This window comes from Hakea prostrata, chromosome 4 (assembly GCF_041222555.1).
Source record: "Hakea prostrata isolate BN-2017 chromosome 4, UWA_Hpros_2, whole genome shotgun sequence".
Classification (NCBI taxonomy): Eukaryota; Viridiplantae; Streptophyta; class Magnoliopsida; order Proteales; family Proteaceae; genus Hakea; species Hakea prostrata.
The window spans coordinates 43,798,416-43,870,504 of NC_142603.1; the positions used below are offsets into that span (position 1 = coordinate 43,798,416).

Here is a 72,089-nt window from a genome sequence, read left to right on the forward strand (position 1 = left end):
ACTGAAATCACGGTCAAACTTCAAAGTCAACATTAAACAAACCCTACTTGACCCAAAACAGATCGGGTTTCCGGGCTAGATTTGGGCTGGGTGTCACATGCACAATCCTGTTCGTGTATTCAGCCGGTTGAACTCAAGTTGAACCTGCAAGAATGAGTTCAACCATGGAGGTCGAGTTTTCACCTCCGACGATCTAGTTAGGGATCCGACTAAGGAAGACAAGAAAGTAATGAACAATAAGAATTCGAATAGTGATAGTTCTATTCAGCGTACCTTTCTCTTGAGTTCTCATACCTTTTTATAGCTTTTATAAGTATGAGTTTGAGTGGGACTCAAACTTTTAGTTAGGTTGCGATCGAAATCTTAGTCATTAAGTCCTACTCAAATATGAGTAGTTGAGTCTTGATTGAATACCCTCTCTTTGGCTAGAGTCTTATCCAGATTTACCTTGCCATTCAGACTTTGTACTTATTTGACTAACCTTAACTTGGTCGGTCCAACTTGACCCGAGCTGGTCGGTTAGGCTCAAACCGATCTGGTTTGGTCGAACTGGGCTCAAACCGAATTGGTTCAAGTTTATTTATTCTTTCCTCATCAGGTATATCTTGTCCTGTTGAGACATTTAGATTTATTTTTAGTATATGTTTAGTTAATTTACCTAATTCTAATTTTTTTATTTGAGTAATTTGCATTATTAATATATCGTGTTGTAATTGATCAATTTCCTTTAAAGTTCTTAATAATAACAATATTGAAAATTTATTTATTTGTATTTTTATCTATTGGATTTTGGGGTTCATTTGTTGTTAATCATTCTAATTGACTATGGTACTTTGTAGCTTTTAATTTTATTTGACTATAAAAAAGATTTTCTATAGGTTCCGTTAATTTCCTAAGAAATATTTAGTGTCTTTTATGAGTTGTTCTATTTCAGTTATTTTATTAATTAATTATTTCTATTTGTTTTCTAATTTTATATTATAAATTTTTACATTTTGGTTTTGAATTTTTAAATGTTCTGTCTCATTATTTAATTGTTGCAATAATTTTTATAAGCTTCTAATTCTAAAGGTTTAGCTTTATGATAATCAAGATTATTTATTAATTGATTATATCTTCTTTATTAGGTAAATTTTGAATATTATTTTGTTATTTTATTATGGATTTCTATAATTTTTTTTGTTGGAAATCTTGGTTTTCTCTCATTTTTTTATTTATTTATTTTTGATAATTTGATATTTTATTATATCTAGTAATTGTCTATTTATATATTCTAAATATTTTTCGACAATACCCCTGCGTTTATCATTAGGTCTGTGATATTATTAAGATGTTGGTTTTCACTATGTAATATATGTTTATCCTTTTATTTATCAAATCTACGTTATAGCTTATACATATCTAAAGTTATCACATTTCATTTATGAGATTTTATTTCTAAATTTAAATATTCTAATTTAATTAAATCTTAATGTGCTAACATTATTTAGTTTTCTATCTAAATATTCAATCTTTCTATAAATTTCATTATTTTCTGATTCTTATATTTTCATAGGTATCTAAAGCTTCTAACCATCGTTTATGAGATTTTAATGTGGTTTGCCTTAGTTACATTTTCTTAAAATTTTCAAACCAAGGTAATTTTCTTTTATATTTATCAAAATGATTTTGTACGCAATATAGAACAAATTTTCGTATTATATTTCAAATTCTAAGCTTAATTGTTCCTTTATTATTGCTAATTCTTGAAGTGTTTGGGGACATGTAGAATAATATAATTTTTTTAAAAATTAATGCTCTAATTTCCTGTGGTAAATTTTTTTCTTGTGCTAAAAGTTCTTATGGTAAATCAATATGATTAACTAAGGTTTTGTAATATTCAACCATGAAACAATATACATCACTTAAGTGTAATGTATGTAAATTATGATGACAAAAAAATATGAAAATAAAAAGGCACTCATAGAGTCCCTCATTCTTTTCCTTTTTGTGACAATTGTTCTAATGTCATTTGTTGCATTCTATCAACATTGTTTTTAATTGACTTAAATTTGTTAGGGCCTGTTTGGTCAGCGACACGGCCCGTGGGAAAGTCGCCGCGTTTTAGTGTAAGGGCGTGGGGGGGTGCCGGTTTCAAAAAGCTTCATGCTCCAAAATCGCGTCAAATAAATTTGGTGTCGTTTCTCCCACCAAACACTTAATTTTTAAATTTCTCCTAGTTTGAAGTCTTAGTTTGAAATCTCTAGATATTTGAAATCTCCAGACTCATGTAACTAAGGCTATATGCTTTAGTTAATTTATGATCATTTGTTTGTCTTAATTTCTTGTAAAATTTGTTTTCAATATTTTTGGTTAATTTTATTAACTCTTTATTTTTACAAAATTTCTCTTGGATCTTATCATATTGTACTCTTAAATATATTCTGAAATCATGTAATTTTTTAGGTAAATTGTCAAATAATTTTCTATAATTGATATTTTATATCTTCACGTAAATATTTGTTTTTTTCTTGTAACTGTTTTGGAACTTCAGTATTTTTTATGATAGAAATATAATATTGAAAATATCTTTCTAAAGTATAATTATTATTAAAAGAAGACATGTACATATATTTATTAAAAAAAAAATTCAAAAGCATTAAAGATTTCCACAACGAGCTGTTTAAGCTTAATAAAATTTTAAGAAAAAGCTAAGATAATTAAAAGGAGGTTGCAGTAATGTTAAATGTCATATTTAATACTACCAAATTTGATAAAAATAAGATAAAGGCCTAGTGCAAATGTAAATCATATGTGATGCAGAGTTTTATTTTTTTTTTAGGGGGGTGGTGAGGAGGGGATTAAGAACAACAATTCTTTTCCTTTTAATTCTTTCTTAGTCTCATTTCCTCTACTTGAGTTCTTCTATCTTAGCCACAGCACGCAGAGTTTTACAGGAATTTATGCCTAGTTCCCTAAGACTTTCAGTATATTTTATAAAACCAAAGAAGAATTATCTAGAATTGAATCATACTCTGATACCAGTATTAATGACATGATAGTAAAATCACGTAAAAGTGAAAGCCTCCCACATGCTCCCCTATGTTGATTGGAGTTGGCTTTATTCGTAGGCCTATGTAATTGATAGTAGCGATATATCTTGCCTGATCACATAAGCTAAGGAAATAGACATGAGTAGGGTCTTTTTATCCAAAATCAAAGACATGAGCATGGTTATTCAAGAAAATGTACAAATAAATAATAAAAGAACAATAATATACGAATCCCGGCAAAGTCAAACCGTCATACCTTATTTATCTTTAGGTGCTCTTCTTTGAGCTAATGACTAAATATTAACAATGGGGAAAAAAGAACTCCACAAAATACTATTGTCAATCTTTACATTTGACCCAAGTCTTAGATACAGGTCTTACAAACATTTCATCAAATGATTCATAGGCATCCTAGCTAGTATCCAAACAATTTTACAAAAACGTTCCTCCCTTGAAGATCTTAAGCTGTGTAGACGCAATCAAAACTAAATCTAATGCAAACTCAAAGCCATTTGTTTCATTCATCTATCAATCAAAACAATAAGAGTATAGAAGAGAATGCATCTGTGGAGATAAATTGTGGAGAATATTACTTACCAATTCAAGAAGTTCGATTTTCTCAATTGTGTTGTCATAATGTAATCAGTTATTGTCGGTCGCAATCATTTGTTGAAGTCTTCACCAACTCCGTCCGGCGTGGGGTCTTTGAGTCATTCATCCATCAATTAAAACAATGACAAAATATTTATTTTTCAAAACTAATGATCAAAATCCATTCCTCCCTTGAAGATCTTAAGACGTGTGGACGAAATCATCTATGCATTGCAAGCTCAAATCTCATACTAGGATCGAGATAGGAGAAGACACAAAGAAGTTCGATCAATTTAGGTTTGGTCTAATCATGTCGATCTATTCCATCCAAACTGCATTCATTAATTTAATGGTGAGGCATATTGTACAAAAGATTGAACGGCTCTTATTTATTTAGTGACATGGTAGACATCCAAGGTGGCCGCTGGATGGCCACTCCTCTGTGCACCGCAGAGATTCCCCCCCTCCCCCCAAAGATGTATTCAAGGTGCGCATAAGCTGATTCAGATGAAGCTCAGATAATAAAAGAAAAAACTACTCACCATTGAAGGAGTTTATATAAAGAAGCAAAAACCACAAAACATCTAAAGACAAAGAATTGATTTACCGTAGAATGTTAAATAATTGTCTCCATTCACCAAAAACAAAAAAGAGTTCTTTTCATGGCGCCCCCTTAAGTGTGGGGCTAAATTCTTAATTGCCCCCTTTATATGCAAAATATTCCATGGCGCCCCCCCAAAGCATATCCCAATATTCCAAGTTACCCTCTTGACGATCAAGCCATTGACCGTCAAGTGAGGGTTGGAAAAGTCAAATACCCTCTTGTGTACGTAAACACTGAAATAGCCCTCTATAGGTTTTTTCTTTAGAGTTGTTGCTCCTTAGGTGGGTGAAGGGATTCTCCCTTCACCTGCCATCTTCCTTCATTTGGAAACTCACCACCACCCCTCCCCAGCTGGCGATGACCATGTCTCTTTCTTGTAGCTAAGCCACTTTTTTTCTTACTAGTTATCTATGAAATCCCCTAGATTTATAACCCTTTAACCCATGGTTTCAAGACTGCAAACCTGAAACTCAAGTCAACAACAACTATGGGCCATTCGAGTCGAGCCCGAAGGTTCAGTAGTGGACCCAATGTTGGTGGATGGCCCTAGTGATGACTCGACACCTCTCCTAAAATTTAAAAGTAGAGATAAGGTTAGTCATAAAGGAATTAAAATTAGACTTTGGCACGTCCATAGACCGACGATGGAGAATCCGATCGACGAGGTAAATATATCCAAATGTAAATAATCGAAGGACCTTTCTTTCAAGCCGAAAATCATTGGAATCGAACCCTAGATGAGGGTCCAAACATGGACCGGTTGGGTGACTCGACCACCTTGACCCAACCGCCCATCCCTAGTGACGGGGCAGAGTCAGGAATTTGGGTTTTAAAACCCTATTTTATGTTTCAACTCATCTCTAAATGCATTCTAATGCTAGAGTGGGGCTGAGGTTTGGGGAAAAGGATAAACCAAGGAAAAGAGTGGATTTCATCCACCTGAAGGCGCGTTGAGACCCGGATCGTCACGATAACGTTGAAAAATGTAAGAGTTCTTCAAACCTCTTCTTTAAACATAAGTTTGTGGGTTTTCATCACAATAAATGTGAGATTTCAGTAGTTGAAGCATGTCGGGAATATTGAATGCTCATAAATATTTGTATTTATGCTTCCCTCTAGTTTGTGAATAGTTTGTGTGAATAGTTGCAAACGATTTTGCACTTTGGCTCTCAAGAGATGCTGCGGGCACTCGCGAGAGCCAAATTTGGGCCTTTTTGATTTAGAACAAATTGGGTTAAATTGATGATACATTTAGGACCCTATTGCTTCCAATTAGACATTCCCAAAGTTTCGTTTCAATTCGACTTTGAATCGGTGGTGAAATAATGACTTTTCGCCTAAACTAAGTTGAGAACGGCGGGTTTGAACCCATATGACAGATTGGATTTTTGTGGGATGATTTTATGATATCTTTTAAAACTCAATTGACTTCTAGTTAATGCCTATTGATCTTCTTACATGATTAGGATTTTTGTGAGTTTAACCACCGACACTTGTGAGCAAATTTGTGGCTTTGAATAACAAAAATTAAGTTGGAATGTGATGAATATACTTAAGCTTATCTTACATGTTTAATGATGTTAATTAATTTTCATTATTGATATCTTGCATTGCTTTAATATATATACTTAAGTATGTTTGCCTCTATTTTTCAATAATCTTTGAATGATGATTTGAGAATGTGTTTGGGATTGGTTTTGAGACTTAGATTCTCTTATCTCTATTTACTAACTAGGGTTGTGTGGTTCGCCCATTACCCTAGTGAACTTACATGAGTATGCATCTAGACCTAAATACATTAATGCTATGTGTTCTAGAAATGTTTGGCTAGATAACCTCATGAGTACTACTATCCACTGGTGTATGACTTAATGCGTGTCTACCATAGAGACTTCATGATAAAGTTAGGAGTATGATATCATAATCATTTATATATCATACCATTATCGATATTCATGCTATATGTGTGGTGTGGGATCTTGTGAACAAATGCATGATATGATGTTCCTTTTATATGTCTGTTTCTATTAGAATATATTGCAGGTTATAAAGACTCCTTCCAAATGGAGGATTCGTCGCCGACAAACTTTCTTGAAGGAGTGACCGAAGAAGTGGACGCGCATGGAGTTTCATGCCCATGCCAGGACTATTCTTATGGGGTTGGATTCAATAGGGCCGGGACGACAGATTCAAAATCTAGAGATCAAATCTATAGACTCATCTCGGAGTCAGGTCATAAAATAACGTGGTTAGCTTGAAATTTTAGAATGAAATGAAATATCCTAAAAATTTATTGAATTATGGTTCAAATGTTAACACTGATAATAGGGGTGAAATCTCCGGTTTCACCCCAACCCAAATCCTGATTCACGTTTTAGGTAAAATGTGAATCTCTAGATTCATGAATCTAGGGTCACACACCAACGACGAAATCTCCCATTTGTGAATCCAGAGATTTCAAATCTCTGGATTCATGTAACCAAACAGGCCCTTAGAGAATCAATTTAGTTTAGATTCCACTGCAAACAAACTATCCTCTGTTCTTTTCAACACTTTGATGTTTATGTCTTTTGGATTTGAACCTTGTATGATTGTAATCAATTAGATTTTGGAATTTGATACTTGAACTTGATTTATTATTGTCCTTTTAATTATGCTATATCATATGTTGTATGGAATTGTCACTGAACCTAAGTCTTGCGGTGTATCATCCCCACGAGTATTCGGGTATGATCGGATTCAACTGGGTGTGGTGTGACATTATTTGTTTTGAATTCTGTAAAAAATGGTTGATTTGGACTAGAATTTGAAGATGGTATTTTCAGATGTGCCCATCACTTCACCAAGTTTGTCCAATAAGCCAAGAATTTTGCTTCCATCTCCGCCAGTTCGAGCGGTGGATATTTCATCGATTTCGTCCTCTACCTGTGCTACCTACAAGAACTACCTTCATCTTCCAAAGCTCAATAAACTCTAGATTGTCAGAGACTTTCCCACTTACAAAACGAGCCAGATAATCAAACTAGTGTTAAATAATGTTGGTTGGCGACTAGCGCCCCCCCCCATCTTGGAGTAGGTTTTTTCAGGTGGAAGCCAGAATCCCATCAAATGTTGCTGGTTTTAAAAGAGGTCTAGAGAGTTTTTTTTTTTTTCACTTCTCGCTCTATTTTAGTTGCAGATTCTTGCTTCTGTTAGAATCAAAATACTAGAGGCACCGTATAGATAGAAGAAGCGGAAATATAACAGCACAAAATCGAACAAGGTGAGTTGAGGTGTACAAACAATACTTTTCCTTAAGGTATTTGATCGCTCCCTTAAAATGTAGACCAATTTGACCTTGACGTCCTCACCCCCAAGATACAACAACTTCTTTAGATTTGAAGGCTAGCATTCCAACAAATTCTACTTGCAGAGGAGATATGAAGGTAGTATACAACACATGAAGGGAAGAAAGTAAAACAATAATACTTTCACTTTTTAGAATACTAATTTTTCTACTCCAAAAAACCAAAGAGCAAACTCTTGTTTAATTTCTCATATTTATACTCCTAAATTGTATGAAAACCTACATAAAATAGTGGTATTTGTTCGTAAGGTCACATCTGAAGGGGAAGAGTTGTGATTGATCATACAGTCACCTCCCCACGACAAAACCCAAAAATGGGTTTTCTAGATCATAACCCATGACCCATCATAGACATTTAATATTAGTTAGTGTCCTATGGCTTGGTCTGATTAGGGTCCATGGACCACGGCCTCAGCCAAGCTCGCCTCGGCCCAGCTCGTCACATGCGCGTGATTTATATTTAACTCTCTACTGGCATACATCCCACTTAGGACTTAGGAGCAATCAATGTATATATAATCAATCTTATCTTTAGCTCCATCCGATATGAGACTAAACAAATATGGTAAATTATGTTACCTTGTAAATGCTGAATTGTCAAAATCATTTGATCGGAATCTTTACATCCAGATGAGTCATATAGAGGTAAGAATCAAACAATAGTCCTAAAACAAAACTTGGGAGATAGAGTTTTAACGTTTTTGAAACTTATATAAATAATATATTATATTATATTATTTGCTTTTAAAACAAAATCCAACAACTTCTTCGCCCATTTACTAAAAGGAAAAGTGAGAATGCCAAGGTTCAAAATCCAATTGAAAGTTGATTCAATTTGCTAGACTTTCGAACTTTTTCTTATTTCCTGGTTCTGCTACTGATGAGTAGATTTTATATCTACTAACTAATTAATTTTATTTTTATAATTTGGTGATTTTATATATTTCCTAGCAAATTTTAATTAAGATTAATTTTTTTGCTTGCAGAAAATCAACCAAATCTGCAGGGGTATTATTGAGAAATTATGCGAAAATAATCTTACAAAACCAAGCTGGATTTTATTCCACTCAAAAAGGAAAGTCTTTTTCATCAAGTTAGAGTTAGACTAATGGCTTCCTCAAGTCAAAAATGTGGAGAGAATGATTATTTGCATACTCCAGGGTTTTATTTGCTATTTGAGACTAGATTAAAAATAGGAAGGGGAAAAAATCTCATTTTTGAGTGTCTCTGTCCAGTTTGGATCAAGTGCTTCATCATATGGTCATTTGGTGTTCAATCAAGCTGATTTTTGGACAGAAACTTCATAACTTATTACTCTTCAAATCCAACGGTGAGATTATGCATTTGAGCTCTCAAAGTCAATCATATTTGCACACCAAATCCTTACTTGGTTGAGTTAGATTAGGAAATTAGAATTGTACCAAATTGAGTAAAAAGAAAAACAGCACCCGCTAGAGGATGTTTTGGAGCCTGCTAGAGGATGTTTTGGAGAAGTGTGGATGACAATTTTGGAGATTGGTTGGCTTTGGAGACTTGGAGCTTTGGAATAAGTTATTTTTCATTTTATTTCAATGTTCTCAAACTCTTCTATGATGTTTTTAATTTATAGAATGAACTAATTTAATTTTTTTAGGGATCAAATGTAGCCTAACTTTGAATATCAATTCTTGAATACATCAATATAATTCTGAATATAGTTTTCGTTGATTGACCTTTTTACTTTGTTCTTAATGATTTTGATTAATTGACCACTAATCAACTAGTTCGTTAGTCATAATGAACCGATAGGGGATTTTTGTGTTTAGTTTGTTGGAGTAAATGTCATGAATTACATGTAAGATAGAAATATACTTAACATGGTTTGTGTAGTTGTTACATGGGAATCCATAGAATTTAATGATCTCTTAGTTGTTTTAATTCGCATAGAGATATATAATTCCTATCAGTATTTGAGAGAGACTAGTAGATAGGGAAGGGAATCTCGACTATCAATCAGGAAAAAATCTTTCAGAGTATAAAGATGGATCAAAGGGTGGGAAAGATTAGTTATGGTGAAATTTGACCCTTAGGTTTTTAGCTAATAACAGATCTCAAATTCAATTTCAATTTGCAATATAATCTAGAATAATTCTCTTCCTTATTATTTGTTTGAGTAAAGTTGGTATAATTAGTTTGGTACTTACTCTATGGTCCTTGAGGGAACGATTCTTTTATCAATATGTTACTTGTTATGATAGCGTACACTTGCATTGTTATTTTTTTACAACAAATTTTTTATGAGTAGTTTTTGCTACCTCAGTTTCATGTTCATGTTTTCATTTTTTGTTGGTAAAATGAAGAGTTTGAGACTAGCTATGGCAAAGTTGATTTAAAAAAAAAAAAATGGTAGACGATCTCCAAAATCTATTTTTGGTTGCATTATGAGCAGGGAGTGATTGATGAGGAGCAATGGGAACAAAAGAAGGCAGAGAAACCTTCACCTGAAGGAAGACGATGGGTAATGAGAGAGAGAGAAGAAGGGGGCGCGGTCGTTGCCGGCAGGGGAGGGGTGGTGGTGGGTTTTCAGCTGAAAGAAGATGATGGGTGAATCTTCCTCCTCAAGAGCAAAAACTCTTGAGAAAAAAACCTACATAGTGCTATTTTGGTCTTTACGCACACAGGAGGGTATATTCGACTTTTCCAATCCTCACTTGACAATCAAAACGCTTGACACTCAAGAGGGGTAGCTTGGAGAGAGAGAAGAGGGCATGTGGTCGTCGTCGGCTGGGGTGGGGCTGTGGTGGGTTTTCGGCTGAAGGAAGATGATGGGTGAATCTTTCTCCTAAGGAACAAAAACTCTAAAGCAAATAACCTACATAGTGCTATTTCGGTCTTTACGCACACAAGTGGGTATATTCGACTTTTCCAACCCTCACTTGATGGTCAAAAGGCTTGACCATCAAAAGGAGTAACGTGGAATATTGAGATATGCTTAGGGGCACGCCGTGGAATATTTTGCATATTAGGAGCAGTCAATAATTTAGCCTCTACTTAAGGGGCACCAGGAAAAAAACTAAGGGTGTCAAAACCTAACTTGAACCGTTAAAACTAGACCGAACCGGTCCGAACCGAAGCTTAATGGGTTGTGTTTGGGCTAAACAACTTTAGCCTGCACTGATTTGGGCTTGGCCGGGCCAGCCCTTGTGTGCCCCGCTAGCCCAAACCTTTTGCCCGAAACCAGCCCGTTAAACATGTTGTAAATAAATAAAATAAAATAAATTTAAATGTAAAAGACAAGAAAACCCCCCAGTATCCATTTGTTTTCATTAATTGTTTTGCTTTGGAATATGCAAACAACAAGTCTGTGAAAGCCTTCGCCATTTGGAAGATGGACTTAGTAAATATTTAGCAAGTATATTATCATTTGAAAATCTTTTAACGCTTTATTTTGATCCATTTTTACAAGTGTCAAGAAGGGGGAGGAGAATAAGTAGAGACAACCCACTAAAATTCATCAAGATGCCAACTTTCTTTTGTATATTAGTTCTATAATTTTTATTTCTTTGTAGAAAAAAAAAGTTTTTGTCTTTGAACACCCAACAGACTTAGAGAGGACTTAATGCTTATATGTGTTCACATGTACTTGATAAATTCCACACAACAATAAAGTATTCAAAACATACCGCTAGTAAACCCGAACTCAAAATCGTTAGTAAGCCCAATTCTAAATCGTTAGCCCAAACGGATAGTCAGCCCAAGCCCAACTGCACCGGCCCAAACCGTTATTTTGATCCATTTTTACAAGTGTCAAGAAGGGTGAGGAGAATAAGCAGAGACAACCCACTAAAATTCATCAAGATGCTAGCTTTCTTTTGTATATTAGTTTTATAATTTTTATTTCTTTGTAGAATTTTTTTTTTTTTTGGTTTTGAACACCTAACACAAGAGACTTAGAGAGGACTTAATGCTTATATATGTTCACATGCACTTAATAAATTTCACACAGCAATAAAGTACTCAAATCATACCGCTAATAAACCCAAACCCAAACCGTTAGTAAGTCTAATTCTAAACCGTTAGCCCAAATGAATAGTCAGCCCAAGCCCAACTGCACCTGCCAAACCATTATTTTTTTAATGGACCGTGTTTGGACTGAGTATTTTTCAGCCCAAACCATTAGGCCTAGCCTGAAACTAGCCCAACTAGAACGGTTGACACCCCTAAAAAAAACACTCAAACAAAAAATAATATCTTACGTTAAATTGTTAGATTATTACCGGGAAAGAAATGAAACACACTAAAAGATAGCGCTCCGGCACCGAATAACCTTTGTACCCTATAAAATAGATTCGTATTGCCTTCTTCATACGTTTTGTTCCTTCAACGTTTTTTCCTGACAATTGCCTGTAGAGGTGTTCTATAGTCACTCGCTAATCGCTATACTGTAATTTATTTTCAGAATTCTCAGAATAAATATTTGTTCTTTGTTAATTTTGTTAATCTCTCTGTAATGAGAGGTCATGATCTGATTAACACCGTTCTTCCCGATGAATTGCTGTTGGAGATCTTCCGGCACCTGGACGGTCTGAAATGGAGCTGTGACGCCTGTTCCCTTGTCTGCAAAAGATGGCTAAGTATCGAAAGATTTAGCCGTCGCACTGTTCGGATCGGAGCGTCCAGTAATCCAGATGCGTTCGTGAAGCTTCTTGTTCAGCGATTCGTAAACATCAGGAATGTCTACATCGATGAGAGATTGCCGGTTTCGTCTCCATTTCAGTTTGGGTACGGTTTTCCCGGACCGTCGCCGACTACTGTAAGTCCCCTCATATCCTTTTGGAATTGCCGGTGGTGCAGTGGTTAATGTTTGCGTAGTTTTCAACTACGACGTACTGTTATTGGTTAGCATAGTTTCTTAATCTCAACCTCACAACCATGTCAGGGGGAGGAGTGGCCTTATACTGGTTTCAGGTTAGGAAACATATATTTTTACATGATAAAGAAGTGAAGAGTTTCTGTGGGGAAAAGGGTATCTCCTCTCTTAATGGTCGTCCTCTATTAAGAAACAATCTCAATGGGAAAAATAGTTGAATGATTTCATATGAGAGAACCTCAAATATATAGGCAGCATACATCCCATGCTGTTAGGTAACTATGAACAATAAAACCATGAAACCAATCACGAACCAGATGACAATCAATCTCAATGTGCTTGGTGCGCTCGTAAAAAATGGGGTTCTTAGTAATATGTAAAATAGTTTGATTGTCACAAAATAAAGGTATTGGTTGAAGGACCATGACGCCAAGATCTTTTAGCAATGTAACTAACCACATGAATTCACAAGTAGTGACAGCCATAGCACGATATTCAGCAGATGAGCGGGACACAGTAGCTTGTTTTTTAGATTTCAAAGATAAAGGGCTAGAACCAAAAAATACACAATATCCAGTGGTAGATCTTCGAGTCATAGGGCAACTTGCCCGAGTCACAATAAGCACGAAGAGATAACTTACTATCAGTAGACAAAAGAATCCCTTGTCCTGGAGTGCCATGGAGGTAACGAAGTAAACGATTAGCAGCATCCATATGAGGTTTACGAGGCTTATGCATGAATTGACTAAGAACATTCACAGTGTGAACAATATCTGGACGAGTAATTGTGAGATAAATAAGTCTTCCTAATAACCGACGGTATGGTGTTGGATCAGGTAAGGGCTCACCATCAGAAGTAGTTAACTTGAGGTGTTGTTCCATTGGAAATTGAGTCGGATTAGCACCTGTGAAACCAACATCAGTTAAGATGTCCAATGTGTATTTTCGTTGGTTGATGAAAATACCTTTCTTAGAATGTGCCACCTCAAGACCAAGCAAATATTTAAGCAATCCAAGATCTTTAATTCGGAAACGTTGCTGAAGAAGTGATTTTAAGTTGGAAATCAAAGTTGTGTCAGACCCAGCAATTAAAATGTCATCGACATAAACAAGTACAAAGGTAGATGAAGACTCTGTAAGTAGAGAAAATAGAGAGTAATCTGCCTTAGATTATGTATATCCAAGATCAATAAGGGCACCAGAAAGCTTGGAAAACCAATTATGGGATGCCTGCTTAAGCCCATATAATGATTTGTGCAAGCGACAAACCAATTTCTCCCCCTTCGATAATAACCAGGTGGAAGTGTCATATATACCTCTTCATCAAGATCGCCATGGAGAAAGGCGTTGTTCGCTTCCAATTGATGCAAGAACCATCATTTGATGGCAGCAATGGCAAGAAGTGTTCTGATAGTAACCAACTTAGCAACTGGGCAAATGTCTTATGGAAATCAACCCCCTCAATTTGAGTATAACCCTTTGCCACCAAACTTGCTTTATAATGCTCAATTGACTCATCTGAATGCCGTTGAATTTTGTAAACCCATTTACAACTTATTGATTTCTTGTTTGGGGTTAAAGGTACAAGAGACCAAGTCTTGTTAAGGTCAAGAGCTGCAATTTCATTGTCCATTGCCTCCTTCCAATCAGGTGAAATAATAGCCTTAGCAAAGCTTGTAGGTTTAGTTATAGCATTGAGGGCCTTGGGATACCTGAAATGGGGTGATGATAATCTATGATAGGATAACAAAATAATTTTCAGGAGTGAGAGTACCTGTGCATGAAGGAGGAGCTTGGGCATCCATGGCGTAACAATGATAGTTTTGAAGATGGGGTGGCGGTTGATGAACCCGAGATAGCCGAGAGATGGTAGTGGATGGGAGGGTGGGTGAAGGAGGTTCTTCAACCGGTTGGGGAGAGGGTGGGTCTAACAAGATGGGTAAACTATCCATATCGAAAGCTGCAATGGGTAAAACAAGCAATAATGGGGATGACGATTTTGAAAAAGGAAAAGAATCTTTAACAAATGTGACATCACGACTAATGTAAACCTTATGTGTTTGTAAATCATAAATCGTATACCCTTTTTGTGCATATGAATACCCAATAAAAACACCTGGAGATGCTCGGGGATCAAATTTATAACGAAGGGATGAATGGTTATGACCATAACAAAGGCATTCAAAAGTTCGAAGATGAGAATATGAAGGGATCTTGCCAAATAAAACTTGAAGTGGTGACTTACCATGTAACAGCGGGGTGGGTAAAAGATTAATTAGGTAAGCGGCTGTCAAAACACAAGGACCCCAAAACTTATGAGGTAGACTTGCTTGAAAAGATAAAGCACGGGCCACATTAAGAAGATGGTGGTGTTTGCATTCAACAACCCCATTTTGTTGGGGTGTATCAACGCAACTATGTTGATGAATAATACCATGGGTTGTAAAAAAGGCATTTGAATGGTGATTAAAAAACTCACAACCATTATCAGTTCGGAGTTGTTTAATTTGGTATCCAAATTGGGTTTTAATCATAGCAAAAAATTCCCTTAATCGGGACCAAGCATCAGATTTATGATTTAACAAAAACACCCAAGTGTAGCATGAAAAATCTTCCATAATAGTTAAAAAATATTTTGCACCACAAATTGAGGGATCGAAGTAAGGTCCCCATATGTCACAATGTATCAATTCAAAGCAAGAGGTGGTAGAAATTGTACTAGATGGAAAAGGAAGTCGAGTTTGCTTAGCTAAAGGACAAATGGAGCAAACACAATCTTTAGGAAAAGAAATATTAGGATCGAAATGTGCAATATAACTAGAAACCTTTAAAGATGGATGGCCTAAACGAGAATGCCAAAGGTCTTTGGCGGGTAAAACAACAACAGCGACGGGATAATCCAACTCCAAATAATAAAGTCCATTGTATGTCTTGCCTAGCCCAATCCTCTCCTTCGTGCGTAGGTCCTGTATCACACAATGATCAGGATAGAAAGTTATGAAACAATGAAGTTGTTGGGTAAGTTGGGTAAGTTGGGTAACAGATAATAAATTAAAACCAAAGGAAGGAACATGTAATACGTTCGTGAGAGGTAAAGTGGGTATGGGGCTGCAATTCCCAATATGTGTAATGGGAGCAAAACCACCATTTGGAAGGCAAATAGATTGGGTGTGGGGTACAAGACTATCCAAATGAAAAAAAAGATAAGTCGGAAACCATATGAAGACTGGCACCCGTATCAATAACCCATAGAGAAGATACTTTACATACAACATTTGCCAATGGTAGAATGTTACCAGATTCCAACAGAGATAGAAGTTTATGGTACTGATCTGTGGTGAAAGATGGTGCAACAGCTGAAGGGATCACAGTTGTAGCAAAAGAGTGAACCGTATGAGAGGAATCCATTGAAGACGTAGTATTGGTAGCCATTGAAGAAGAGGAAGAAGAAGACGTGGCTGATGAAGATGTAGAATTGTATGTTAAGCTGATACCATATTAAGAAACAATCTCAATGGGAAAAATAGTTGAATGATTTCATATGAGAGAACCTCAAATATATAGGCAGCATACATCCCATGCTGTTAGGTAACTATGAACAATAAAAGAAAGATATAAAACATAGAAATACAATACATGGAAATGTTTGTATGTAAATATAATACATGGAAATGTTTGTATGGAAATGATTTAATAGAGAAACCTAATCAAGCCAAAGCCAAATTAGGATATTGATGAAATGGAAGGATGACATGGTATGGAAAGAATTCAAATGTAAAGAATGATGAATGGAAGGAATTCAAATGAGATGAGTGATGAATGGAAAGAATTCAAATGAGAGGATGAAATGATATGGAAAGAATTCAAATTAAAGACAATTAGGGAAAGGATGAAAAATCATCCTTATCATGCCTAATATCCTTGATTCTTATCTTCTCTTCCCTGTTGCCATATGCTAGAAGGTTATCTTCCTAAACTACCGTGTTATGGTGAACAGAAAAACCAATCACTTTGTGAGTTAACTGCTCCCCAATTGGTATAATATAGTGCCATTCTCAAACTAGAGAAATTAAGTTTGCTGGATAAAGGACAAGCTAAATTTTAGTGAGAATTTGTCAATGCAGCTAAGATAAATCAGATGGGCAGATATTCAGATCAATTATTCTACTAGGTAAGTAGAGTAACTCATTAAGTTTGACATAAGTCTGATTGATTGATTTGAATATATTGAGATATCCTACTGTTGCTAGAAATTTGCAAACCAAGAAATATAGCAGATGACATGAGCGAGTTCTGGCGTCAAACCAGAATTCAATGAAATACTGATTAAAGTTTCAAGCAGGTATTTGAAAACAGACTTTTGAGAACAGGAATTTGATCTTTAAATTACGGATTTGATGAAGTTGAACTAGACGAGTATTTTAGAAATTGGTTAGATTTTTGGGTGGCCTCAACATTTTGAACTGAAATATAAAGCAAAATAAGATGAAGAAGAAAGAAAGAAAAGATAAAATCAAGAATTAGCACAGGAGCGTACTGAAATACCAATGCCACAGAAGCCAAATTTATTACTCAAATTCGTTTGTAGGGTTGTCGCTTTTTACAAATTTAATTGAAAGGCTGAAAAACAGACTCTAACTGAAAGTAGACTCCTCCAGCCAATAGCTTGATATGGAGGTAGTCTCAACTAAGTAATAATGTACTTAAGATACCTGAAAAGCAGCTTAAAACAAGGCTGGACTCATAAAATTCCTAGTCCAGCCTAACTTGACATAAAGAAAAAGAACTCAGCCTGTACCCCAAAACTTAAGTTCTTTGTATAACGTGTGTCCTTTGAAGTTGTTATTGCAAAGGAAAACCCTACTCAAGGCATGTTTTCACTAGAATAATCTCATTTGTTTGTATATTTTCATGATGGTGCCGCCAGCTATTTTTATCAGTTCTCCTAGACCCTCTAGGAATAGCATGACCATGGTTCATTCTTTTATACTTTTTCCCCCCTGCAATTTTTTTTTATTTATCATTGAACATATTTCTCAGCATCCTTTTGCTTGGACAAATAGCTGAGCTGTATGCTACCATATTTCCATACTGTTAAATCGTAGAAAAATGGCACTTTGTTCCTCGTGCAGAAAAAAAGGCGTCATAGTAAAAGTGCAAGGTCATCTATGGAACATCTTCATGCATCTGAGGACAATCAATCTGGAGAACGTGAATTAGAGTCTTTCAGCTTGTCAGATGCTGGTCTTGTTGCTCTTGCAGAAGGCTTTGTCAGACTTGAAAAGTTGAGCTTAGTCTGGTGTTCTAATGTGACAAGTGTGGGGTTGAAATCTGTTGCTGAGAAGTGTAGATCCTTGAAAACTTTGGATTTGCAGGTATTTTTTTTAGAAATCTTTTTGATTTCTGAAAGCAATACTGCCTATTTAATGTTCTCCTTCTGCTGTGACTGCCAGGAAGAGTTGAGTGACCCTATAATTTCAGCTATACATGGCCTTCCTTTTTCATTTTGTTCATTTAATTCAATTTATTATTATTTTTGCATGTGTGTGTGCGTTTTTCTTTCAACTCTAGAGTCTCTCGCAGATACTTAACTGCCAGTTTTCATTTGGGCATTTAGGGCTGCTATGTTGGAGATCAAGGTCTAGCTGCTGTGGGGGAATGCTGTAAGCAACTCGAGGATTTGAATCTGCGCTTCTGTGAAGGCTTGACTGACACGGGGTTGGTTGATTTAGTACATGGTTGTGGCAAATCACTAAAATCCCTTGGCATAGCGGCTTGTGCAAAAATAACTGATATATCATTAGAAGCCGTGGGATCTCACTGTAACCTTCTTCAGACGTTGTCATTGGATTCTGAGTTCATCAAGAACCAAGGTGTGCTTGCTGTAGCTCGAGGATGCCCAACCTTGAACGTTTTGAAGCTTCAATGTATTAATGTAACAGATGAGGCTTTGCTAGCTGTGGGTACCTTTTGTTCTTCATTGGAAATGTTGGCGCTATACAGTTTCCAAAGGTTTACTGACAGGTTAGTTGCTTTTCTTGGTTCATTTCTGGAGTGGTGTACATATAGGAATCACTTGAAAAATGAAATGGTAGCTTTTTGGTATGAATATTGTATCTATGGGAATGAGCATACTTTTTTCCCTCTTCCCTTTTAACCATCTGAAGTCATGGAAAGCTTTAAAAGCCAATAATTTATTTAAAGATGCTATAACTGCAAGTTAAATCCTTTTTCTTTTTTTTCCCCTTTTTTGGGTGGGGTGGGGGTGTTGGAAAGCTTTAAGCATTTGGTACACCATATGAACTCCACAGTTTCAGTCAATCTTCTCAAAACACCTTGACCTGTGGGCTGATTATATTGACAATAGCCTTGTAACCTTTTCTTCTTGTTGGTATTAGATACCTATGTGCCTTGCACCCATTACCTGCCCTCATGTCTTTTAGAGTTTACGTGCACATGCTCACACACTAACAGGAGTGAAGAGTATGTAAGATTCAGGGTGATACCAGACCAATTTTATGTTGTATCATGGTGTCCTTTGGCAGAAGAAGAAATTAAAAAAATTTGTGTCCACTAACATATATGGATAGAAAAGCAATAGGGGGAGTGGAGTAGTCTTTGTGGGCGGAGATGGGGCAGATGGAAAAAGAACTTTTACTTCATTTGAAATGGTTTGGAGTATTTTCAGGGGGTGGTCTGGGAGGGTAGGAACATGGCTGGCAGACATAGGTTTTATGTGGAGCATCTTTACTGTAATTTGTAAACTTGATACTTTTGGTTAATTTTGTTGGGGGAGGCAGTAGCACAAAGGCTTTATGCTGATTCTGAAGCAGTCCAGTGGCCTGTGATGATAATTGCCACATGTGAGTTCTTAGAGTACTCAGATTAAGAGCATAGGTAGATCCTAATGTCCTTGGTCCATCTGTAAAGTTTTAGCCATATGTTGTGGATCTTGGTTGACTAGAACTAACTGGGGACCAATTAACCAGAATTTGATCACCCAAGTGCGACTAGTCAGAATTGTGTGTGAGGTCCAATTCTTGCAATCAGAGATATAAAACTTCCAAATTCATCTGTAACACTCTAATTCCATAAAACCCAGATTACTTTTAATCCAGTGAACCAACCCTCACCATACTTTCATTGAACCTGTGGACCAAGTCCAGTGGCAACTGATACATCGTCCAAGCCGTAATTCCAACTATAAAATCCCTTCGAGTCACTTTTTTCCAAAACCCTAATTTCTGCAATTCCAAATTCAGCATTAAAACCTTGCCTTTCACTGTTACCCTTCCCATCATCTACCTGACGAAATCCAACATTCAAACCCTAAGCTCAACCTAACCCTAGCCCTCAAGTGGGGAGGAAACCAACAAGGGAAAGAAAACTTACATTGATAGGTCTGACAACATCAAAATATTATAGGTCAATGGACCAGGATGTAGTTCTTACTAGATTTGGGATTAACAAGAAGGGTTGGAGGGTGCAAAGATGCAAAAGAAAACCAACCTGATAGAGGTCCTCTGGACAAGCCACATATAAAATCAACTTCTAGTGGAATTCTGAACCAATTTTTTTAATTTTAAATTTTAGTCTTTTTATGTTCCACATTAGACTCTTAAAATGTCTTTCCCTTTTTTCCACATTGAATATGTAGGGTGATAAAGATCTTTAGACGTTCATCAGCTAGAAGAAGAGGAAGTAGTTGTAGTACTATTATTTCAAGTGTCTCATTGAACCAGATTGGTGACTTGAACCAGTGGTTCAATTTTAGTATCTTGCTCCAGTTTTAAGTCATGGTAATATTCCATTAGCTGGAAGGTTTTCTTTTCTTTTTTCTTTTATCTTAGGTTAGTTTCCTCCCTCCATGATTTGATGGAGTGATCTGTTTCAGACCAGCCTAGAAGTCAACTCCCACTCTACATGGGAGTAAGGCCCATAGGACATATTGTAAATGAAGGAAATCATTAGAGGGGAGAGAGAGGGAGAGAGATCTCTGATTTTTGAAAATTTGCTTGTGCAGCCGCTGCTTCTGCTTTCCTCCTCGATGTGAGAGCTTAGTAGTAGTGTGTTACTAAAACTCCGAGATTGGTGTTTGATCCAATTGATTCCTTGATGGTGTGAAGACTGGCAGGTTCCAATTAAAGTTTCCCTTCAACTAGGTCGATATTAATTTCACTGTTCAAGGTTCAATTTCAAGCATTCCCATCCATCAATATTGGTCACAATGTTGCTGATAGCTTGTAAAACTAAAGTATAAAGGTTTACGACATTAAGTATGCACTTTTTCCAAGTTGCCCATTATTCACAGTTGATGCTATGGCTTTTAGGCTATGTTGGATGCCAAGGAAAGAAGAGAAAAAAGAAGAACAGAACACAATAAAGATCAAAAGCATGAGAAGCCAATTATTGTTTTATGCATCTTGTCTCTCACATAATAAGACATCTAGCTATGATGATAGAGTGGTTGATTTATGTGTATCAAAAATGACATACTTTCAGTTAGTCATTTCATGCGGCTACTTTTGCTTTTACTGTGTTTCTATAATGTGCTTATATACTTTTTTCCTTTGTGTACATTCTAGGAGTCTTTGTGCTATCGGGAATGTGTGTAAGAAGCTAAAAAGTCTTACTCTAAGTGATTGCTATTTCTTGAGTGACAAGAGCCTGGAAGCAATTGCTACTGGCTGCGGTGAACTTGCCCAACTTGAAGTTAATGGTTGCCACAATATTGGAACAGCTGGACTGGAGGCTATTGGAAGATCTTGCCCGTGCGTTTGTATCTCTGTTGTTAAATCTTATATTATTCTATAACATGGTGGAGGCATTTTCATTGGAACCAGGTTACAGGGCTAAGGATAATTCATCATTTTGCTCAGAACATCTCTTTTGAACCTGGTGGTTTTGCTTTTCTCATTACTGCATACTAGTTAAGAATGTTTTAAGTGAAAAATGCAGCTTCACGTATACAGAGATTTTGAATTCCTTATTTATTTTTTGTTGGTAGGCTGATTTTTGTGTCAACAACCAGGATTTGGTTGAGAACTTCATTAAAAAACAGCTATGTCATTTACCGGGGAGGGTTGGGCATGTGGTTTACTTTCCGCAAGCCAGTGGAATACATCAACAGGGAGCACTAGATGGGCTTGGCAGGGGTGTCTTCTCATAGGGAGTGTGAAGAGAGACATCTTGGGCAGATCGTTGGTATGCTCAACTTTTTCCATCATTTATATTTTGTTCTTGTTAGTAAACACACAACAACAAGCAGCCTTTTCCAAACCTTAGTGATCTTGGTGGGAAGGCGACCATGGTGTTTGGTAGGCCGAAAAAACCTAAAATCAACAAGGTGGAAAGGTGCCTGAAGCGAGGAAGGAGCTTACTATCGCGTCACCTTGTTAACGATGATCCCAACTAAATCTTGTTAGTAAGCAGAATTCGTTAAGAGTATTCTATACATTGTCTTTTGTTGTTGTTGAACTATTTTATTGTATATATTGAGATTCAGATGACACTTCTAGTAGTTGTTCATCTTCAAGGTTCCTTCTGAAAGCAACTTTATAGTTATCCCATCAGCTGCATCTGCATTTTGCAGGCTGAGAAGCCAAAGTATATGATCCTCAGTTGCAGTCTTGTGGATGGGGGTTCCCAGGTAGAAAGTATAGGCTCAGCAGAAATTCGGATTGTGTCTTATTATCAGCAAACTTAACGCAGAAGAAAATCTTAAGAGTACTGCAGGCAGGCGGAAAGGAGGAGAGAAATTCTGTCTGTGACACAGCTGCAAACTGGAAGAATAGGGAGGGAAGCAGAAAAGAAAAGTCGCATCGAAGAGAACCAGAAAGTTCAGAATTCTGGGGAGGGAGTATAGGATAGGGAATAGATCATTGGGGGGAGATATGGTGGTCCTATCAAACATTCTCCATTCTCATGCTCTGTTTGAAGAATTTTCTGCAACTTGACTCTTAAAAATGGTTGAAATAAGACAGGGTATATCCTGCCCTTGGTAAACAACCTAATAATGATAACAAATAAAAGGACTAACTTCTATCGCTGTCAATTGATGTAGATGAACCCTCTTTGGTTCAGAGAACCATGTCTAAACCTAAACATGAAACCAATAAACTAACCAAACTGAGACATGGTTCGTTTTGATTTTAGTTTTTGGTCCAGACCTAAAGGTTTCTTGCTTAAACATAAAAGCTTAAAAAAACTTTAGAATTATTCCATATATGTAATCCTGTAATATTAAAATGCACTCAAGATACAAAAATTGAAATAAAAAGTCCAAAGTAGAGGATCAACACATTAAATGGTGGTCATAATGCTCGTCCACCACCACACAAGTAGCAAATTAATTTACTTCTCAGAAGATATATCAGATTTGTTGCCTTTAAATGCTTTGACATGCCTGAAGACGCGGAGCTGGCACAAGAGAGAGGCTTTAGATTTTCTTTCAGGCACATATGACCTTGGCGAGGCAGATATTGAAGGTGGGATGTTTAAAAAAATAAAGAAAGAAAATCAAAGAGCTTCATTCGTTCTGTAAATGTTAGTAACCATCAAGCTTGTATTTCTTATCTGCCCTAATGCCCTGGATGATGGTTGCATTGATATTGTTTTCCTATTGTCATGATCCATGTTCTTGAATCTTGACTGCTTAACTTTGTTTTAATAGCTTATTTGCAGACCAGGGACTGGTGGTGTATCCTGTGTTTTCATAATTAGTACTACTGCACTTTGAAAAATATCTATGATGGTACAGTGACGAGCATAAGAACTGTGGGGAGTCAGGGTAGTGAATTCCCAGTTGCAATTGGGTTGCACCAAGCTTCAGCCTTAAGCCCTTATTGGTTCACACTTATCATAGAGATACACTGAAATTCCCTGGTGTATTCTTTTTTCTGTTCATATAGTTCTGGTGGATGAAATAGATCTGGGGATTTTAATGCCAAATTAGAGTCAGGAATATCTACTTTGAAAGTAAAGGGTCTTAAGATGATCTGGAAAAAAGACTTGAGTGTTTAGTTCTAGCTTTGCTGGACTGGTTAATGAGATAGTGAACAGTGAATATTACTGAGAAAGAGATCCCACAGAGTAACTATCATAGGTAATTTGGGCTTTTTATGCATAAAGAAGCTGATATAGAGGATGATGTTGCTGAAGAACTAAAATGGAATGGACGAAGGCAAGAGATTTGTGTGAAGTGCTGTATGATCAGTATTCTTTTGAGGCTTGAAGGGGAATTTTATTACGCTGTCATCAATTGGCTTTGATGTATGGTGTAGAATACTGGAAAGTTGAGATGCGCCATATAGATAAGCTAAGTGTTGTGGAGATTGGAATATTGTGATGGATGTGTGGCAAAACTAGAACAACAACAACAACAACAACAATAAGCCTTGTCCCAACTAAATGGGGTCGGCTACATGGATTCTTGCTCTCCAATTAGTTCTGTTCGAGGCCATGCTAGATACAAGGTCTAAGCTATACATATCCTTTCTCACCACTTCTCCTAAGGTTATCTTAGGTCTACTCCTAGCTCTTCTAGTTCCTTCAATCTGGATTATATCACTTCTCCGTACAAGGGCATTTATAGGTCTCCGTTGAACGTGGCCGTGCCACCTCAAACGACTTTTTCGAAGCTTATCACTTATGGGACCAACTCCTAGACCAACTCTAATATGATTATTTCTTATCTTATCCATCCTAGTTTTGTCACTCATCCATTTTAGCATTCTCATTTCTGCTACACTGAGTTTATCTATATGATTCTTTTTAACAGCCCAACACTCTGCACTGTACATCATAGTTGGTCGAACAACGGTCCTATAAAATTTTCCTTTAAGCTTTATTGGAATACGCCAATCGCATAAGACCCCGGACGCACTTTTCCACTTCATCCACCCTATTTTAATTCTTTGGGAAACCTCATCCTCTAAATCACCTGTTTTACTTATGATTGAACGTAGGTACCTAAAACAATCACTTTGAGGAATCTCTTTATCGTCAAGTATCACCACCTCATCATCTTCCTCCGCAAAAAACATACACTAGGGGACCTCATCTTGAATGTATTTGGTTAATTCATCCATTACCAGTGCAAATAGATATGGGCTTAAAGTTGACCGTTGATGTAGCCCAACTGTTATTGGGAATTCATTACTTTGTCCCCCCACTGTTCTAACACTAGTCACTGAACCATCATACATATCCTTAACTATATCTACATATTTAATTGCAACACTTCTTTTCTCTAGTACTTGCCAAACTAATGCTCTAGGGACTCTATGATAAGCTTTTTCTAGGTCAATAAAAACCAAATGAAGGTCTTTCCTACATTCTCTATACCTTTCCACAAGTCTCCTAATTAGGTAAATAGCCTCTATTGTAGATATTCCCGGCATAAACCCAAATTGGTTCTCCGTAACTGTAGTTAATTGTCTCAAATGGGTTTCAATTATTCTCTCCCATAATTTCATAGTATGGCTCATCAATTTAATGCCCCTATAGTTATTACAACTTTGAATATCTCCTTTATTTTTGTAAATTGGAACCACGGCGCTTCTCCTCCATTCATCTGGCATTTTCCCGTGCTCATAATCTTATTAAACAACTTAGTCAACCAAACTAGTCCATGGGTTCCTAAGCTCTTCGATATTTCAATTGGGATTTCATCAGGATCTTGTGTCTTGCCGAGTTTCATCCTCCTTAAAACTTCTTTTACTTCGGACATCGAAATTCTACGTATATAAGTTCGGGCATTGGTGCCTTGGTGAAAGGTGTAATCGTCCGAATCTTAAGTGCTTGAAGAATGCTCATTTAGTAAACTAGAGAAATAGGTTTCCCATCTTTTCTTAATGTCCTCCTCACAAACTAATACTTTACCATCTCCATTTTTAATACATTTAACATGGTCAATATCTCTACTCTTCATATCCCTCTTCTTAGCTATCTTATAAATAGATTTTTCCCTTTCCTTCATGCCCAACTTATTGTATAACTCTTCATACTTTTTTTCCCTTGCTTTTCCCGCAATTTTCTTAGCTTCATTTCTATCCAACCTATACTTTTGAAGATCTTCAACATCCTTAGTTCTTTGCCATGTCTTAAAACTAGCTTTTTTATTCCTAATGGCAGCTTGAACCTCACTATCCCACCACCACGTCTCTCTATAAGAATGGAGCTTTCCTTTTGATTCACCTAGGACATCTTTAGCCACTTTCTTAATACACATAGCCATCTCATTCCACATTGCATTGGTTTCCCCTTTAAAATCCCATTTTCCTTGTTTGACTACTTTATTAACGAAGGATTTCGAGCACTCTCCTTTCAAATTCCACCATCTTATTCTGGGATAGTTTACCTTGGACTTTTTATGTGTTCTTGGGACTAAGTACAAATCCAAAACCACAAGTCTATGTTGTGTAGTTAAGCTTTCCCTCGGTATCACCTTGCAATCCTTGCACAACAATCTATCAGTCCTTCTTGTAAGGAAGAAATCTATTTGGCTTCTATGCTGTCAACTTTTGAAGGTAATTAAATGCTCATCTCTCTTTTTGTAGTAAGTATTTATAATAGATAGATCAAAAGCAGTAACAAAATCTAAAATTGAAATCCCCTTCTCATTTCTTTCTCCAAAACCATATCCTTCATGTATACTCTCATATCCTCTTTGATCTTTTCCAATCTGTCCATTTAAATCACCTCCTATGATAATCTTTTCTCCTTGATGAATTCCTTGCATTAATCCATCCATTTTTTCCCCAAAATTCTAGCTTTAGACTTTCATCTAATTCTGCTTGAGGTGCATATGCACAAATTATATTTACGAATTCTTTCTCCATTACAAGCTTGATAGCAATAATCCTATCACCCACTCTTTTAACATCCACCACATCATTTTTTAAATCTTTATCCACTATTATACCCACTTCATTTTTATTTGTTTTTCCCCAAGATACCTAAGTTTAAAGTCATCCAACTCTTTGGCTTTTTTACTCTTCCATCTAGTCTCTTGAATGCAAGCTACATTAATCCTTCTTCTCCTCATAACATCTATCAATTCTAAGCTCTTATCAGTTAAAGATCCTATGTTCCAAGATTTCAATTTAATCCTACGTTTATGGACTAGCTTCTTTACTTGCACTCGTCCACAGTGTGGGAACCCATGCCTACTTATCACCGCATCCGGGCGCCAATGCGACGTGTCGCTTACAGGGGACGCCCTAGCATACCTTTTATCATATAAGGTGGAATCCATGAAAAATGTTTGGCTAGATTTTTTCCGGTGTCGGCTGCCGACCTGACGCACCAACCCTCCTCCTTCACCCGGGCTTGGGACCGGCAGCAAAACACTGGCGGAGTTATGTGTAGCAAAACTAGGTAAGGTGAAAATTACTAATGATCATAATTCATAATAGAGCTGACTTGGGAGTTCCCCTGATTCAGAGTAAGCTTTGAGAGTAAGCTTTGAGAGTGTCATCTATGTTGGCATGGTCTTATATGGTCCTAGATTGATGGTAGGTCAACTACGAGCCAGTTTTTCCAAGATCCAATCAATTCCAAACTCAAATTAAAAAAATTATGGTTAGGCAATGCTGAATTTGGAATTAGGGTTTCCATGGTTTGTAGATCGAATTTGGGGTTAGGTTTGGGAGCAAACCTTGATTAGTGGAAAAGGGGTTGTCCTATCCACGAATAGGCAAAACTGGGGGCTAGAAACTCTCATCCAAAAAAAAAGGGGGGGGGGGGAAGAGGGGTAGAAAAGAAGAAAAAAATGATGGCTCCGAATGATAGATCTGAAATTTGGGTCTTTTAGAGAGAAACGGGTGAAGTCTAGATGTAGGGTTTTTGGCTGGTTGGATTGCAACCAGACTCAGATGGTTTTATCAGGTATTTGGATTGGGGATGATATGGTCCAAAGGGGTGAAGATCAAATGGTTTGACTGCACTGGGCATAATCTCTGCCAGAATCTCCTTGTGTAGGTTCTTTTTAAAGATGTTTGCATGTTATGAAGCATCAGAAAATTGGGGTTTATGATGGTTAGATGGGTCAGCAAGGTGGTTGAATGTAGCACGGGTTGTTATCATGTAAGGGGCTGCGGGTTGATTTGGATGAATCCTAAGGCTTTGGGTGGGTTTTTGTAAAGGAAGATTCCCAAAAACAAAATTAACTCAGGTCAGATCCTCTTACCTAGTACAAGCTCTCAACCTGTACTTATAGGGCATACCATTGTAGAAGATTGATTCCATGGTCAAAGGAGGAGCTAGACTTTAAATACCTAGCACCTATGATCCTCCCATACTTTGAACAGCAACCACTATTAGTTAACTGGACTTCAAACATCATCAAACAATCTTCCACAGAGGAGGCCAGAGCCAAGTTTTCTCAGTACAAAAATTCACTTCTCGTGTCTGATTTTTATTCCTTCACTATGTATAAATAGGGCTAATAAGGCTTACAATGTAAAAGTCTTAGGTGAATTAGGAATTGAAAATGTAATAAAAATCAGAATTAGAATCCCGTGACTTGGTTAACTGGATTAGAGCAACTCTGACATACTTTAACTCCTAAGTTTCAGGAGGTAAGAAGCAATACTTAAAACAAATTGAAGTCACATACTTAAACTCCTAAGTTTAAGGAGGTAAGAAGCAAAAATTAACCAAATTGAAGTCTCTAAACCTGCTAATTAAGCCATGTGACTTTTTGGTATCCATGTGGCTAACCCCATTTAGTTGGGAAAGGCTTGTTGTTCTGGTTGTACATGACTTCTAAGATAACCAAAATAAAATGAGATAATTAATTAGGATGAATTCCGTGTACCACCTTTACCCCTTTGTTTAGGCCCATAATGAAGGTTCATTAGCAAGTAAAACCATGGGACTATGGGCGCAACCTCTAAATGGCCGAACCATAGCTTTATTTCAATTAGAAGCACAAATTGGTTGTGGATCTGCATCATTTATTTGCAGATCCTTTAATTGTGTGGTTCAACTTCCTTAAGTAGGTCCTTCATTCTGTCTAGCAGCCGCTTAATTATTGATTCTCAAAAGACAAGACTGCCCTTAGGATAAAGATTTGAACATCTAAGGAAACAAAAAACTATTCTGCCTCCTTGATTCTGGGCTTCAGAGACCCAGCAACTTCAGTCTTATTATGCTGGCCCAACCCATGGTTGGTTGGCTCTTTGGACCAACAGGTGTTCACCAGTTGAGGAAGTGAACAAGTCCTGGTTTTGTGAGCTCATTTCTCATACTTCTTGCCAAAAGCTTGTCATCTGTGTCAGGTTCAGTTTCATGTTCCCACATTCTAGAGAGAGCTTTAGAGCCAGATCTCTTACCCCAAAAGGAAAGGATCGAGAAGTTCTGTTGTGCTTTTAATTTGTTGGATTTCTAACTTATCTGCCTTTGGAAAAGATTAATTTCTTATACAAATACGACTTTCATTTTCTACGATTGCATTTGAGCTGATTGATGCTCCTTTCAAGGTCAGCATCAGAAGCCTGTCCCTTGGAGACCCCTTTTGAGTTTTACTTAGAAAAGCTACATATTCAGGTTACTGAACTTTAGTGTAGAAGTCTTCTCAATAATCTTCTTCTTTCTTTTGTTAAGGATATTGTGTGCCACTTATGGCCTTTTCTATCAAGGATGACACTGAACAGAAACATATACATGCTCATTCTTGATCTCCTTCTTTACATCATTCATCTGTTAAGGCTTAAGAGGGCATGCCATTGAAGGATTTGATTTCTTTTGGGCTCGGGGGAGGGGTATTATCTTATATTCTTTTTCGGAGAAACTAATTCAGAGTTCTTGACATGTGTTGCAGAGGCCTGTCTGAGCTAGCTTTGTTATACTGCCAAAGGATTGGTAATAGTGCTCTTTTTGAAGTTGGTAGAGGGTGCAAATTCTTACAAGCTCTTAACTTGGTGGATTGTTCAAATATAGGAGATGATGCCATATGCAGTATAGCTCAAGGCTGCCGGAACTTGAAGAAACTTCATATTCGTCGATGTTATGAGGTGAAATATTTGCTTTTGTTTTGGTTGAACCTTTGATGTTAATTTGTATTGATTTTTATGTCTTAAGTAGTTTCTAATAATAGGGGTTCCAGTGTGGTAAAATGCCTAAACAACAAAATCCTTGTCACCTAGCTGTTGCCCTGGAACTTCATGGATCAAACTTCTCCTTTGCCCTCTAAACCTTCTCTCCATGTCTTGGTTTTGAACATGCATGCATTTGGATCTTATTTTTTGACAATTTTCCTTGTAAAGATGACATGAACACACCTCTTATATGTAGATTGTAAGGACTTTAATCAAGAACTTAAACAAAAAAAAAAAAATAATAATAAAATAAAATAAAAATTAGAAGATTTGTCGAAATGGTTGCTTCTTGTTCCTGATACTATTTTCAAGTATTCGGCTGATCCCATGTCCGATTCTGGGTTTTAAAAGTTAAAATCTTGACTGAATGTTGCATACTGGAAAGGCATGGTCTTTGAGAATTGATCTTTCGGTTATTTTAACTTTCAAAGAGTGGTTATCCTAATGCAAATTTTATATTTGAAAACCAAGAGCTTCTCCCAAAATTATTGATGTATTTCTCTTATTGTTGGAAGAGACTAATTTTTTGTTTTAGAACTTTCTGGTCTCCTGCCTGATTAATAGAATTTATATTTTATTTTTGTAACAGATTGGAGATAAGGGTATCATTGCAGTGGGGGAAAACTGTAAATTTCTTACAGATCTTAGCCTTCGGTTCTGTGATAGGTAATATTCCAAGTCTCCAGGTCATTGCTTTTCCTTTTTAGGCCGGTCTCTCTCTCTCTCCCCCCCCCCCCCCCCAAAAAAAAAAAAAAAAAAAATTCCAAAGCAGGAATTATCATTGCTTTTTGCTGTAGCTTCCTTTATAGGATTTTATGTTATTATTTTTCAAACTTGATATTTTAACCAGTGCAGGAACAAAAGCACTTCGTATTTTTTACTTGCCTTAATTTTTCCTAATTTTTTGCTGAGGTGAGGATGTTCTGATAGATTAGTGCCAAAGTTATAAAGGAGAAAGTAGGGATTGATCACATTACAGCTGATCTGTGAGTAGCTCTGATACATATTGTACTGCAAGAATCATTTGAGGTGGCATAGACTTGTTGAATGGAGGCCTTTGGATACATAGTATGGACTATGGAGGAGCGATTTGATCTGGAGTGGAGGAACTAAAAGAGCTTAGGGAGACCTAAAATGGCTATAGGGGAAGGCATAATAGCTTGGACCTTGTATCATGTATGACCTTGAATGGAGCTGATTGGAGGGCAAGGATTAATCTAGCCAACTCCATTTAGTTGGGATAATGCTGAGTGGTAATTTTTTGGAAAATTGTGACAGCAGTGCAGGATATAATCCCCTCCACTGGGAAACCTGCAGATGGTTAGCATATTTCTGTTGCATCTCCCTATCCTACATACATGTCCAGAGTACTAGAGTAACTCTTATTTTTTATGTTCATGTTTAGTAATATTTTTTGTTGCTTTATGATAAATCGCTTTTTGAATGCCAGTTCACGAAGTTGCTCAGTTATTGGGGTCCTTCATTTGAGAACAGATCCAGATCCCAAGCAAAAACTTGAGACAGGCTGTATTTTGGTTTATTGATTGCATAAAGTGTTTATTCCTGGTCCCAAAAAGCTTCAACTGTTCAGAGATAGTTTCCTATCTATAAGTAGTGAAACCACCAAATAAAAGTACTGTAGCTATTGTTTGTGTTTGTTGGTTAGTTTTTTTACATACTGAACCTGAATCTAACCTTCTTCACTATTTAATACCAGGGTTGGGGATGCAGCTCTTATTGCTATTGGTCAGGGCTGTTCATTGCGATATTTGAATGTTAGTGGGTGTCACCAAATTGGTGATGCTGGATTAATAGCCATTGCACGAGGATGCCCTGAGCTTGTTTACCTTGATGTGAGCGTTCTTCAGGTATAATCTTTGTTTGCATGCATTGTCATTCTCTGCGGCATTGTGTTAATCTCAAATTGAAGTCATGGATGTTTTGTTTGCATTCAAGTTTATGCATAAAACGTAAGAACCCTGGGCATTAGCATGTAAAATGAGACAAGGCATTTTTGAATTGTCTTGCATTTGAACTTTAGGTTACATTTCATCTATACCGCCTCCCAACAGAATTTGGAGGAGATTGTTGTCCAGGGATGCCTTTTACTCAAGCATTGAATACTATGAAATTATCGGGAAACAACCTGTTTGTTTGGCATATTTTGTTAAGAATGGCACAGCTTGAATAGTCATGATTCATAACTTTTATAATTTAATATGGAGTTTTCTAGCTTTGTCAACATGAAAAAGTTCTGCTCAAAAAGTGGAAAGTTGCACAGGCAAGATGGGGTAATCATGATATGTAGACACTGTAATGCAGGCTTGTATCCAAGTATTCAATAGTTCTATGGTACATAACATTGGATTCCAATCTGCTAAGGGGCCCACAGAACCTTGTAATTTGGTATGCAAGAATGCAAGGGACAGATAAATAGATTAACTACCAATATGCTGTTACTGACTGCATGAATGGCTCACGTCTGCTTCCAGCATTGTTACAGCAGACTAACAAATAAGAAGCAAATAAAGATTGCAGGCAACCTGGCTGCTCCCCTTGGGAGAAAGGCAGATCAGTATCAGGGAGAAACAGATATGCAGTCTACAGAAAGGGAAAGAGAGGAAGTTTGATCAGAGGAGAATAGAGGTCGATGGAGGAAGAGGGGAAATAGAGGTGATGGCGAAAGATGGAATAGAGGTTGATGGGGAAAGATGAGATAGAGGTTAATGGGGAAGAGGGGGAGGAGAGAAGTGTTCTTCTGCTTCACAACTCTCATCTGTTTTTCGTTTGGGGTGAGGTTGGGGGAGATGTTTTAGAAACTAGAATTTCTGGTGAGTTCAACTTCCTAGCTAGTAATAACAATTAGAAAAAAAATAAACTTCACAAATGATAATAATAGTCTAGATAGAGCTGAGGTTCAAGATCTTGGTTTCATGGCTGGTGTCAATGAGCCAGAAACTGAGATATGGGAAGCGATGGGTCTAACTAGGGTTATCTTTGTGGCCATTTTAAGATGTAGTTTCGAGGCCTAAATAAAATATCTTTTAATTTGAATTTTGGTATGGAGGCAATTTTTGACTTTCTACACATAATGCATGAACCCCTTTTTTTTTTTTTTTTTGGGGAAAAAAAACACTCAGAATGAAAGTTTTGATTGTGCCTCAAGTTTACTGTTATACACTGGAATTTTCAACACCTTGTTGCTCACTCACTAACTTACGATGACAAATGCAGTGTGTTCAGATAGAATAGTAATAATGTCAATAGCACAACATTGTTTATGTAAATGTAAAGCAAACGAGGGGAAAAAAAAGTGATCTCCCTTTCTGCCCACTTTAGAGGGCAATTTTAGGGTTGCACTGTTTAGAGCCCATTTAAATGGCATATAGGGTAAGTTAACAGGCCTATGGCCGATTATAGCCCCTTTCAAGCCAAGTCCGATTAGCTAAATGGCAGTTATGGTGCAGGTTTTTAATTGGCTAAGACTCGTTTGGCCTGACTGAGTCCTACTATGACTGACTGATTTACACCCTAGTTGCACTGTTGTATAGTTTCTGCTTGTAGCAGCATAGCCTTAAAACCTGGCTTGCTTGGCATAACACCTTCGCAGTGTTGTTTGTTATCCATGGTGCTGGTCCGTACCCAAACCTACAAGAGGGGACACCCACCAGAGGGTGCCTGCCCCTGGTGTTCTCTCATGGAATGCTAGTGTTGATATGCTTGCATAGCTGGGCCAACCTTCACATAGCATTGCTTATGGCATCCACTTGTCTAGAAAGCCTTGCTTGTGGTTTGATACAATGCCATGCATATGGACAAGTAGGGTTAGCCACGCCATCCCTCCTCAGGGTAGCTTTTATATTTTTGGCACTTTTCTCGTAGTCATGAGCCTCCTCGAAAAATCATATTATGGATGTTTATAATGTCCTGAAAAAAATCGCTTCCTGTTAATACCCCACTGTGCCATGCACCCACCTTGGGAATGCTGCCTCCCTTGCCCACGAGCACAAGGCCCCAAGTACATATCCACCAATGCCCATGGCACAGGAATCGTCCACAAGCCCCATCATCATAGCACCTGGGCCATGCTCAAGCTTCCACTTTCTGCAACCACTCATAATTTGCTTCCCAGCTAAGGGAATGCTCCTGTTAACAGCAAACTAGTGCACTTGCATGCAATTCCCTCTAATTACCACCAATTTCAGATGCTAGAAGGGGTGAGGTTCTTATCAATTAATAGTATTTTCATAGTTTGTTAGATTTAATTGGTAATTTGTAAGGATTTTATATTATACAAGTTAGTGCACTTGACTGCATAGTATGACCAAAAAGTATTCTTGAACTGCCATGCGCTTGGATAACATGTCTACATCTTGAAACTGCAATCTCATCTGTTCTACATTTTGTACAGAATTTTGGGGATTTTATATTATACAAGTTAGTGCACTTGAGCGCATATTATGACTAAAAAGTATTCTTGACCTGCCATGCGCTTGGATGACATGTCTACATCTTCAAACTGCAATCTTATCTATTTTGCATTCTATACAGAATTTGGGGGATATGGCGCTCTCAGAGCTAGGTGAAGGCTGCCCTTTACTGAAGGACATCGTATTATCTCACTGTCGGCAAATTACTGATGTCGGTTTAGCATATCTTGTTAAGAAATGCACTAGGATTGAGTCATGCCACATGGTTTATTGCCCATTTATAACTTCAGCTGGAGTAGCCACGGTGGTTTCTAGCTGTGTCAACATTAAGAAGGTCCTGGTAGAGAAGTGGAAGGTCTCCGAAAGGACCAGACGACGAGCAGGACCTATCCTTTCTTACCTGTGTATGGACCTCTAATTCTGGCTTTAATAAATTAATGGTCCTTTAATGGATGACTTGTGCACATAAATTTTCTGAATGAGAGACGGCTTTAATGAAGCGGAAGTCAATATCTGATGAGAGGGTGCATATCTGCACTTCTTTGTTGTATCATTTGTATTCTTTTGTTGCAAGTTGTAACTCCATGATTTCTGAACAGTTTTGTTTCCATGTGGATCTCTAAATGGAATAAACTGTGAAAGGATAAGGTACAATATTTTGCTGAAATGAGAAATGCAATCTCAAAATTTTAGATAGAAAAGATAGAAATGTCACATTATGGGTTCTTCTTTATCCTTTCCAAGTATTCTGCAGCAGCTCCCTGGAATAAATTTGTTCTTTTTTACTCCTGCTGACCGATTTAGAGGACTTAGAAACAGAGCAATTTTGAACTTACCCAACCCATTCTAAATTTAGAAACGGGAGTGTTCTCTTATTGTACCTTCAAAGCCCTCATTGATGGTAGAAGCCCCTGTTTTGTCTACAGCCTTTGCCTTCTCAACCGTGCCAGCAGATACACTTGTGCTCACTGATAGCTCATAGACTTATTCGGTAGGTGGACGTGACTGCCTCATTTGAGAATTGAGACCTAGGTGACAACTTCATTGTTGCCACTGCGTCCTGAATGGATGTGGAGGCCATCAGGGACGGCCTCTTGCAAGCTTCTTCATGAAGAACGCATCATCATTAAGATAACGGTATCCTGACCTTCTGTTGTGACACATTGGAAGGGGTTCGCTCTTGTCCATATTTAGAGGAGACCCCTCTCTTACATGTGTAGTGAAGGGACATAATGTAAACTCGTTTAAAAACATGCGAACTTGGAACTCTTGGTGAGCATGAGTTTTGATAGCATGTTTGTTCACCAATTGCACTAAATAGATGTTGGTATCTTTGAGACTTACATAACTAAATTGCAGGTAAGTCATACGGATGGCCAAAGGGGGAGCTAAAGAAAAGCTGAGAGATATCTCTACTATAAAGGTTTGATGGTATGGTAATGCCTTGGATATAATCTCTGAGTAAAAATTAACGGGATTAAGGCTCTAAAAAATTGGTCTCTTTGAACTCTACTTGTACAAATTCTTTTACCCCTGGTTCATCCTCTAGTTAAATGGTATATTGGTGTTTATTTTCTCTCATAGATGGGTCCATGTCCATCTAAGTTTTCCAAAAAGTTTGGGTTTTATTGGGAGTGAAAATACTTTTATTAGACTTGAACCATTGCATGCAGTTTGAACAAGAAAAAGAAGAAGAAAAAAAAGATAATAACTGTTATTCTTCCTATGTACTGTAATTTAATCATTAACTTATTTATTATATTTTTGAAATTATTAATCAACCTTACACTTTACATTTAATTACTGTTGCCCCTTACCTTTATGGTTAAACTTCATTAGTTAAGTGATGATGTGACAATTTTTATTTATTTAAAAATCTCAAAGTAGGCTTACTGTTTTATTCTACTTATTTACACTTTATATTAAGTTACATTATTACCTTAGTAAGTAGGAAAAAATCAACTCTAATTGGTAACTTTTTACTTTTTTAGTTTTTCTATATTTATTTTTCAATTTGGTACTATTTTTTAATTTTTGTTATTTACTTTTCTAATTTGGGTAAATATTAATTACCTCCCCTCTTAGCTGGACAAATAGTACTTAAACCCCCTATTAGTCAAATAATATAACTTACCTCTCTTCTTACCTAGCAAATGTATCAAACACATCCCTTAACTTTTTCGGTTAAATTTAAATTTTATCGGTAAATATTTTTTTAAAATTCCAAACTACCCTTGACTAAAAATATTTTTTTATATTTTAAACTCTAAAATAATTGTTAGAAACCAAAACACCATAGTTAAAACCCTAATTATCTTTAATTATTAAAAGTCCAACATATATATATATATATATATATATATATATATATATATATATATATATATATTTTTTAATTTATCAAACAATTAATAAAACCCAAAATAGTAATACATGTCTAATTTTATCAACATACCCTTTTTTTTAATTGTATTTTTAATTTTACTTGATAGTAGTACGTGCTTTTTTAATTGTTTGATAATTTTTTTAAAAAAAATGTATGTTGGGATTTTAATAATTGAAGATAATTTAGGTTTTAAGTATGGTGTTTTGGTTTTTAATAATTATTTTAATTGAGGGTAATTTAGTAATTTAACTGTTAGAGTGATTATATTAATTTAGAGTTTAAAATAAAAAATATTTTTAACCAAAGGTAGTTTGATATTTACCCTTTCTAATTTGATATGATCAAATTTTAGGAATTTGTAATTTCATTAGGTTTTCATTTATTTACTATTTGATTTGACATTATTAATTTAAGAAAATTTATTTTTTTAGCAGAAAAATAATAATTTAGATAGCATTTTTTGAAATTCAAAATAATAAGAATACTAAAAATTTGATAATTGATATTTTTACTAAATTAAAATAATATTGTATTTTGATTTCTTAATTTTAGAATTACCAAATAGACATAAAATATTCAAGACAGCAATAATTTTATAAAAAATGAGTCCTTAATACTAATATTAGACTTGAACCATTGCATACAGTTTGAAACTTTGAACAAAGAAAGAAAAGAAAAAAAAAAAAAAAAAAAAAAAACACCATTGAATGTAGACTCGAAAATTTATGCTTTAAAAGAATAAAAAAAACAATAAACCATTAAATTCTGCAACCCATTTCGAAGAACTCGGACAGGGCTTGGCTCCAATGGGACAAAATTCTATTCGATTCAAGAATCGAAAACCCGGATTTATTTTTTCAAATAAAAATGGAACCAATTAATAAACGAGTGATCTGTTTAAACGGTTATTAGATGCCATCGCTGTAAAACGGGTTCGTTTGCAAGGCGCAGACGCATAAGCATTGCCAGCTACAAGCGCCTTCATCACTGATCCTTCGTTTCCCCAGTTTTGCTTCCGGTAGCGTTTGAAGTTTTGGGAAAAGCCATGTTAGGTTGTAGCATCAGAGCTCTCTGGATCCTCAACAGCCAAGATACTGTTGTCTTCTCTCGGTACGCGACTCTCTCTCTCTCCCTTTTTCTCCGTGTCTGAAAATTGTCTTTCTTTCCAAGGAGTTTCTCTTTGCGTTTATTTTCTTCTTCTGTTCAATTAGGTGAATGGTAATAGAACTTGTTCGTTACCGTTCTGTCATTAGGGTTTCTGATTTGATCCTGATCTTTCGCTTGGGCTATTGTAGGAGTTTTGGGTTCTTAGATTGTTTCTGCTGTTTAGCTCTGAAATCCCATTTTTATAATATTGTGTGGTTTAGATCATTTTAAAAGCTTGAATTTTTGTTGTGCATTTTTCATTTTGCTCATTTGAAGATGCAGAATTCTGATTTGGATCTTTCTCTCTGCTTCATTTTTTTAATACTATAAGTTCCTTGCTTCTTGTATTTAATGAATGCTCCTGTACAGGTCCTCTTAGTTATTTATAATTTTTCATTTCTGCAGGAGATTTTCAGTAGTGGAGAGGCGGTGGCGATTAGCATGTAAAAGAGAGAATGAGACATCTGGGCCGGATAATCTAACGTGCAGCACATCACCGCTGCTTCCAACTGATTCAGAGTTTGTTGCTGCTTTTATGGAGAGAAAGAAGAGGTTAGTAGAATTTTTGCTATTTGGATTTTTCAATGTTTAATATTGGTTTTTATCCCAAGGGGATAGCCAAGTTGGGGAAGCACCAACACCTTACAGTCAAGAGCTTATGAGTTTGATATTCCTTAGGGACCTGTTAAAAAAAGTAAGTGTTAGGAATTGAATTCAATTTGCTAAACTTGTAGAAGGAATGACATTCTTGTGAGCATAATCAATACGAAAACTTGATACATTTCATGTACATGTAACAGATCATAGTCAATATTCTTGGAACAGATGGAGCAGTTAAGAGTGCGATACTGATGCAGATGCATTGCCTTTGTCCAATCCAAATCCAACTAGGTTTCCGGACCAGGGTGTAATGCAGGTCTAGCAGCCTAGGTTACTGCCCAGCAGCATTAGAAGTATAATTTGATACCACGGGTATTTTGGTCATTTTGACAGCTCTACTCGAAGCCAGCTAGACATAATTGTAATTAGGAGTTTCTTAGGAGTCCGAATCTGTTTTTAAGTTGTCAATTTTGAGATAAGTAAGAGTCCTCTTTGAAAAAAAATTCCTATATAGGACAGAATTATTCAAAATACAATTATTAGAGAGTGTGTTGCTGCCTAAGAGCAAGGTGTTAGTGCAGCTTCTTATCAGTGGTAGGGAACCTCCATGCGATCGAGTGAGAAAGATTCTCCTTCAAAGGTGCTTGTAGCCTACCTTCACTTCTTTCCATCTCCATCACACCCCATTACAAGGCTAACACTTACCTTGTTCCCCTTCCACTCTTTTAATTTTCTGTTTTGAAAGCCCTACCCCATTCAACCACTTCTTCTTCTTTTCTGCATTAAGCCTACACTGTGTAAGTTCACAAACCGTAATTTCCTTGCTGTCTTAAGTTCCCAAACCCTATCCTAAACCAAATTCCTTTGCTGCTTTGGATTCCAAAACCCTAACCCTACATCCTTAGTACCCCAACTCCAGAACTATGAAACTCTTGTCCTAGATCCTCAAAACCCTAATCCTAAATTTGTAACCTAACTTCGACCTCTTGAAGCCCTAACCCTAGACCTATTCAAACCCTAATTTGAGAACCTTGATACTTAACACTGATTCCAGCATTCAGAGGGGAACAAACCAACTTCGGGGACCTGAAATATTCAGAAATAGATGTCCTAATCTCATAATTCAGGCCTGATTTATAATTCAGTTTGACCTTAATCTAAGACCTGAACCAGTTGTGGCCAAAAATGCTTGAAACCCTAATTTGAACTTCAAGCTAAGGGTGGTCTTGATATGATTCTGGAAAAACTGGTCCTCATTCACTTGAGGCTACATCAAGGTGAACAGGGTCTAGTAAAGTGTCTGGGCCCTATGTTATTGGAGGAAGTAATGTCCTTGTTTATGCACCCCATGAATCTTGATTTGGCAGTGAACCAACATAAAAAAAAAAGCAACCTTAAAATCCTTACCACCTGTTAGTATATGTTTTCAGCATAATGCTTGATGGACTGATTGGTTTTGGAAAATGCACCTAATGGACTTTTAATTTATTCTTGGGCTGCAAATGCTAGAGGCCAACTGGCCACACATTGTTGTGCTACATAGACTGATTGAAATTTTTTTCATGTCGTGCTGGTTTTTGTGTAGTCTCTCCTTTGTGAGCTGTCTTGTATAGTAGGCTTTCATCTCTCGTAAGCCTATGTGTAGCCTCTCCTTTTTGGGCTCTCTCTTATAGTGGGTTTCTTCTTTAATAGACTTTACTTAGACTCTATCCAAAATCAAGTGTTTGTTTTAGTGAATATTTAGTAAGCCATTGTAAGAATTTGTTTTGACAACTGTATTCAAGAGAATATGTCTGAAAAAAGGGGCTTTTATGGCTATATTTTTCGTATCACACGGTATGCAATTAATATTGTAATATCTAATTGCTGGTGTTTCAGGGATTTTAATTCCTTTTGACATTTTGTAGCATGCTTCTTTTGATGGTCTCTTTTTCCTTCATTGTAACTCATTCTATTGTTTTGTTTTCTTTGGGCTGGGTTTTCCTCTCTGTTGTGGTTGGTAAATCCACTGTCTTGGATGAATTTAATATTCTTATTGCTAATTGACTATTCTCTATATTTCCTTTTCATTATTTCAAATTCTAACTGACTATTTCCTTTTCATTGTTTCCTTTTATATTCTTAAATCTGAATTTGCATTCTCTTGGTTGCCTGTTCAGTAATCAACTATTTCTTCTCAGTACCTTTAGTGGGAGACTTTTTTCATGCCTTCATTGCATTTGTGCAGAGAAGGTTCTGCCCGTGGTTTTGGTGTGCGTGTCAGTCAGTCAGCTGCAGGATCAGATTCATGGGTTGATGATCCTATTACACGTCATATTATCAGCCTTCATATCACTAAAGATGAGGAAAGAGAGACTTTTTTGTTATGGCCATTGGTTTTTCATGTGAAGGGCCACTATAACATTCTGGTATTACCTTTGGTTGAACCTTCTCATTTAAAAGGATATGAAAGGATGTGTAAGAAATCTGACTGTGGAACTTCTGTTGGTGAAGAGGAGAGTCTATCGTCCCTATTGCTTGATCTTCCTTGCATCACAGGGTATGGTAAGTTTTGCAATGTAATGCTGCTCCAAAATAAAAATAAAATAAGAAAATAACTTTTAAGTTGTTAACATTTATATTTTCCCTTTTCGAATTGCTTTTCATGATCCTGTTATTATATTGTAACTTTGTAAGCATTATATATATATATATATATATATTAACATTGTCTCGGGAAAGTTGGGCATGTCTTTTCTTTTAGCTTTATGTCATGATAATTGATTTTCCCCCCTAACTTGTACAAAAGTCAGAATGTTATTATTATGAGTTAGTTTTGCTAGGTGCATGCTTGCTTTTTCTTACATTTACACTGTTGTTATTTGTGTATATACATTGTTTTATCCCTTGCTCAATAGTCAGTGTTTTTAGGTAAGCAATTGTGATATGGTATGAGAGTCAGTAGCCTGGTGCTCAGTCACTGATAAGTGCAAGGGGCTTTTGTTGTGTGTTTTGCCCCTTCGTGCCATTTTGGGGCATCTCCACATGATGTGCATGTGCAGATCTTTTTTGTGAGCATGCCTGCATGTGTAAGGTGGGATGTATGTTGATTATAATCATGGTTACTCTTAACAGAACGAACTTTTAGGCTAGGCTGTTTTAACGTGTGCCTTTGCACTTTGTAGTATTTCTAAGTCATTCAAGATCCACAATGCCTTGCCATGAATATCTATGTACATTGGGCCCGTTTAGTGATGTTTCTGTTCCTTGTCTCTGGCTTTTTTCTGTGCGAGTGGAACAAGAAATTGGAATCTTCCATTTGGGTACACGGGCCTGTTTTTATGTACCGATGAAACAGATTGACCTTTTTCTTGTGCTGCAAACAAGATTTTTGAGACACCAAAAACTTTATTCACTGATTTTCATTATTTTTTTTAAATAATAAAAAAAAAAAAAACTGACTAACTAAAACATCTTTTTCCCAAAATTTCTATCAGAGACTTAAACAAAGAAGAGAGAAAGCACCTGCAACTCTCCATCTTCTACCTCTGTTGTCGCTTTTGAATATGAGTTTTGAAACAGGTTTACCAAAAACCAATTTTGGTTCAAGAACCTTTTTTTTTCCAGCTGAGAAACAGAAAAGATGTTTTAAGTGGGAAACATGTGTTTCAGAATAGAAATGTTACTGTGGGTCCAAATGGTGATTGCACCCCTCCACCAATACATCCTATAGTGACTGACCTTTGGAGCATGGTTTCCCATATCCAAAGAAACCCTTTTGGCTCTTGCGACAAACTCACCTAGCAAGTCTTATCCACTGGCATGTTCTGATAAGCCCCTTATAACTCACGTCTACAAAAAGGAAGAATAAGAAGGGAAGCAGGGGATCAGCACCAGCAGAGAGCAGGGGGACAGACCAATCAGCAGGGGGACAAGTGACAGGGAACTAATGGGCGACACCCATAACTGAATCAGGGGCATGTAGAGGAGCTCCCACGTGGCAGTGAAAGATTGGTTAGCAGTGAGAGTTTGTTAGGGAGGTGAGGAATAAGAGAAGGCACGCGAGGAGTGAAAGAGGGGGAAGAGGAGAAGAGAAGAGGGGCAAGCAGAGCTTGCTAGGAGAGGGCAACCTCTCAGGTATGGGACTGAGCAGGTACTGGGGATGGGATATGTATTGTGTGCTGATCCTATAGTTTAGTTATTGTTCTTTTAATTCCAAGAACTGAATCTCATCGAATAGAAATCAGAATTGTATCTATTGGTGAGGATTATGAGATTATCAGAGTTTATTGAAGGAACTGAGTCATATTTGGTTGCTGTTCTTACTATTCAGTAATGTTGAATGATGGTAGCTATTGCTTCCATTAATGCTTGGGTGAGACTCAGGTTGAATACGAGTGGGTTCTATACTTCTATCATGTTCACTGTCAGTTCAGCTTGGCATCTCATAAAGCAAAATATCTGTCAATTGGAAGACTTTGCTTGGCCAAAAACCAAATCCCTATGCACAGGTTTTCTATCTGGAGGGTCTTCTCAAATTGCCTTCCCACTCAAGCCTTTCTTCTGCACCGGCACATTAGGGTGTTCTACAACTGCAGTCCCTGCTGGAATGCCGCGAAAGATCTAGATCATCTCTTCTTTGCATGCCCCTGTTGTTTCCATCTGAAGAGGAATCCTGCCTACATGCTGGCCTAGTCTGAAAAGAATTCTCCTCTTCGACGTAGATTTGGTTGGGCATGACTTTTCAAGGCTCCTCCATTTGTGAGTTGTGACTACCTTGGTAAACTTGTTTTGGTGTTTCTCCTTGGGAGCTTGTTTAATTAAATTATTCATTCACCCAAAAAACATTATCAGACGGGCCCATTAGGTTTTCTTTTTTGGGTGAGCACTTCTAGAAGCCAACTTTGATTAGAAAGTATTACAAGTTAGAGAGTTGTTTTTTTTTTTTTTTTTTTTTTTGGGGGGGGGGGGGAGATGAATGAATAATTAGATTACTAAAAGCGACAACAAGAGTGCATATACAAAAGGGGGGAAGAGGGGGGGGGAATGACTGGCTCATTGATTTAAACCTAATTCTAGATTGTGTTTAGCTCATAGGATCATTGCCCTAGAATTGGGCTCATACCAGGATCCTGTCTAAGGGATCCAGCAGTTTTCTAGGGTTGTGGGTGCCTTTAATTGTAGGATTCTTGAGGGAATTAGGGTTTGCAAGGGTTAGGGTTATGTCTAGAAGGTTTCGACCAGGCTAAGGTTGAAGGTATTTAGGTTTTTAAGTCCAATGCTATGCTGTAACAGTAATTTCAAGTCTGAATTGATGAATTAAGGTTGGGTCTTTAATGGGTTTATGGTTGAATGCAGGATAAGGTTTGGGTGCTGTTGTCATGTCTTCTCAAAACTGAATGCTCAAGCTAGGGTTCTAAATAAGGTTCTCGGGTTTCAGTTGCGATGGGAGAAGGGCTGTGCTTGATACTTCATAATTTTCCTAATGGATTTTGGTTTGGTTGGAAGTATTCTACTTGGGTTAGGACTCTTAGGAAAGTCAACTAGAGTTAGGGAGTGGTAGAATAGAAGTGTGAGATGATACTCCTAAAAGGATTTGAACTTTGAAATTTGGTTGAGCAATTTGAGAGATATAGGGTTTCTAGTAAGTTAGGGTTTACTGTTTCTGGAGGTTGATGACGAATTGCAGAAAATTTGAAAGCCTAATGGATGAAGTCCTTTAATGAAACTAAAAGTAGGGATTAGGAATAAGGGGAGGGTAAAGGTGCAATCCTATAGGGTAAGGGAGGGGGTAAGAGGTTTTAGGGAATCTAGGGTTGAAGGGGGAGGGGATTTTCTGCTGCCACAGGAAGAAGAAGGACAGAGGGGCTTGTGGGTAAGTCAGGAGAAGGGGGAGAGGGCTAGGAAGGGTCTGTGTTCTTTACTTGGAGAATGAATGAAGCTGCTGGAGTTGTTGAATTGCTGTTGAAATTGAAGAACAGAGGCTGAAGAGCTCCCCAAAGGAAACCCACAACTCTCTTGCCTCCGAACTCTCAATCTCAATTTTATTAATCAATTTGACTCGTGTTATAGAGAACAGAGGCTTTATCTTTAGCCTCAAAAACAAACAAAATAAGACTCAGACTACGAACCTATTGGACTTCAAATTAGAACTCAAAGTGTGACTCTAACTTGACTAAAGACTTCTCAGATAAATAAGGACTCTATCATTACTTACTCCAACGTGATCTAATTTGGATTCTGATAGTAGATATGAAGTCCTAATAAAAAGTAGACTCAAACTAGGGGATTCCAACACAAACTAGGAATCACACCTAGACAAGGACTTTGCAATAAATCACAAAATACTAACTCAAATGAGAAAATAAAAGTAGATTTAGGGTCCTAACAGTTAGCTGGAATAAATAGGACCTGGACCTAGGACATCACGAAATTTGTAAAATGTACAATATCCGTGGATCAACTTAGGGTCTGTAGGGTTTGGTGGAGTAAACCATATTCCCTATGCAGCACCACTCATAGCACTAACACAGACAGGTGGTGGGATGGTGATGCGGTCAGCCTTGGACTGATCCAAACCACTTAGGTATCCAGATGGAGATAAAGGGTACAGTTAAATTTGGGTTTAATAGGATATTTAGTTATTTTAGGTTTAGTCATGTAGTCATCTTGTAGTTTTTAGTTTAGAATCGAGACTTTGTTTAATTAACTCCTGCAGTGTTTGCTGCCAGTTGCCAGCCCAGGTAAAGGAGGAGGGTTGGTGTGTTAGGTCGGCAGCTGGCACCAGAAAAACACCTAGCCAAACCCTTTGACATTGATTCGACAACCTTGGTCTTTGTTAATTAAGGATTAGCATGATTGGTTTAGGAATATGTTAATGTATCTTTAGGTACTCTTATAAGTTATAATCTTCATTTATTCTGATGGAATAGAAAAGAACTAATTGAAGCTAAAGCTTGTTTGTGCATGTGTGTGCACCCTCTCTCCCTCCCTCCCTTCTTGTGGAATTTCTTATCCATCTTGCTGCAACAGTAGTTCTTCTCTGGTTTTCTCTCTGCTACCTTTCTTCTTCGCCTCCTCTATCCCTCCATTAAGTGGTATTGTGTTTAAAACATTAGCTGCAGTTTGTGCTTCAATTCTCTTCAAAATTGGAAGAATTTCATTGAAGTTAGAAGTCACTTGTCAAATTTTGCTCCAGTCTTCTCAATCATGACTTGAAGTCTCTCAAAAACATATTGCTCCTTCCTTTTTCTTTTTTTGGTTTGGGGGGGGGGGTGACTTCTCATTTCTCAACTTCATCTGTTTTATCTTAAGCCTCTCTGAAACATCATCCTCTATACTTCTTCTTCTTCCCCCCCCCCCCCCCCACCCCCCTCTCTTTTTATGATTCAGCTTAGATAACTAGGAATATCACTTTGCGGAATCTTCCTCTCATCAATTTTCACCATATTTTTACCCATCCAAGTTCAACCTAAGGTACATCCCGTGAACTCCTTTATTCTACTTGTCTTAAAACCTTTTAATTCCAAGGTTGATATCCAACTCCAGCTTGATCCTAATTTCTACATTTGCCTCTTCCACTAAATAATATTTCACCAAAAAACATACACCACAGGAGCCACATCATGAATGCTTTCTGGTTAAATCATCCATTACAAGCACAAACAAATATGGGTGTAAATCTAAACCTTCATGTAACCAACTGCCATTGGTGAGTCACTATCTTGACTCACTACAGTTCTTACACTAGTGACAGCACTATCGTACATAGCGTTTAGTTATACTGTTAATTTTAGATTGCAAGGGTATGTTAGTCCTAATTTCATAGTATTTACTGATTACTAGTGTTATGCAAGTCCCTAGGGTACAAGGGTAATTCTTTACTTATTTTAATTCTTATTAAAAACTCAATAACTGGATGCCTTTCTTTTCTTTGGTAGTCTTCAATGTATTAAATATGATGTATTTGAGTTTGCCTTGTATTAATTTGTCATGGACATACACCTACTATCCTCCAACCAAATTTTGAACTACAACATTGATTATTTTGCTGTAACATGTCAAGTTATTTGGCCTTGTATTGTGATGCAATGCAGCTGCTTCTGTCACTGCAAACTTTCTGAAATTTGATTTGGATTGTTCAGTGTTTCAATAGCTCCACAATATGCCTAATAGCCATCTTTCTCCATTTTATAGTGCATTTATGGTGGCACATGCTATTGGTGACATAATCACGGGTGATTTTGTGGAACCTGAGGTGATAGTGAGTGCATCTCCTTCAGTGGGAGGATTGCTGGATTCTTTAACTGGAAATTTAGGGATATCAGGCATTTCTGCTCGTTCAAAACCTGTGGCTGCACCTGTTGCAACTTCCACTTCAAGCACTGCTGTGGCTGGATCTGTCACCTCAGATGCTCCAAAAAGTGGTTCAAGGCCCGTTGACAAAGATGTGCTTCTCTCTTTCATAAGTAGCGCAATGCCCTTTGGTGGGTAATTTCTGTTATGGTATTTCTCATCTCAAGTTGATCTTATAAGTTATAATTTACATGCCATAGAAGAGGGAAAGGTTTTCTCTTTCTTTCTTCTTCGTCTTTTTTTTTTTTTTTTTGGCCTTTATTGTCAGTCAAGTGAGCTAAATTTTCTTAGATATTTTTTAGCCTTCTTATCTGTTATAATTTACAGGGACGCCTCTGGACCTCAGCGTCTCCAACATTTCTGCAGTTAAGACGAATGGCTTTTCTTCGGCAGATTTGCCTCCTTCAGACCTTAAGCAACCAGCATGGAAACCATATCTATACAAAGGGAAGCAACGGATATTTTTCACAATTCATGAAACAGTCTATGCTGCTATGTATGATAGGGATGAAATTCCAGATGTTATATCAATTTCAGGTCAAGTAAACTGCAGAGCAGAGTTAGAAGGATTGCCTGATGTGTCATTCCCTTTGGCAGGGTTGAATGCAGCTCATACGGAAGTTTTGTCATTCCATCCTTGTGCTCAAGTTCCTGAACAAGGTGTTGATAAGCAGTCAGTGATGTTTTCACCACCCCTAGGGAATTTTATTTTAATGCGTTACCAGGCCTTATGTGGAGTTGGACCTCCGGTAAAAGGATTTTATCAACTTTCAATGGTTTCTGAAGATGAAGGTGCATTCTTATTCAAGTTGTCACTGATGGAAGGTTACAAGGCCCCAATAACTATGGAGTTTTGTTCTGTGACTATGCCTTTTCCGAGGAGAAAAATTGTATCCTTCGATGGAAATCCGTCTATTGGAACAGTCTCATCGGCAGAACATTTGGTGGAATGGAAAATTATAACTGCTGGGCGAGGTATTACTGGAAAAAGTGTTGAGGCAACTTTTCCAGGAACAATCAAATTTGCACCAAGACAGCCTCAAAGACTTCCTTCTTTGTCTGGGTCAGTTCAAGGGAGAATAGATGAAGAAGATAGTGACATTGAACATGAGAGTTCTAGTAATATGGTAAACATGGAGGAATTCTTAGAGGAGAAAATGAACAAAGATCTCCCATCTATTGATTTGGAAGAACCATTTTGCTGGCAGGCATACAATTATGCAAAAGTATGTACTTGGCCTCTTTCTTTTAACTCTTCTTGTGCCAAAAGGGGCAAATTTTTCTCTCTTGTTAATCTCCTGAATTTCAGACATTTACTTATATTCATGTTTCTGACAGTAAAAGCACTTAGTTTCTTACTGGAAAATTATAAGCACTTTGGTTTGTTACTGCCTATATCGGACCAAACCTGTTCCAGCTTCTTGTGGTTTAGTGTTGATAATTGGTTTACATAGTTCATTACTCTCAGTATTCTCAGCTTCATGGCCAAGTTTATAACTATATTAACCATTAAGCCATTAATAACTTCAAATTTTGTTTGTGCACTCTTAGTTGTTTTTTGTGGATATTTATTTTCTGTATAGATAGAAACATAGGGTAGTATTAAAGTGCTTCCTGTGGAGCTGGCTTTTGAAGGAGTCCGGGTGTACCTAAGGTGTGTATATATGTATCCAAACCTTTTTAACATTTAACAACCTTACATGATAAACACATGCTAGGACATTCTGACAAAATAAGAGACTTGCTACACTATGACCCAGGTGTAGTGATAAGTGGGCAAGGGTTATATAGAGCATCCTGCATAATTGGTGCACCACATGCGCACCCGGATGGGATGATAAGTAGGCAACGTTTCTTGCTCTATGGATGAGTGTGCGTAAAGAAGCTAGTCTAGAAACCTAGGGTTCGATTGGCATCTTGAAACATAGGATCTTTGACAGTTAAGATTTTAAGAGCTTAGATTTAATAGATGTAATAATGAAAAGAAGGATTAATATAGTTTATATTTGGGAGCATGGTGGGAGATCTTGCTAGATATCTCAATTTTTTCATAAATCGAGATTAGATAGAGATTGAGTTCTACGAAATGGGATATCTTGCTTGAAATCTTGTCATATCTTGCCATACTATATCTCGTGAAACTCTCAATTTTTTTTCCAGTTTTTTGCAGATTTTAGTTGGATTTTCACTTGCAACTACTCTTAGTAGTTAGCACATCTACAACATCAAAGGAAGATCAATCATTCTTTGCTTGTCTTATGAACTTATGTGTTAATGACTTATATAGATCTTATGATGGTTGTATAAATATATCATTCTATTTCTCAAAAGTCGAGATTATGATACTCATATGAACGGAATTTTGATGTATTTAATACACTTGCTTTTCATTTATATGCCTTAAGGGTACTATATTGCATGTTGTATATCCTTGCATTTCCTAGTCCTACAGCATTTCAGTTTCACAATATGGGTAGACTTAGAAATCTTATTGAGGGTCGTTTTTTCACAAATCCAAGGCCACTAGTTTGTTCAAAAGGCCTTAAATAGGCTATATATATCAAGTTTTACCCAAGGGACCCAAACCCACCGGAGGACCACGAGTTGAAGCAAAAATGCCCAACCGAGATCTGCCACCGGTGGAGATGTTGGTTTTTCAAGGTGGCATCGCCAATGGGTAGACTTAGAAATCTTATTGAGGGTCGTTTTTTCACAAATCCAAGGCCACTAGTTTGTTCAAAAGGCCTTAAATAGGCTATATATATCAAGTTTTAGCCCAATTGGGACCCTAAAACCCACCGAGATGGACCATCGAGTTGAAGCAAAAAAAATGTCATATCTCAACCGAGATCTTGCCATCTCGGTGGAGATGTTGGTTTTTCAAGGTGGCGAGATCTCGCTTGAGAGCGAGATCTTCTACCATGTTTGGGAGACTAGATGGAAGGGTAAAAATGCTAAGGAGTTGGATGACTTTAAGCTTTGGTACACTAGGGATACAAGTAACAAAAGTGGAGCAGACATATAATAGTGGATAAAAATGTAATTTTTTTTTTGGGGTTTCATAAAGATTTAAAGAATGATGGGTTGGATGTTAAAAGATTAGGCAATAGGATTATAGCTATCAAGCTTTAGTACCATTTGAGTTTGTTCTTTCAAAAAATCTTGGTTTGCCATTCCCATTCATTTGAGTCTACATCAGCATGTACATTATGCAGTCAATGGAGCAACGAGTAAAAATTTGGTCTGTGAAACTCTGGGAGAAGTTCGTTGAAGCTAATTTGAGAAGTGAAATTCATATTTAATCTGGCATGTTCTAGTGAGGAGTGTCAAGTAAAATGTGGATGTAATTAATTATATTTTTGAGGGTTTGGTGACTAGTATGAGATCCATGGGAGCTTAGGGAAAAGAATTCTTAATCATAGTTGTGTTACACTAGGGACAGCCTTAACCTCTTTACTTATCTGTATCTATCATGGACAAATCAACCAGAAATTTCAAGACAAGGTACCATTGTTTATGTTCTTCTGGAGATATCATTTTTTTTTGGGGAGAGTATGATCTACTCTTGGTATGGCAAATTGAGGAAAGAGAAATATCTTGAAGTAGCTATTTTTTATTTTACAAGCAAATGAGCTGAAATAAAGGATAATGTTTCATTGAGAATTGAAGTGGGACGGAAGAAGTGGTGCATAGTTGTCAAAGCAGCAAGGCGACCAAAGCGATTGGTCTGTCTAGGCATTTAGGTGGCAAAGCGACGCCTAGGCAACCAAAGCGGTTGGGTCAAAAAGTTTCAATATAATTACTTTTCAATATAGCTACTTTCTATAATAAACTAAACAAATATTCAATAGTCACATTCATCCGGAAAAAAAAAAGCATTCAAGAATCATAATTATGAAAAATTATTCAGAAAAAGAACACAAACATAAGTTCATCTCATCAAACCATGGTTGTCAAAGCGTTTGCTTAGGCATTTGCTGATTCATTGATTCTTGATGTTGAGTATGGCTTACAGTTCACATTCTACTGCCAATGGGCACGGGGTTCCCGCCCATTGTGGGCACGGGGTCCCGCTCACGAAGCAAAATATAGGTTTTATGTCACTTTGGGCCTTGGAGTTCCTTTGCAGATTGGGCATCAATTAAGCGGTTGAAAAACCGCTTTGCCGCTTAGGCGCGCCTAGGCGGACGCTTTGACAACTATGAAGTGGCGTTCCTATAGTGCTTTGTGAAGGACATGTGCTTTTTAAGCTTAATGGAAAATCTGTTTGATTGTTCTTCAATCGGCTACAATGGATGGTCTACAATGTTGGATAGTTAAGAAGTGCCAATGCAGCCTTCCATTGGGTGCTAGTGCTGCATTTGATTGGTTGACCAAGCAAGCCAGCAGTACCCCAGGATCCTCTTGATACATATCCAGATATGATTATTATCGAACAGCACTGTAAGCTGTAGTTGAAGGGATTTTTTTTTTGGATCACATCTTATTCAGTTTTGTGCTTTCCCGGAACAGCTATGTACGTTTTCGATTTTCTATTCACTCATGATCGGGCCTGACCTGGTCAACTTTATTTTCACTTCTAGAAAGCTTTTGAATGACAGTTTTTTTTTTTTGTTTTTGCGAGGGCTGGGGGGGGGTGTAGGGGTGCTCTTTCCAAGGAGTAGTTTTAGGGGTTGGACTTTTATGGGTATGATCGATTGAATTTCAGCCTCAATCGAAGGCTCCTAAAAGTTGGTGTAGTTAGTTTAGGTATAAGGTGGCCTTGTAGGGTTTGGATGGGCTGAAACTTTAAGATGATGGAGGGAAGATATGGGGGCTGTTTTCCTTGAAAGGAAGCCTTAAACTGATTGGATTTACATCACAAAATCTGCAGCTGCAGGTTTAATAGAAGATTTGTTTCAAACCTGAAATAAAAAAGGTGAAAATAGGAAAAAGGGGGAAGGGGGAAGGGGGAAGGGGGGGGGCGGGGGGGAAGAAAGGTCCCAGAACGGTTGTTGCTTGCCTGAGAGTCGGAGACCTCCCCCTTGAGGCTTGCTTGGCCAACAATGGTTGCTTCCCAGCAGTAAAAAAGGTCTGTAAACTGTGGTAATGGAGCCCAGCTCTTACGGTTTGATCCCTCCTTGAAATGCTCTGTGAAAATAGCTTCAATAGCAACAATTTCTCTGAAAATGCTTCCTTCTCTATTCTTCCACATGGAGGGCAATAAATTGAGGCCATCCGTACAAGAGAAGTCCTATAGGTCTTAAAATACAAAAGGAGAAGACTTTTTACATAGAGAACGAAAAGAGTTCTAATAAGACTCTAGCCTACCCCTAAAATTTAGCTAGCAGTTTCCTAACACAGTGAAAACTTAAATGCTAACTATCCCATGCATGCAATATTACTAGATTCCTAATTATGTATTGTAAATGAAAAGACCTCAATACTGCAACTTAAATTGGACACATAATTAAATACAAATCGAACCATCAGGCTGGTACAACCTAATTAAACAAAAGACATAAACATGGTTGCCAGCTTACGTGGCTGCCTCTGCACCTAGGCCCATTTTTGGATTAAGGCAACTTGGTGTCGTCTAGGGGACACCTTGTTGCCTTGCTTGGTGTTGCCTTAGTTTTCATTGCCTTTTATTGCCTTACCTCACTTAGTTGCCTTGATAACCATGGACTTAAAACAAAACTTGAGCTAACTAGTGTGGGAAATTTTTGTACTCAACATATGAACCCATGTTTTTTATCCATAATGTTGGCTTATTACGACCAAGGAAGAAATTTCGACCGAAACGTCTGATATGGACTCAAAATGATTTGGATTCTTGTATACTACCTATTTCAAGCATAATAAACACAATGGAACTAGTATTTTGTAAAAAACAAAACTATTGAAAATTTATCATTCAAGTATACTAACAAATGACTGGTTCCGACAAGTGCAAACTATATTGCATACATGCATAGAATCAACAACATACATGGATTGTTTGGTAGAATGGTTACATATACAACAAGTCAACAAAATAAAATGACCGACTAGATCAAGTGATGGTGTCTCAAATATATTAAGCTAAAGCCTATATATCATATATACATAAAATAAAAATACATAATTTTAGAAAATAATTATTAAAATAAAAAAATGAAAAAATGGTAGCAAATAATAAAAAGATAAGTTTAACAAAACACAAATATAGATCATAGTCTTAGGCTAAACATATATTAATTTCAAGGCAATACAAGATCATTTAAGGCATGGACAAAACAAAAATAAAAAAAGGGGGAGTTTGGAACTGTTGGGTGTGGCTCATGCTTCATATTCTATTGTTGTTGGAGTTTCCTTTGTAGCTGTTGTAGCTTAGGAGGTGTTTGGAGGCAAAAAATGAGCAAAAGTGGTGTTTGAAGGCAAAGGAGTAGTGAAAATTAGGTGAAAATGGGATAGAAATCAACAAAAGCTAAGGAAAAACAAGTTGGAATGCTGATATGTCGAAATTTTGGTCAAAATGGTTGAAATTTCGGTCGATACGAAACGATATGGATACATTTCGTGCCTACTACTACATTTCGTTTCGATTTGGATTTTTGCAGGCATTTCGGTCGAAATTTCGACCATTTCGATCGAATTTTCTTCCATGATTACGACCGAAATCTAGCTAATGAAGGCAAAATCCACACATCTATCAATCTTAAGTTGATTTTCAAGAAAACAGCCTTCTTTGGTGCTGGATCTGCATCAAGTGTCATATTGATAAGCTATGTGCAGTAGAGATAGATGTGGGGAGAAACTAAGAGGGATAACAACAATAATAGATGTTGATTTATTCACCCAATAATGTAACCAAATGCAGCAAACATGGGGCCCATCAAGACCCTGACAAAAAACACTGCTCAATCAGTGCACCAAGGAGGAGCTGGCCAAATCCTCAGAGGGGCACTTTGGTCATTGCATACCCCATGAGCACCCAGTAAATTCCAGCATTTTTTTAGGATCCTATAACTACTTTTTTGTTTCTCAAATGGATTAGTAGTTAAGAGTCCTAGTTGGAATCCAGTTTTTTAATGTGGATTCCTTCTGGGAGTTGGTTACTTATTTTTGCAAGTTACCTTTGATTAGGAGATCTCTGGGAAACTCCTTTCTAGTTTGTTTTAAGTTGTTGAGTTGTAAAGTGAACCCAATCCAAAGTGGATTCCCTAGTTTGAGTCCAGTTAAGTTTCCTAGGTCAATTCTTAGTTTGTTTCCCTCAAGTGTGAGGCTATATAAAGCCCCACCTCATTTTATGCAAATCTTGGAGAATTATAAGAAATTAGAGACTTGAAGTTGTGGGAAGCTAGCCCACGACTTGGGTTTCAGATATTGAGAAACTTTGATATAATTCTACAACAGTGTTGAAGCTTCATCAAGACCAGCAACAACACATCCAGCCCCTCCCACTCCAAGTTAGTTAAAACCCGACCCTATCCCTTTCCCAATTCCCTACCCTACCCCCATTGCAAGCCTTAACTCCCTCTTCTTCCCTACGGCACCAGTCCCTCCCTCCCCGTAGAAAACCTGTATCCTTGCCTCCTATTACCTACCTGTAGGACCGCATCCCTCTCCCTTACCTTCTCCTACTTTTAAACCCAATTACAGACCATCCCTTGAAGTTGCAGAATTTTCCTGCACTTCATAAAAACCTAAAACCATAGTTTCATTAAAAACCTTATATCTCCTCAATCCTTAGCCCAAAGCCTAAACTAGGCACATAACATAAACCCTTCTAGGACTACCAGCCTTCACACCCCCTCTACCTTTGACTGCCATCCCCTAACCCTAACCCTAACCCTAACCCCTAGGATTTCAAAAATCCCACCCTAAAAATACAAAACCTTAGTTTCCAAAAATTCTAGAAAACATAAACTTTCCTTTAGAATTCAGACCAATCCTGAGCTGGCTGAAGCCCAATTCTTATCCCAATTAACTCTAGACCTACCCTATACTTAAGAGTTAGGAGTCGAGATTCCATTCAGCCTTGCTGCAGGTTTCCTACTGGTGTTTTGAGTAAAGATTTTGCTGCTGTTCAATATTTACTAGGGCTGGACAGAAAAATTCAAACCCCAATTGACTTATAATGAGGATGCTTGAAGAGATTAATTGTGATCTACTAATTCCAGGCCTAGACAGCTGGGTTACATGCCAAGAATTGCTGACGTCCTTTGAGATTTGACCCCAAACATTGAACCTAGTTTGCCTGCTTCTTTCTTAGAAAAGATCCTGCTAGTGGCCCTGTAATCCAGGGTTAATAATAGAGAGGGATACACACTAGGGTCTCTAGTAGGGTGGTTGTGGGTGATTGGGGTTCCTAATCAGTTCAGATCCTAAGAGGGTCGCTCCATTTTGTAAAAGGTCCTATAACTAGGATCCATTCCCTTTTAGTAATTGGACAGTCTAGTTTCTTTGTAGTTTCAAGTGCCCATGGTCTAAACAGCCAAATATGTGCAGATTCCTATTATGCAATTACTTACATATATGTTTCAAGCACAAAATGATCAAACACCAGGTTTAAAATTTACAATTACCAATCAAGCCCAATTTGACATTTTTAAATCATCTAATACCAAATCAGAATGCTTTTTAAGTATCAACTAACCCTTGAACCATCCAGTCCCATCCCATTTACCAAGTGATCTCGAAACCTGCTCTTGGAACATTCTCATTTAATAATAGGATGGTTCTATTCCGGAGCCAAATTGACGCCTTTATACAATTTATGAAATTTGGACTGGGCCAGGGATCATGACCTGAATTTCAGGTCACCAGGAACGACTTTTTACCCCACCTAAGTGACCACAGCTTCAATGAAAGGGGTTGGGGGATGGACTTCGAACAATAGATTCCTGGTCAGGTGCTTCAGGCCCATGGCTGAAGGGTTCGTCTGGTTATCCTTCTAGATGAAGCAAAGTATTTCCTTACATCATGGTTGTCAAGGCGATGCTAGGCGATAGAGGGCAACGAAAACCAGTGCGACACCAAGCAAGGCAACACCAAATTGCCTTGACCCAAAAATGGGCCAAGGCGACAAGGACACTTGGACAACCTTTCTTGCATAACATATGCTTCCATTTGCATTTCATCATCTTAATAGCCCCTTTTAAAAACCTCTGTTGTCTGGCTTTGAAAGCTGTTTGGCTGTCCAGCAAATCAATCAAAATAATCTAAGTCAAACGTATTAGAGCGGGAGTTGGGAGTTGGCCTGCTCAATAATAGGCTTTGAAAGAGTTGTTTAAGGTTGCATGGACATATTCTATGTCTCCTAGGGATGTCCCAATTAGGAGGAGTGGTACAATTTTATTGAAGGACCTGAAAGAGCTAAGAGCAGGCCTAGAATGATCGTTGAAGAATGGTGAAGCAGGACATTCATACTTTAGATATTGTACAAATTACGACTTCAGATAGAGCCTGTTGGAGGGCAAGGATCCATGTAGCAGAACCCTTTTAGCTGGGATTGTCTTCAGTTGCTGGGTTGTGTTTCTTTCCTTTTACTATCTGTCATCTTCAATTTACTTCCATCTTTCATTTGTGATATTCTTTTATCATTTGTTAGAACTCAGTTTTCCCTAACTTGATTTGTTTGATCCATGTATCTGATCCCATTAAGTTGGGAGAAACGCTGAGTTTGTTGTTTTGTTCATGTTTGTGATCACATGTTGATGGTTAACTGTTCATATCTAATTGTGGAATACTCCATGCAAGGATATCTCATTTATGCCTTTTCTGTTTCTGTCATACTGATTAATAATTCATGATTTTCAGGTGTCTTTTAAGATAGTGGGAGCAACACTTTCAGGAATGTCAATTGATCCAAAATCGGTTAGTCATTGTCTATTGATGGTTTCATGCTTTTACTGGTACAGTGCATTTGCATGGTCACCATGCATTCTCAGAACTGTCTAATCATATACGGTAGGAATGACCTTTAACAAACTGTCCAATGCTGTTTCTTTTAATACTAAAAAGAGAAGACAGAAGAGGTAAACCTGCCATTATTAGAACTTATAGTTCTCAAAGACGTTGTATACATTTTTCTTGGTCCCTGACTAATGGCATTTCAGCTCCTACCCCATCTTCTATGTATCTGTTTCCAAAGCCTAGTGATGCAGCCTCAGGCCCTCAAGGGAATGAGGGCCAAAAAACTAAGTTCAAATAGATGATCCACAGGATTACTAGGGTTGACACAACCTATGGCCAAGGCTGTTAGGATTTGTAAGGCTTCTCGGATGGGAGTACCAGGTGTGGCTTAGGGTGTAGGTCTAGGGTTTAAGAAGTCTGAACTGAATTGTTCTTAATTTCAAAATTCAGGTTAGGATTAGGGTTGGATGGTTTTGGGATCAAGGTTTTTGGGGTTTGGAGGAGGGAAAACAGGGTTGGGGTTTGAGTGGTGAGGGGAATGGAGGGAATATGGATCTAGAAGGGGAAATTCTGATGGTGGGTCTGTGATATATAGAAATTAGGGTTTGGGGATACGGAAAATGGGGTTTGGGGGAAGAAAAGGAAGGCAGAATGGATTAGAAAGTAAAAACAGCAGCGTAAGATGGTCTAAGATGATTGGGATGAAGTGAATGGTTACTTAACAAATATGGAGGGGATTACATGGAGATGGATGGATGGCATGAAGGCAAACCAGCAGTCTGCCGAAGGATAATTCCTTCAGTCTGAAACCTTTGATGCTCTCCTTGATCTGTCCTTGCAACGAAACTCTCAATAATTCTATTCATCAAATATGCTTTTGTTATAAGCACAGGCTGTGTATTTATAGCATTTAATGATGACTCCATATAGAATTCAAATAGGAGTTCTTACCTAAATAGGAAACTTTAATTAGGACATCCACGTCTAACCTTAGAACACTCTTATCACAACCTAGATTGACAATAAGTTTAAAACATAATTGAACTCCTTACAGTACTTAAACGTCAAAACAGACTTTAAATAGGACTCCTATCATAGGACTCTTGCTTCAAATAGGAGTCTTACTTATCTCAACCTAGAGTGATTCAAATAATAATTTAAGAACAGATTTGCACTCTTAATAAACTCCTAATTATAGTTATGCCCAGATGGGCTTGAATAGGACTGCCAAAACTACCAATAGGAATGAAGTGTTAAACTGTAGAGAACCATGGTGGCATGACAAATTCAGTATGCTCATGCTCAAGATTAGCCCCCATGCTTCTGGGGCATTCTCCATAACTTTCGTTGGTATGGTTATCTTGATCTCGTTTTCATGGACAGCTGTGTACCATCTCTGGCCTTTTTTCCCTTCTGTTCCACTGGGTTAGCCTGCCTTGCCTTGATCTTGCCTACTTTGATTCCTCCAAGAAGCTCTTCGAGATTAAGGGCATGGTGGGTATCACATGGAGTAGGGTTGGGTCGTGGGTTCCTCCTGTAGTCTGGAACTTGATTATTGAATCTCCTATGGTCATATCCACCAACAAAGTAGGCCCTGATGTGCTCTTCTAAGGTGTGTGGTGTATGATGATGGGGTCTTTCTCTCTGTGGTCTTTCTTCCCCTTCATACCTGTCATACATTGGGTTCTCATACCTAGATTCTCCAGTGTAACCATTTCTATCTCTTTTTTTCCCTGTAATTACCCATAGGATTCCAGCATAGGCGTCTTAGCATCTTCCCTATGCCTGGGGTTTCCACTGGTCTCTCCACGAGGGGGAATGACTATTTGGGAATTCTTCTTTCGAGTGGAGTTTCTCTATCTAAAGTTTCTGAAAAATCCTAGCTGTCAGACCTTGTACCTGTGTTGAAACATCTACTAGGGTCTTCTGCATGTTCTTTCAAGCTCTGGTTACTACTGACTCGTCCATGGCTCTGATACCAGTATACCACTCTATTGCACCCTCAAGTGATCAGGGCCCAGAAACCAAGATCAAATAGATGATTAGCGAGGTTACTAGGGTTCACAGAGCCTTCAGCCAAGACTGTTAGGGTCTGTAAGCTTTTTCAGATGGGAGTACCAGGTTTGGCTTAGGGTGTAGGTCTAGGTTCTAAGAAATCTGAATTAAATTGTTCTTAATTCCATATTCCAGGTTAAGGTTGGGGTTAGGGTTTGGAGGGTTATGCGGATCAAGATTTATAGGGTTTGGAGGGCGAAAATAGGGCTTGGGTTGGGATCAAGTCGTGATGGAAATGGGCACAATGGAGGGAATGTCGATCTAGGAGGAGGGGAGAATTGAAAATAGGAGCAAGTTTGGAGAGCCAAATGTTTCCATGCTGCTCTTGTCCTCTCCAGCTGTTCCTTCTTTGGCTGCTCCTTAGTACCGTCACTTTTCTTCCTCTTTCACCTCTTTCCTTTTTATATACTGGGGTAAAAGCAAGATGAGGGATTTGTACACTTGTCCTTGAAATTAATGGCAGAGTCCTTTAGGTAGTAAGCAAAAAAGGGTTGTACAATCAGCTGGCCACTTTCGATGATATCATTTTATATGTGCCATGTCTGCCTGAGTCAGCCAATTCTGCATAAATTATACTGGAACAATGTTTGTAGCTTTGCTGCAGCAAACTTGAGTTTTCTGATCTCTGCCTACTTCTCACATCTCGTGCCATTTCTTCTTCCAGCACATTGCTTCACTTCCTAAAAGGCCAAGAAAATCAAGATTGAACAATTCCATCAATCAATTTAAGAAAACTTCCTAGAGAAACAAAGTAAAAGAACTACTAAAATAAGCTTAAGATACTAGCACCCACTATACCACAATTAAAATAATAGCACACACTAATTTTTTTTTTAGATAAATCACTACTAAATCAAGCTATGTAAAGGAGAAAAGCATTAAAAATAACTATTTTTCCTATAGTTATCAACAGGTTACATTCTAGGCTGAAACCTGGATCAGTCCAAACTTGGGCCAATTCTAACGGTGGAAGTGTTTTCTTGGTCTTTAGGGGTTGGGCAAAAGTTAGGTTTTTGCAAGAACCAAGGTTAATGGGGTTGGCTGAGGCTGAAAGGGGGATCAAGTGAAGGGACAGTATAAGCTTTGATGTGGGATATTGTTGAAAGGGAAACGAGGAGGACAATAGGGGCCTTTGATGTGGTTAAAATCTTGTGGGAAACTGATGGTTGCATGCACAGTTTTGTGGTGATTGTTCTCAACGAATAAATTTCGGTCAAAACCGAAGTTTCAACTTGGGGAAAGTGCAAAATTTTCTGGTTTCAACTGAAATTTTGGTCAAAATAATTACTTTATTTCCTGTAGTTTCGAATGTCAGTTTTGAGCCTCATATGGACTCAAAAGTGATTTGGATTCATGCATACTACCTATTTCAAGCATAGTAAACACAATGGAACTACGATTTTTCCTACTAGTTTACCAAGAATACCGTTGAAAAGGTATCATTCAAGTATATGAGAAGAACCGAGAGTATCACCAAGTACGAGTTTGCTCTATTCTATGTCTCCCTCTTCCCCATGCATACCATACAAATGACAATACACATCCCATGATGTTTGCTCCATATAGTTGTTGACGTAGTTGGCAATTGCAGCTCTGTATGTGGCCTCATCTACATGCCTTTCATGTCCTAATGGTGGAAAGTTCGGAATTTCCGGATAAGGAACTGGCACAACTGCATATGGAAGGGTTGGTGGTGGCTGTGGTATAGAGTGGAAGATCTGCTCAACAAATGAAGAAACACTCTGGTCGTTAGTAAGGGTAGGGACGCCATGAGCTCCATAATACCAGTAAGGTTCCAATGGCTAACTCCGATAGGTGACAATGGGAGGAACACCATAAGTCTCCACTGGTGGCTAACTCGAAGTCTGATAGCCAGGAGGGACACTATAAGGTCCATAACTATAAGCTCCATAAGTCAACCCAGTAGAACCAACACTCTCCATAACAATATCATATGAGGACTCTGCGGCCCTATGCCATTCGGATCCTGTAGAGGTAGAGTCTCTAGAATCATCTATGCTCGTCAATCTCATGGAGCCCTCCAAGGTCTCTGCATTAGCCGAACTGTAAAACCCATATGATGGCGTATCCTCCATGCCATATTCGTATTGTCTCCCCTTCCCCTTCCTTGAATATGTCGACGAAACATTTTTGCCTCGAGATGCAGCTCCACTATGGTATGAATCTTGTGTTGAGTGGGTAAACTGACTCTTTGCTTGTGAATCTCAGTGATCGTCGTCCCCCTCCCTGACTCTCACATACTGCTGGTGCTGGTGTTGGTGGTGGTAGTTTGTCCCTAGTATCAGTTGAATACTGATCATAAGGTCCAACACCATCCTTATCCCCTCCATCATCATCATCATTGTTGTCGTCATCCTCGGGGGATGCCTGAGTTGCATCATCCTCGGTGTCAGACCAGACAATCAAATCCTCACTCTGGGTGGATGCACTAAAGTGTTGCATGAAAGGACAGGTGGGCACCGCATGTCTACTTCCCTCCTAGGCCATGAAGTTCGCCACATTAGCCCCCATCTCCTCTTTGATCTGTCTACTGGGACAACCTCCTTCCTCATCCAACAAGGGCTCTCCATTGTCCTTGATTCAGTTAACTACTGGGGTATCATCATAATCCATCTCAAATATGTTGGCCAACTCGATATTGTTACTTTCTTTGTCCATCCCTTGTTTAAAATGATACTCCCTTAGTCTCATATTATAGTGTAAGTAGATAAGGTACTCTAGACGCTTACAACCAATCAATTGTCAATTGTGCCTCTTTGAGTAGATGAGGTTGAAGGTGCTCCAATTTTGCTGTGACAGTGAGTAACAAAACATGTCTGGGAGAGCGCTTTGCTTGCAACCACCATTCAACTGCAACAAACATAGACTCTTAAGTCATTTCAATACTTAAGTAACTAAGTTAAAGATAAAATATAACTAATTAAATATATAATGAATTAGCTTACCTTAGGGGCCGATTCTAGTCCCGATATGGCCACAGAACGACTGAAACTCTTAGTGGCATCCCTAATTGCCTTCATCTATTATATAAAGAGGGGAAAAAGAATAACTAGTTTAATACTTAATAACTTAGTATAAAACTATGAATTGTGAATATCAAATCACAATCTCACCTCCATAAGGATGATTGCCTGTTTAGATGGATCCAGTTCCAACTTCTCCACTATAGTTTGGACGGCATCTATCAAATGTTGCCTTATCCTAAGATTGTCTTTGTAATGGTACTTGGGATTTAGATAGTATGTTGTGTAAGAAAAAACAAAAATAAGAGAGAATAGTCAATACTTAATAGTGTGATAATATAATGAAAATTAAATTGATTCCTATTTTCCTAAACTTAACTCACCAGTCTTATGTGGTGGATGCTATAATATAAATCCCCATCTAATTTGGATGATGTCAAGGATTTTCTTGTTGCCCTATGGGTAAACCTGAGCAACTTGTTGCTTCATATGTGTGGTAGAGTAGGTCTTCTCTATTGATCTATCGTCCTCAACACATACTCCATAGACTCAAGCATCTTCTCCACTGTCCTCACATTATTCAAGAAATTGTCATCGAGTATAGTCAACTATGCTCTCCTTCCTCCTATGGATGAAGAACCCTCCTAGTTAAACCATTGCTTTGATGCAAACATGCTCCTAAAGCCAGTCTTTCTACTCTTAAAGCTCTGCAGTGCTATCTAATTAGTAGCAAATCTGGTTATGTTTGACCTCACTAAGCCCCCTTGACACTTGTCCCTCTTCATCTTTAATGCATAGGTGTGGTTATAGATGAAGGTGCTAACGTGTCAGGCTTGCTCCACGGTACTCTTCGCAAACTTGACCTTTCCCATGCCCTTTAGCATTAAGTCAATACAGTGAGCAGTACGTAGAGTCCAAAAGAGCCTCTATCTGTCCATTAAGGCATCAATATAAAGTCATAAAGCGTATATGTAATGTAATATGTGTTTAAAAATTAAAATTAATATTAGAAGTAGAAGCATGTTTTGATACCTGGAATTCTACATCATCTTCAACCCAACGTAGTTAAAGCCATTATCAATCATGATTTGGATCACATTCTCCACTGCAACCTCCTTCACCACTTGCTTTAATAATTTGTAAATGTATTTTGCATCCTGCTTCTCACTGGATGTATCTACTGACTTGAGGAACATTGTCCTCCCATCACAAGTTCAACGTAAAATTGATGATGGATTGTATAGTGGGACTAGTCGAACGATTAACCATCACAGTCACTCCATAATAAGCCCACATGGGCTTTAATCCATTAATGTACTCATTCAACTCTTCTTTATGCTTAGGCAAATCTCATGTGGGGTGGGCCCTTGTACATCACTCCCACCCCTGCCAATCTCCTTAACCGTATCCCTATAGTAGGGCCCTTGGGCTGTACGTGCTGGAATATTATGGTATATAGCTCATTTGGAGAAAGTCGTCCCCACTTTCTTTTTCACACTCCCCCACAAGTGCTTCAATTTTTTCTGCTTTTCCTCAGGCCCTAAATAGGGTTGGATCATTACGAAGAATCTCAAGATCCGGATCTGTAAGATGTGCTGGTGAAGCTCGACCTCTTGGTGGGTCCTGTAGAATAGGAATCTCCTCCTTCACATTCTAACTCCTCATAGGGACTTGGGAGTTGCATGTGCCTCTTATACCTGTTGGCTCTCTAGAGGACCCAGAACCCATACCCCTCTGCTGCCTCCTCATGTCATCAATCCCAACCTTCTCCCTACTCATCATCATCGCCCTCCTCATCTATGTGGACTTTGGATCAAGGTCACATCCATACTCTCCTAGCTCCTCTGGATCAAAATCATGATCTCCTAGCTCTGGAATGTCATCTAGGCATGCATCCTCAAACTCATCCCTCTCTGTTCTCTTCTCTTTCCTCTTTTGCTTTCCCTTAGCCAAGTAAGAGGCCATTGCATTCTTGACCTCTGTGGACACCCTTTGGCATCCTACTGCATCTCTACTTCCCCCTAGCTAGATGCACCTACAATCTAGTGGTGCCATCTCCCTATCTATTTCTTCCAATAATTTCACTCACTCTTCTTCCTATATCGGCTGTCAGTGACCTCTCGTATTGCCAGACTATGTTTGACATCTTTCAATGAGAGTGTCTGATACAAAAAATACACATTAAGTTTCTTAAAAAGGATTACAATAAGCTCAAAAAATTACATACATGCTACTATAAATAATTTCATATTTTTAAATATATAAAACAGAATTTAATTAATATTTTTAAATATTTAAATAATTTTTGAAAGTATTTTTATATTTAAATATTTTTTGAATATTTTTCAAACAATTAAAATTAATAATCATCAAGAAAAAAATCTAATTCAATACCATCACAGCATAGATGAAGTGATGGTGCCTCACATTCATCAATTTGAAGCTCATACATGAGTGTATACATGTGTATCTTAGGAATATACATATTTTAGAAAAGAATTTTTAAATTCAGAAAAAAAATGTAACAATATGCAAAAAATAATTTTAACTTCACATAATCATAGATGAACACTCTAGAGAAAACATTCTTTAATTTGAACAATCTAAGTTTTTTTGAACCATAAACAAAACAAAAAGAAAAAATGGAGAACTTTGTTAACTCACCTTGTTTGATTCTCAAAAATCCAATAATGGAGGAGCAAGAGTTGAGAAAGGATGCAAAGGAGTTGCTAAAATGAGGTAAAATTGGGGTAGAATGCAAGAAAATTAGAAGAAAAAAATTGAAAAAGGTCAAATTTCGAGTGGCGAAAAGTCTCAAAAATCAGGTTCCGCTAAAAAATGTGGATCTTTATAACTGGAAGTGTAACATTGTGACCCGATTCAAAATTTTGTGTTGTTTCGACCGAAAGTTCGTATAATTTCAGTCGAAACATTGTATCCCAAACTAAAAATTTGTTTCGTTTTTGAAAACTGCAGGCATTTTGCTCGAAATTTCAAGCATTTCGAGCGAAATTTTTTCCATGATTGTTCTATTAGAGTTTGGAGAAATCAATTTCCAAAAGTGGGGGTCAAAGCTTTTGTTCAGGTTGATGGATCTGACGCTCCTGCTTTGTGGAATGAAGGGTCTTTTTTTAATGATTATGGGACTGCAATTAGATAAGAAACAAGTTTTGAATATGGACTGTGATGAGGTGTTAGGCCTTTGAGATTGGTTAAATTGGTTATTGTTCTGGGGTTAATGAGAAAATCACTGGATTACGGTTCCTTGATGATGAGAAGGTACTAATTTCTTATCTTAGTAAATGCATGCTCTAGCTCAGGGAGAAAACAAACATGGGCACTCCTTTTAGGAACATGACTCATTCAGTTTCTGAATGTTTCCTAGGATGTAGGGTTTGAGGCATATATAGGCTTGAGTTTATAATTGGATGGATTTTACTGGTGTATATGGGCTGTGGGTAGGTTCTGATGGGGTCTTTCCAAACCGGAAATAGGGTTTTGGCTTAGAAGGTTCAAGAACAGAATTTGGGGTATGGGGATTAATACTTGAACAATGAATCCTTGATGGTTGGGCAGCAAGTATTCTTGAGTTAGAATGCTTGCACCCAATGCTGTTCTTGACAGTTTGTTGTTTTCAAATTAATGATTGTTGAACATTTTTTTTTTTTAGTAAAAAAGAAAAGGAAAAAAAAACAATAACAACACATTCAGACTTCTCACCATCAAGGAGTCAACTTGTCTGAGTCCAACCAAGCCCACCAGCTTAGATATGACTCACTAAGCACGGTATCATGCTCAATGGTGAAGATGGCAACAGCAGCTAGCAATTTGCAAAAAGCAATTTAATTCAATAACATAATCACTTTTGCCATATCCACATTGGGATCCTTATATAGAGCTAAATTTAGGCTTCGTCCATCGCCTAAATAATAGAGGAAAACTAATTTGAAATAACACAAGACCCAATGTTCCCAAGGTAAATCATGGGAAAGGTGTGGGGGTCCTTATTAAATGCTATTTACCATGTTATATGCTTAAGTAATCACTTGACGTTAAATAAACCAAACCAAATCTGACTTACATTGAACCAATCGTAAAGTGAACTAATGTCATAGTTGGCCTAAATATGGTATTCTAGGCCCATCAGATGTGCCTATTACAAACTGAATTCATGTGGTCAAAAGCTCAACACCTATGTGACCAAACCCTGCATGTATACCTTTGAAAACAAGCCTGTCGCAAAGAGGAATCTGCATCATTCTATTTCTTCTTCGATTGAGTGTACTCCTTAGTTATTCTACATCTCTAATGCATTGGATGGAATAGGAACATCACATCATATATTTTTAGCTTTTCATAAGATTTATTGTTTCTCTCTTTGGAAGTTTAGTGCCACTTAATTCTGTGATGATGGCACTTCAAGCGTCTTGATTCATTGGGTGCTTTCCAGCACTGTTGTTCGGCTCACTGCTGATTCATTTGTAATCATTTTCTCATACAATTGAGAAGCATTGGGCAATTCACATGCATATATGTCATGTAGTGAGATACAATTTGTCGTTTGGTTAGTAGTTTCATATACATTCTCTATTATGTGTGGCCCATAGAGTGAATGTGTTATTAGTATGAAGCTTCTTATGTTTTAAATTTGTTATATTGTATTATGGGATACTTTTCATTACTTCTATGGATTTGTATGCCAACTTTTGGGGGGAAATGTACATGCAGGTGAGCATTTACCCTTCTGTTAAAGCACCGGTGGAGTTCTCAACTCAGGTAGGTCCATTCTTGGAATATAGAATTCTATCCTCGTTGCTAAATTTCTTTCCTGGCTTTCTAGAGTTCTGCTTCATAGAATCTAACAATTGTGTTCTTGAATTCGATGTGCCTGTTTTACTCCAATTTTGCTGTTGATATATGTAGGTAGGTTTGCAATTAAACTGATTAAAACGAAAAAGAATGTTTACCCTTTACAGAGTTCAAATCTAGAGGGAAATGAATCCATGACCCTTGACCATGCGGCCTGTTTGGCCTCAGCAAACAAAAGAAGATTTGAGGGTGTGGGATTGAACCAGATTTCTGTTTGTTGATTCAAAGTGCTTGTGTTGATCATGAATAAAGTTGGGACTCAAATAATTCCTAGTAATTCTTATTAGTTATTTTAGGCTCTCTTTGGTTCAGTTTAAATTTATGATTATTTTATTATAAATATATATAGATGTATTTGGTGCAACTTATGACCCTTTTTTTTTCTTTTTTCTTTTTAAATAAATTGATGTAAGCATCAATATATAAGTAGATCAAGGGTTATTTATATGATTTATTGCCACAAACTATTTATTTTTGTTTATGTGGGTACCATTAATGAATATGTGCAGGATTACTACTTAAGTAGGGATAATATGGTAAAATTGCCAAAACTTAGAACAAAACCTTGTGTTCCTCTCTCGCCGACCTCCCTCCTTGCTCCCTTCACCAATTCTATAATATTGTAACGATATCAAAACTAGCCCAAACCAACAAAAGCAAACCAAAATCAAAACAAAAGCTGATGTATATTGATAAAATAAACCAAAATGAACCCAAAAACCAACTGATGATACATGATATTCTGAATGACCTGTAAATTACAAATCCATTTAAATGAAATGAACCCTACACAAACCCAAACGTAGATGAACCAAACCAGAACCAAATCGACCTCAAAGATTCAAGACCGTGGAGAAAGAAGACGTGCAATCTGCTGCCATTCATTCACTACACCCGGAGCATGCATTCGCCAACTGAAATTGCTCCCATTTGCTGTCCTTGGCTTCTAACGTGCATCTTCTTCCTCTTCTGCATTTCTATTGTCGTTTTGAAGCTTTAATTGGTTTCCATCTTTTTCCTGACATCATCAATGCCATTATTTTTAAACTCCAAAGCGTTTGAATTACTACTCAAGCTTATAAAATTGAGTGAACTTCTTCCTCTTCTGCACTTCATCATAAATATACTTGTTTTTGAACTCCAAAACATGAGTTACAACTTACGACTCAACCTTATAAAATCGAATGGACTGACATCATTTCCATTGTGATTAAGAAATCTGCAAGTAATTTAAATTCTGTTTTGAGTACTGAACTGAATTCGTTTGAGAATTTTGAGGACTGATAGTAATCAATCCTTCATTAGAGCTTGGACTTTCGAATTACATCTCGGTAACCCTAACTGAAGGGCTACAATGCCAGAACAAGTTAATGGAGCAGAGTGAATGCAATTGCGCAAATGTTGGCTTACAGAATTACATCTTGGTCCTTATCTTGTGTGTTTTATATTTCTTATAGAGCTGGAAAGCTTATTTCATGTGACTGGACAGGTGTACAAATGTTGGCTTCACCTGAAAAGGGTGAGACAAGCAAGGTGTAGCGTGGAATGGTTTCCTGGCAGATTTTATTAATCAGCTTTATGACCACTTAAATTCTCCTTTTTTTGTATGGATCCAGGGATGTTGATAGTGGAAGTATGAAGGACCATATGTCTATTGGTTTGTTTTCCTTTTACAGTGTGAATTTGTTTTGGGGATATGGAGGGTGGGGGCTGGATTGGGAGAGTATATAAGTGGAAGCTGGTTCTGATGTTTGTAGTTAGTGTAACATTGTCTTCTTTGCTAGGGGAATCAGAGCAATAAAACATCCGTTATGAGCTTGAGGGCTGCAATCTGCTTTGTGTTTATCCCTGTTTGGTTGGGTTTGTTCAACTGTAGGTGCCTGGCTTGTAGTGATGCCACCTCCATGGCCCTGCTTTCAACCCCTCCCCCCCCCCCCCAAAAAAAAACACCACAAAAAAAAAAAAAAAAATAAATAAATAAATAAGGCCCATGGCGCTGTTACGGATTTCATTGCACTTGTGAAAATTTATGTTCATCATTATATACAAACATGTCCTGTAGATATGAGTGTTTTCATTAACGGATATGTTTACCCATCATGCGTTGCTTTGGGTGCCACAGGTTACCTCTGGAGATTACATTTTGTGGAATACTTTGGGAAGATGCCCAGTTGCTGCACTTCCAAAAATATAGGGTTGAATGGAGAGTAGAAAGCAAAGGAGACTCGTGTGCTACTTGGAAGGATTTGTGTTGATTGATGAAATGTCCTTGCTTCAGAAACAGTGAGTATATCTACAGCTTGAAGCATGTGTTGCAGCAGGTTCAAAAACCATGCGGACGAGGAGATCTCATGTGGTTCTTTTCCTATCATAAATGGCCAGACTCAGTTGAATCTTGAAATAATAGAATTAGAGAAGCCCATCGCAATGTGTGTTCTTCAGTATCAATGGGTAATTCAAAGCCTTTTGGTATACAATTTTGTGTGATTGGTTGGTATTAAGCAGCAAGGGCATGCTGAGAAAAGACATGGCTCTGTTTCATTTAATTTGGAGTCTTTCTTGCTTACTCGATTTCTCTTGTTGTCAGAGTCATTCTTTTGGTCCTTCATGCGGGGTTCTCTCTTTATCTTACCCTCTTTTTTTCTGTCATTTCCCTTAGATGGGGACCATCACCATACTGTTGAGGTGGGGTGCGAATATGTTTAAAATTGTTTACAGCAGACAACAATTTTTTAATCTAAGCAGGGTTAAATGTCATCTTATAGAGACAACAAAACTCAAACCAACACCTGAATAATTTCTCAGGCTTTGTGTAGGTGGAACACTGGATCAGAGCCATCTCTTGCTTTTCCGCTTTTGCACACCACCACCTCATCGTTACTTCCTCAAGGTAGAGGAAGAAGATATCTCTTTGTGACAACAGATTGTATGCTTTTTGGTTTATATCATATCATATGGACCCAGATTTTATGGATCAGTTTTCAGAAGGTATGAAATATATGGTCAAATATAGGGTATAATTCCATATTTCCATGAGATTTTTTTTTTTTTTGGGGGGGGGGGGGGGGGGGGGGGACCAAAGGCTATAAGATCTGTTTTGGCTCAGCTAATGTATTGCCAATTTAAGGATCACCTTCTGATCAACTCATAGGTTGCTTTAATACCATTAGATATGTAGTCTGAGGGAAGAAGAAGAAAAACTGTTTTCAAACGGAGTATACTTTCCCAAAAATTTCTATCAAAGACAAATGAAAAATAGGGGAGCACGTACATTTGATATAAAAAAAGCATCTATCAAGCCACAATAATCGTGTGAATTATAGCAACCAGTGGATTTCTTACTCATTAAAGGTCAACACGGATCAATGGTAAGCAGCTTGGTTCGCTTAAGTAAGATTCCGGTATCGAATCCTTGTGGATATAAAAAATCTCAGCTTGGAGACTCACCCACCACAACTAGGTGTGCGACGCGGGTCGGTTTATAAATTGAGGTTGGCAACACAAAAAAAAAAATTGGTCAAGACAGTGGGATCCATCAATTTGTTTGAATATTATGTGTTAAAAGACAAAATGGTCATTTTATGGACAACACCTTTGGCTTTAATGATGCAAACGTAGTTCTTCCTTGTTTGTCCCACTCTTGGCTTCTCCTCAGATCTGAATTGCATAACAGAACCCCATTGACCTGTCCACTCATTGCCCACCACCTGTCCCACTTATTCTACATATTTGCGTATATTTAACTACCTATTTATTCCCTTTATTTAGCTTATTGTAACTGCTGGTCTAACCAACCAGCAGCAGGCCTGGCACCACAAGTGTAGACTCATGAAACCAGTAGCCTATCAAGTATCAACTGCACCCCCTCCCCTTGAGTTTCGCCTCATCCTCCTCAAGGTTGAAATCAGGAAACTGGTGATTCATCTCAGGTAGTCCTGATGTAACACCCAAATTGAGGGCGAATCTTGAGGATCACTTAGATTGAATCGACCAGTAAATTAGGGCTCAAAAACACCCTGCAATTAGGTTTTCTAAAGCACTTCAGGGGTGAACAACAACTGATTAGGGCTAATTACACACTGCGGTTAGGGGATTTTGACTTATATATTCTATTGTTAGGGTTTTCAAATGTCTAAGGGGATCTAGGATTGATGAGGAAGCAAAATAGAGTCTAGCAAGAAGGTTTAGGTAAGCATTTTGATAATATTAAATATGAATTCTGCTGTGGTAGTGTTCAAACTTTATTTGAGAATCCTAGGATGTAGACAACTTTGGTTTTCTCAATTTTAGGGTTTCCAAAGAGAAGCCAGGGTTAGGGTTGGATTGAAGGTAGGTAGGGGGAGGGGAAGATGATCCTAAAGTGGAATGGAGTTGGGATAAAGGGTTTGAAAGGTGTGCTTCAAAGTAAGGTTAGAGTTGCTAGGGTTTAAGAGAAGAAAAGGAAATTAGGTTTTACTAGGATTTAAGGGGGAGGGAAAGGGCTGAGATGGGGGACTAAAGGCAGGGAAGGTGAAGGGGGTAGGTAATGAGCCAAGGGTTTGGGAGATCCAAGAACTTAGGGTCTAGAAAATCTGGAAATTCTTAGGCTTCCACAAGGAGGAAAAAAGAAGAAATACGAAATAGAGGGGCTGGTGAATGGAGGGAATGGAGTAAGGAGGGGACCGGAGTGCTGCTGTAGAGTTTAGGGGAAGTGGGAGGGGATTTGCAATAGGGGATGGGGGTTGGGATTTGACGAAATTAGGGTTTGGAAATGGGGGAAGGCTGCGAGTGGAAGAAAGAAGAAAGGGAAGCTAGGGATGGGGTGGGGGTTTAATACTTGCTGGCAGAGGGGAGGTAATGGCAATTTACAGAAAAATATGAAAACACAAAGGTGCCGCAAGCTCTCCTCTCTGGAAATCCTCCTACAACTCCCAAAATCCTTCAATCACAAATTCTATTGATGATACCCAAAAAAAAAAAATTATATTGATGATCAACTGCCTTCTTTACAAGTTAATGGCTTTATTTATAGCCTCTAGAATGAAGGATTTCTAATAGGACACACAAAACTCATAGTCATCATTACTCTGTCCATCATTTGAATATCCTGATTCACTGGAATATATACCAACACATAAATGATCAGCTTGCAACTGAAAAATAACTAAAAGCTAAAAAGAAAAAAAGTACTCAATGATATTTTACCAGAATGATAGTTGTCATTGACTCCTAGCATGGTCTTCTCATTTTTTTTAAATAAACAGTAATTTAAATGTTTTCAGTGATAAATTTGATAAATATATCCAACAAAAATTTAATTTTGGAGTCCTTATGTTTTTTAAATGTAAAGTGAGGTGTCAGTGCTTAAGGCTTCCATTTTGGGGTGCCAGTATAATTTACTCATAAAAATGCAATTTTCGGGTCTCTATACTTTTTAAACATAAAGTGGAGGTCAGTGCTTTAAGGCTTCTATTTTGCAGTGCCAGTGCAATTTGTTCAAACAATTAAAAAGGTTAATAAGGAATTTAAGGTATGATTTTTTATATTCTTTCTATCATTTTCATATGAAAAGTACAAATAAAATTATGCGTCGGCATATGATGCAAGTCCATTTAGAGTTTGCTTAGAGGTAATCCTATTCTTTACCTTTCTACTATGGTGTAGTTGATAAAATTATCTAGTTAATTGATTTCGGGTAAATGTGTCAATCAGTACGGTTTCAGTACGGTACCGACTTTGAATATCGAAAATCGAAACTGTACGATACCAAATTATGCAATGAAGTTTTTTTGCTTTTTATTTTTTTGTTTTTTTATAGAAATGCAGTGAAGTTATTACTCATGAGGGATTATGCAACAAAATCAAATTTAATATTTAGAAGGATGATGAAAGGGCATAGGTTC

At 37.5% G+C, this 72,089-nt stretch overlaps 2 protein-coding genes across 6 annotated transcripts; both read left to right on the top strand.

Moving 5' to 3' along the window:
- The first annotated feature begins 11,861 nt into the window (after positions 1-11,861).
- On the top strand, positions 11,862-34,981 carry LOC149019007 (F-box/RNI-like superfamily protein). Of its 3 annotated transcripts, XM_089153097.1 has the most exons (10): positions 11,862-12,334; positions 15,158-15,161; positions 15,310-15,385; positions 17,631-17,797; positions 18,040-18,446; positions 21,008-21,193; positions 29,248-29,440; positions 30,114-30,190; positions 31,242-31,392; positions 34,076-34,981. In XM_089153097.1, exons 1-10 carry the CDS (start codon positions 12,063-12,065, stop codon positions 34,370-34,372), a joined length of 1,830 nt encoding a protein of 609 aa, XP_089009223.1. In that variant the 5' UTR covers positions 11,862-12,062; the 3' UTR covers positions 34,373-34,981. The 3 variants fall into 3 exon arrangements, with proteins under 3 accessions (XP_089009223.1, XP_089009222.1, XP_089009221.1); XM_089153096.1 differs by lacking the exons at positions 15,158-15,161; positions 15,310-15,385 and having other exon boundaries at positions 11,864-12,365; positions 17,555-17,797; positions 29,248-29,288; positions 29,367-29,440; XM_089153095.1 differs by lacking the exons at positions 15,158-15,161; positions 15,310-15,385 and having other exon boundaries at positions 11,864-12,365; positions 17,555-17,797.
- Positions 34,982-37,006: 2,025 nt separating this feature from the next.
- Positions 37,007-69,235, top strand: LOC149019008 (clathrin adaptor complexes medium subunit family protein). 3 transcript variants are annotated; one of them, XM_089153099.1, is made up of 8 exons: positions 37,007-37,450; positions 37,892-38,038; positions 40,314-40,625; positions 46,262-46,551; positions 46,748-47,646; positions 56,204-56,260; positions 66,067-66,114; positions 68,330-69,235. In XM_089153099.1, exons 1-8 carry the CDS (start codon positions 37,386-37,388, stop codon positions 68,399-68,401), a joined length of 1,890 nt encoding a protein of 629 aa, XP_089009225.1. In that variant the 5' UTR covers positions 37,007-37,385; the 3' UTR covers positions 68,402-69,235. The 3 variants fall into 3 exon arrangements, with proteins under 3 accessions (XP_089009225.1, XP_089009224.1, XP_089009226.1); XM_089153098.1 differs by lacking the exons at positions 56,204-56,260; positions 66,067-66,114; positions 68,330-69,235 and having other exon boundaries at positions 46,748-48,987; XM_089153100.1 differs by lacking the exons at positions 56,204-56,260; positions 66,067-66,114; positions 68,330-69,235 and having other exon boundaries at positions 37,903-38,038; positions 46,748-48,987.
- Positions 69,236-72,089: the final 2,854 nt, after the last annotated feature.

Excerpts from the sequence above, each read along its gene's own strand:
- LOC149019008 (XM_089153098.1), top strand. The coding sequence starts at position 37,386 with ATGTTAGGTTGTAGCATCAGAGCTCTCTGGATCCTCAACAGCCAAGAT. Across the intron at positions 37,451-37,891 it reads GATACTGTTGTCTTCTCTCG|GAGATTTTCAGTAGTGGAGA; the intron begins GTACGCGACTCT and ends TCATTTCTGCAG. Across the intron at positions 40,626-46,261 it reads GATCTTCCTTGCATCACAGG|TGCATTTATGGTGGCACATG; the intron begins GTATGGTAAGTT and ends TCCATTTTATAG.
- LOC149019007 (XM_089153095.1), top strand. The coding sequence starts at position 12,063 with ATGAGAGGTCATGATCTGATTAACACCGTTCTTCCCGATGAATTGCTG. Across the intron at positions 17,798-18,039 it reads TGAAAACTTTGGATTTGCAG|GGCTGCTATGTTGGAGATCA; the intron begins GTATTTTTTTTA and ends TTGGGCATTTAG. Across the intron at positions 30,191-31,241 it reads AGCCTTCGGTTCTGTGATAG|GGTTGGGGATGCAGCTCTTA; the intron begins GTAATATTCCAA and ends ATTTAATACCAG.